This window comes from Nesoenas mayeri, assembly GCF_963082525.1.
Source record: "Nesoenas mayeri genome assembly, chromosome: 3".
NCBI classification, from domain to species: Eukaryota; Metazoa; Chordata; class Aves; order Columbiformes; family Columbidae; genus Nesoenas; species Nesoenas mayeri.
In genome coordinates, this window is record NC_137544.1 from 85641974 (window position 1) to 85714062 (window position 72089).

Here is a 72089-nt window from a genome sequence, read left to right on the forward strand (position 1 = left end):
TGAAATAGGTGAGTATTTAGAAATAGCTTGGGAAAACAGTGATCAAAGAACAAAGTAAATACAGCATTACCTCCTGCAGTTTAATATACTGTATGCATTAGGCATAGTGGAGGCTGTACCTACTAATGAAGATACCAATGCAGAAAGCAAATGTCGATCTGAGGACCCAAACTTGCCCATTGCTGTCTGCCATGCCTCAGGAAAATCAATCGGAGCCAAAGTCAAAGCCACTTCCAGAGAGGAGTCATCACAGAAAATCAACATGGAAAAACAGCATTTGCCAAAACCATTGGAAACTGAACTCCAGAAGATGTACACAGCTCTGCTGAGGACTTAGTTTTTATGGACACCTTCCTTCTGGCCACAGGGTCCCAGTGATCTCAGGTCAAACTTACTGGCAGGCCTGCGGTTCCTGCCCAATGCCCCGCCTGTCTGCTTGGCAGAAAAAGCACTTCCAGCCCCTGCAATGCAGGCTCCAAAGCTCACTGGTTTAAGGTTACATTTTGACTTCTCCTCACTTGGAGCACAACTGAAAATACCATTTGTTTTGGCAAGAAAACTGGAAGAGATTAAGTGTAATACGGGTGAGTGGACCAGCTATTAGCATCTCAGCAGGAGTCATTCAGGGATGCACTTCCATCTCCTCATACTTAATATCCAAGATTGCTTCAATCTTGCCTGAAATTTTTCTCCCCTTCTCACTCCCACAGGAGTTACTTTACTTCTTGATGAATGAATATTGAGTGCAGGAAACCAAAGAAGACCAAACACACCACAGATGGGTATTAAGCAAGCCTCCTTGAGGATTTCTTTGCAAACTGTAATCCTTACTTACAGAAAAGCACCCTCAAAAGACAAACCCCCACCTCCAGACACAGAAGGCTCTCCCTGCCTCATCCCTGCCCTTCAGGCACAGGCTCTGTAGAAGCAGATATGATGTTTTGGGGACACGGATTACAACCATTTCTCCTAGAGACAGGGTTGATAGCTGATTCCTACCAACTCAGTAAACACTTTAGAGTTCACAAGCCCACTGGTCAAGAAGCCATGGAAAGAAAGCTAATATATTTACTTACAGTCTATTTTAACTTTTTCTTTACCACCTGCCTGTCTCGAGTTGAACATGTAAGAGGCTTCCAATAGGAACGGATGGCTCTACATCAAAATGAGCCTGCAGTCTGGAGCAGAGTAAGCACCTAGCATTTCCCCTCCAGCATACAAGGGATCTGGCAATGCTCTGTATTCAACAGACATTTTTCCTGTCTTTCTTCTCAGAGGGAGGCCCAGTTAGGTGCTGAACTGTGGGAATTCCTTTCATCGGGTATTTGTAACTCTGCTTTTACAAGTCAGGGTATAAAATGATGTGCAGGCAGAATCTCTCTCCCTCGCTTTCTTACGTTTTCACTTCACACATTATGGACAGAAATTTCAAAGGGTTCACAAAGTAATTAAGTTTCTCACAGTAACTACAAAATGCAGGAAATCGTATCTATTTTGATTCCTTTGTTGAACTTATGGATACATCTCTCTACACTTTCATATATATATATATATATATACAGAAAAAGAGAGAGAGAAAGAGAGAGAAACTGTGATTCCCATTCAATTTCTGCAAGTGTAATTACAATCTCCCATTGAAAATAAGACACTATCCATAACATTCATACCAGAGTAAATCCAGTGCCACACAGAAATCAGGATGTTGAGATATAAGTGAACCCAGTCAGCCTGTTTGCCTTTACCTCATACCGTTGCAGATATACAAAACATTTGCCTCTGTTCAGCTGCTCAGTTTAATATAAGAAAAGCTCCTTCATTTGACTTCCTTCTCTAGTCTTAATTTAAGGACTAAACCTTTTAACAATTTAAGAAAAACACAACGCCCTTTAGCTTTGATTTAAGGTTGCAAATTGATGATCACAACCCCACACGGTCTTCACAGAGGTCCGTCAATGAAGATTTTAATTAAGTGTTGTAAGCAGTTATGGAGGAAACTAAGTAAAACATTGGCATTTAAAATATACCCCACAAAACAAAGCCACAGAAATGTTTTCACACCAGTGTTCTAGCTTGATTTTAGCACCCATTTGTTTAACAGTAACAAGCTCGTCCCACAAGAAAATGGCAGTTCATAGGTAAGAAGATGGCGGTTCATAGGTAATGCATTTGAAACCTCTTTTCTGTCTTATATTTTTTGCATATGAAGTTAAGTTAGAGGACATGGACAAAAAAATACATTTTTTTTTAAGTAGGAAAGAAGAAAAAGAATATTTTCATTTCCCTGTCACCTACCACATGTACCAGTGCCCCAGAGGAGGCTGTGATGGTGACAAAGGAAGGTTCTAGAGCATCCCCACAGGTCTTGCTGTGGGCAGTCAAAGCCCCGCACAGAGGAGTCTTGTATGTCAGTAGTTACAGGCTCAAGACTTAACATGTCTCCTCATCAGGAGTTACCAAATCCTGTCTGTCTTTGGTTAGCTTCCCTAGGAACACCTTCCAGATTTTCTCTTTTAACTGAATGCTGGTAGGTGCCACAGGCAGACACACATGCTTGTGAAACACCCACCGTTACAGTACCCATCACATGTGACACACAGACTCTCGCGCTCACACAGATGCAGCAGCACGAAGCTGGATACCCCATGGAGCACGTACTCACCCTCCTTCACCTCCAGACCAGCAGCAGCCAGGGGCTCAGCCTGTCTTACAGCAAACTCCTGCAGCAACACAGCGGAGAGTGGAGCATCTCCCTTGTGAGGAAAGGCTGAGGGAGCTGGGGCTCTTTAGCTTGGAGAAGAGGAGACTGAGGGGTGACCTCATTAATGTTTATAAATATATAAAGGGTTAGTGTCATGAGGATGGAGCCAGGCTCTTCTTGGTGACAACCAATGATAGGACAAGGGGAAATGGGTTCAAACTGGAACACAAGAAGTTCCACTTAAATTTGAGAAGAAACTTCTTCTTGGTAAGAGTAACAGAGCACTGGAACAGGCTGCCCAGGGACGTTGTGGAGTCTCCTTCTCTGAAGACATTCAAAACCCGCCTGGACACCTTCCTGTGTAACCTCATCTGGGTGTTCCTGCTCTTGTGGGGAAATTGGACTAGATGATCTTTTGAGGTCCCTTCCAATCCCAAACATTCTGTTATTCTGTGATCCCGAGTGACCAGCACACATCTCCCAAAGGCACCTTTCATGAGCTCTCTGGGAACATTTAGTCCAACTGTGGGCACCAAATTGTGGATTCTCTGCTCAGGGCTCACCTGAACCCCAACTCCAGGCATCCTGGCCCTCTGTCCCTGCTGCTCGCCCAGGTGTGCCGGCCTCTCCCTGCCCAGCTGGCAGCACACAGCTGTGAGTGAGTAGGGCTGCTCCTGCCCCTGCACCGCTCCCTGCCCAGCCACTGCACCTGTGTATCCATCCACGGATCTGCATGGGCTTTCCATGCCTTCCAAACCAGCCTGGAAATGCAGCATAAATGCTTCCCAAGGCTTCGTCTTCTCTGACAGCTCTTCAGGTGCTGACAGAAACAGCAAGAGAAGCCTAGGAAGTGAGGTCTGTTTACCAGGTACTGCTGTGTGTGTCCTCCAACCAGTTAACGCTTGGCTGGACCTTGGCTTGGCTCTACCACTATGGCTCTACCACTATGGTTTCTACCACTGTGGTTTTCTATCACTGAAAATCACAGCACAGCCTTGCCGGCTTGCAAGGCCAGCTTGGTAACGGGGGAGCCGCTGCCAGCTTCAGTGGCAAGTGGGTGGTCTGCTCAAGCACTGCAGTTGTGGAGAGCTGTGTCTCACTGCCCAACATGTTTTTCTTCGAACCAGACGGGTAAAAAAAGCATTATCAGCCCCATTTTTTTCAGATGGGGAAATAAGTCAAGGGGGAGGGAATAACTATTAAAATGTAAAGGCTGGAGAAAAATTCTGTGGTGTGCAATAGGCTAGACTGATCACAAAGCTTCCCACCTAGAGAATAAACCAGTGCCTTTTACAGAAATCATGTCTGGTAGATAACTAATTAAGAGTATTAGTCAAATGACCATACAGGTCCAGTTTGTTGTGTTTGGGTTTGTTTGTTTGTTTTTCTCCCTACACTATTGTTCTGAATTTCCCCCATGACAACTGAAACGACCTGTGACCTGCCTTCTCGTTTCATGAATCAACCTGTTTGTTCATGTAGGAATGGCAGTAAAAGGGGCTGAAAGCAGCCTGCTGGTGGAACATGCCAAACCAAGTCTCAGGATGTGCAGAAACAAATGTCGCACAAGGTCAAGTGGGTACTTTTAAAAATCTCATCCTGGCACAAAGCCTGGGTCTTAGTGATGTCCAGGGGCTGTTTTGCCACGTTCTTGATGGCAGCACAATGTCACAAGTAGATTTTATAAGGACAGATCAAGTGAAACTACTCTTCTGTAACGTAAGAACTTCTAAAACAAAGAAGACAGGAAATGACTATGGGGTCACACAGTTGACTATGGCAGTTTAGGCCTGTGTGCACTGGTAATTCTTGCTCAGGGATTTGTGATGAATGCACCAGGAAGACTGTTTTGCACGAAATTGCCAATACCTGTCCACTGGTGGTATCAAAACCAACACACAGTCTAGCAGTGCTTTTGTATGAACCCCTTGCTGCACTTCAGAAGTGTTGCTGTAGAAACATTCTGCTCTTTTATTTTGAAAACAAACAAACAAACAAACAAACAAAACCCAAACCAACAAACAAAAAAAACCAACTATGACTGCTTTAAGACTTTGTATATGATTTTATAGGGCACTGTATGAGCTGGCCTGGCATTCTGAAAACCAGCAATCATTAACCCAGACCCACAGTCAGAAGCTCTACAGATTACTTCATTTCTTCATAAATTACCCTCTTCCAAGATTAGAAAAACACAGATAAATTGCTGATTCCACTTTGCTGATTTGCCACATTTTTCTGAACAACAAACAAGAACATTTCTCTCACCTGGAGGCTGAAATTTCATCATGTTGATTACCTTTATCCATGAACTAGAAACCTGAAATTAGTTTGGTACATTAAAAAGTACATCCACATTTGTGCCCATATCCTTAAGACCTGTTTTGGTTGCACAGAGCTTAGATTGTTCCTATTCAAGTTCCCACTGCACATTGCTCCCACGGATGCTTCTAGAATGACAGGTTGTTTATTTTAAAGAAATCAGGAAAATATTTCCTCAAAAAAAAATGTAATGTTTCACATTCTTAGTTCTAGTGCTTCATTTACCACCATCATACATATGTGTGTTACACAAACATAGACGGGGCCAGAAAAGCTTACTTGTTTTTGTGTTGTCCAGACAGTTTGATTTGCTTGTTCTCCAAGGAACTGGGAGTCTGTAAGAGGGAAAAGTGCTGAAAAATAAGAATATAACCTTATGTACAGAAAAAAAGAAAAAAAGGAGTATTGGCCCTTCAGTCAGAGTTACTCCTTCTTGAGTTTGCACTGGATGAATGCTGCAATACAATTTTAACCCTCATGTTGCTGCGGGGTTTTCTAGTTTGGAGTAGGTGTAGTGCATCCATCATGACTATTGTACCCACTGAAAGAAAACACCACAGGACTGCCCTCCAGGGTGTCCAAGAAATTGGCAGAAAACCCATAGACCTTGTTGGAATCAACAGTACCTCCCTAGAGTTCTAGGTACTTCAGGCTAAACGTGTTTAGGTGGTGATGGCTGAAGATTAGTAGATCCAGATAAGCTGATTTGTTTGGGTTGAATATGGCTGGATCTCTGGTAGCCGCTTCTTTTTTTGTTTGTTTTGTTGGTTCATTGGTTTTGGTTTTTAGTTCAGGCTTTTACTACTTATACTAAGGGGGTTGCATGCTGCAGGCATAGGTTTAGCTTTTTTCTTTATTTTTCTTTCTTTTTTTTTTTTTTAATTTAACTGGGCACAGGAACTGTCACTTTTTAAATCATCAGCTACTCATCACTGTTGGACAGCTTCCTAATTCATTCCAGAAGTCAGTGTATTGATACTACTACACAAAAATGAGTAAATCACCCTAAGACTCTGCAAAAGGAAAGACGGTAATTTAAACAGAGCAGTATGAGACTGTATCACTGTAACCACTTCCACAGTGTGCCTGTGATCAATTGCTACAAAAACTACGTGACTTAGTTTGTGATGACCTCCTGTTGCAGAGAGACAATCCCAAAGAGACCAGAATCAAATGACAGAGCCCTTAGCTGATTCACCACAAGAAATTAAAAGTATCTCAATTATCCAGGAAGGCAGAACTAGTAATTTTAACTATAATGAAGCACTAGAATCCTAGTATCACACCAAGGCCCCCTGACCTCACCTGTTGCAAACATGTAAAGACATAAACTCCCCCAGAGAATTTCCAGTTATGTACTAGAACAGAGAGCACTCAGGAGATGCCACGGTGGAAGAGAAAGAAGCGGTGGGCAACACGGCCAAGGCACCGTGGCTTGGGGCAGCCTGCAGCCCCATCTGCTCCATGTGGCCTAAAGGCCCCCAGGGTTCAATCTGGTTAACTTCTAGCTCCTCCACTGAGACAACACTACGGAAGCGAATGTCTACTTGTGGATACTTTAAACAAAAAACATATGGCCTCTGGAACTACGTTTGCTGCTTCTCCAGCTGATATGACACAGAGAACAGATAGCCTAGGCCTAGAACTAAATGCTAAAGCTTTATTCCAAGGAGAAATTAGAGAACAATTATGGGAACATGCTTGAATTGTAAAAGTTCTCAGATTAGCAAAGCAGAAACATTAAAAAGTTGAGAATGCTCATGTACACTAACTAGTAAAAAATTTTAAAAGCAGAAAATAGCTGTATAAAACAGCAGTTTCTTATCTGTGTGAGGAATATTTCTGCAAACTATGAAAGACAAGTTAGAAAGATTAATTAATACTAAACTTTTCTCTCCCAGATGTTATTTTGTGATTCTACACACAGACTAGCAATAAGCAAAAAATTAAAACAGAAGAATGGGCTTAATTTAGAAGGCTGAAAAGAAAGACCAGTAATTTCACTGATAAGGTCAGACATTTTATTTAAAAATGAAATCACGTGGATTAAAACTGCAGGTATGATAAAGAAAGTCAAGGGCAGCCATGATACATATCTTTATATTACAGTCTTGAAACACGCTGGTAAACACTTCACAGCACAAATTCATGGGTCAGCCCGGGCACAGATCCAGCGCCAGCGTGTGCAGACACAGTCCCATCGCCCGCAGACACCCGGGAGGAGCCCCCGGGCTCACGGGGGCTGGAGCGTGTGCTCCCCAGGGACAGCAGGGCCAGGAGGGATCATCAGAAGTCATCCTGTCCAACCTCTGCCAGAGGACGAGCTGTGCCTTAAGCATTGCCAATGCTTAAAGTCGTCTTTGTTTAACCTTTGCTTTAAAACTTGTGTAAATGATTTTATAACGTTCTCAGGAAATGTATTGCAGGGCTTTGCGAAGTTACCATCAGGATTATTTTCTCCTAATGCCTCATCTAAAGGTAGGCAATGACTTCTCGTCCTATGAACTGGAGAAGAAGGTTTTGGGGTGTTTTTTTACTGTCTGCTCTGTGGTAGCTTTTTACAAATGTGAATACTCCTTCAGTCATTGCTCCTGCAGACTAAACAAACCAAATTCTTTCAATTTTTACGTACAAAATGATGTTGTCTAGCACTCTCATCTTTCTTGTCTCTCTCCACTGGACTCTTTCCAATTAGCCCCCAGCCTCCTTGAAGTGTGATGTCTGAAACTGGATATAGCGTTCCAGCTCAGATCTCATTAGACCTTATTAGGCCTAATTGGAGTAAAAGGCTATTTCACATGAATTTAATGGGGAATGCTTGTTTATTTGGTCTAGTATGAAACTTGCTTTCTCACAATAACATGACATTATTGACCCATGATTAGCTTGCCACTCACTGGAATACGCATGTTCTTTTCCACAGTATTACCACAACTAGGTGGGTCGCCTCCATCCTCGATCTCTTACTTACTTCCATTCAATATTTTCTATTTGCCCTTCATGAAGCAAATTCTACTTAAGTCACCTAATTTCAGCAATTAAATTACTTCTTGTTCTAATATATTCCTCCAATACTCCTTCAGACTTTATCAGCAATAACTGCTTGTAAATTAAATACCTATTGCATAATCCAATGTATTTTATGAAGTATTTCAACCAGCATAAAATTGATCTAAGTAAAGGCCTCCTTATTACATCCTCCCAGGTCACAATGAGTTGTTAACTACAACCGCCAATACATACCACTTTTGTAGATCCGTTTACATTACACTTCCTGCATTGGCTATGACAATGTGCAAAGCAGTTTTTACCAAAAGCCCCTTCCCAAAATCAGGATATGTCACCTTTGCAGCTTCTCTGTTCACAATTCGATTATTCTGTCACAGAAGGAATTACTTGAGAGGATTTATCTCTCATGGTATTTCCCCTTTTCTCTGAAAATACGTATGAAAAATAGAGAACTCTGGAATTGAAAAAGAGCTGTGGGAACTATTTTCCCACAAACGAACATTAAGAACAACTAAAATGCATATTTCAATTTGTGAAGATCTTCAGGATAATGAAAAACAGGAACATAACAGCGAGAACTCAGAACCAGTTCTGAACTTTCAGATTTTGTTCAGAGATATCTCACAGTAATGCCTGCATGTCTGACAACATGTTCTTAAAGAAAATGTTTTAAAATACGGAGAGCCCTACTTTATGAAAATAAATCTGTACTTTATGCCACGGAGTCAGGCTAAATTCAAATGTAACTCTACACGTGTCTTCTCCAAGTCTACTGGATCTATTGCCTTCTGTTGTTAGTAGTTATAGCTCACTCTTACTATGAGATGCTTCAGTCATATGTATACATATTACTCCACGTGTACCCAATTTTTAGATCTTTGTTGCGGTGACTGTAGTTCCTACTTGCTACTTCCACTGTTCCACATCTGTACAAAATTAAAGTCTCAATATATTGGTGCCATAGGACTCCTCCTTGTTTTACCCATAAACTGCTCCATGTTATCTTACACATCACATAGGTCAAGGGAAAGCATGGTGGTCCTCATCCAACTGCATTTCCTTTAGCAAAAATGCTTAGTTCTTCTAGGTACACTCCGTACATGTAGATTAAGATCCCAAATTAAAAGCCAATGAAAACTGGCCTCTACTTTTCTACAGACTTTGGTGAATTCTGGATTAGTCCAATGGTGAACAGAATTCTTCCCCTACCTGTTACATTTTATTGAAAACATTGCTGTCCTACACATTCACACAGAAGTAGCAGGTCTTTTGTTAGTCTATTTTTATGCACAGGTTATTTTATATAGATGATATAAAAAGTTAGTGATGGTCACACGCTGGACTCGTTTCTCTGAAGATACACTGATGCCACCATGCTCAGCAACTGTTCAGAGACAAAGAGCCAGGATTCACAGACTTGGTGGAGGTCCTGTAACAAATCCATTAAACATCACAGCTGTAATAAATTAATCTAAACACTTCATTTAATTGGTCTGATTTTTAATATTGTATTTGATATTACAAATAAAATATAACTTTAATATTTAATTTATAAAGTTTTCACATTTCTTTGTAAAACCAAGAGTAGGTTTAAAGTAAAAAGAGCTCCATGGAGACAACAGCTTTTTCTTTAACTTCAACAAGATTATATTTTTATAAGAGTACAGAAATGTGTAAACATAAACATTCATGATTTTCTTCTGTATTCATCTGTGTAAATTAGCTGATACAAATATAATTTACTATAGAAACATTTGTTTGTTTGTTTTTGCTACACACAGTTCTATGCTGGCATCACATACTAGTCCATTAATCTTTGACAGAATGAGATTTATGCATTTCGCATTCTAAACCCCTATAGGTCCATTGCCAGCAGTGGACTTTATGTTCAGAGAATTAGACTCACAGTGTCAGCAATCTAAAGTTAAACTTCAGTTCAAGATTATAAATAATCAAAAAAGAACGCATCATTTTCATATCATAATCGCCAGATGCTTAAATGCCATGAACCAAGCCAACTAAAATCAGTGACAGTTTTCCCACTGACATAGCTGGAATTCACCCGCAGTTCCCAGTCACTTCAGATTCTTATTTTAGTTTTGCAATGTTGTCCCAGTGTGAAGAGTTAAAAAGTGCACAGTATCACAGCTTCAGTGTGGGAAGTAGAGCCTCTAAGTCTTTCTGGGCCTCTTTATCCTGAAAGAAACAGACAATCATGCATCAACTTAGATAGGATAAATCCCTTCATTTGCCTAATATGTGCCTGTCCACATTTCTTTACTAACAACAGACATAACACACAACTCCATCAGCCACAGAATATAATGACTGCATCGTAAGTTAATTTATCAGTGAATGCAAAAATGAAGTTTGAAGGGAAAACAAGAGCTAGATGGAAGTCCTCCCTTTACAGCTCTGTTAAAACACTTAAAATGTTAGCCACAAATAGCCTTCTCAGCAGACCAGTGAGCCTTTCAGCTTAGGCCATAACTTTTACTGGTGTACTTTGCATGAAGTACTGCCTTGTCTTATAATTTACATAATCTTGCGACCCAACTGTGTACAGTTCTTCTGAAGATATTTCCGTGATGTCTGCTAATGATTTACTATGCAATTAACAGGAAAACATAGGGAAATGTAATTAATGACACAGGTCAGATCGTGGTTTCAGTGCATACAGCCATACCTACCTGTAGTAACCACCATGAACTGACTACACCCTCGGTATCTTCCATACTGGTGTTGGTGGTCTCTGCCTATGCTGCTGGGCTCACAGCAGAGTGGAGCCAATGGAGGAGCAAGAGGCAAGTGCTGCGCTCAGAGCCAACACCACAGTATATAATACCTCCTATGGCAGAAGGGAAAGGCTCCTTTCAGCTCAGTGTGTATGTGTAGAGTTTGCACAGGGCTTTAAACCGAACCCAGCCCACCAGTGACATGTTTTGGTGACTCCATGTGTAATCTGTTTGGAAAGGGGTAAATGCATACGAACGTGTAACCACAGTACAAAAACTCCATTATTCTACTTATTTTTTAAATGTCTCCTGGATATAATCCACTTGTTTTACTTGCCACTGCAAAACGTCTAGCTTGCAAAATGCACCTTGGTTTTAAAATCACATTTCTGAAACATCAGCACCTCATACCTGCAGGCTGGTAAGCGTCCAAACATCCAATACCTGCACCCCTGTGTCCTCAGCAGTGCAAGTGAAAAGCACTTGCGCATCATAAATTTTGCGCAAGTATTTCTAACGACATAGACCAATATTTCTTTCCCAGATAAGGCCACAGGCAATTCTGAAAGAAAATACTGTGGACAGACAGTGAAGTAATCGCTGAATTTCAGGATCACTTCATTATCCAATCAACCAAAGAGCTGGAACAAAATACAGGACATTTTAAAATACATTTTACGGGTGAAGAAATTCCTGCTTCTCTTTATTTTGGTTAGTTGTCTATAATGTCATGAAGGAACAGAGAAGAATATTGAGATGATAGAAACCATATGCCAGACATGTCAAACTACATTATATTATTGGTCTGGATTAAGGCATTAATACATTAGCTGGACACTTCTCTTGGAGTCACTGCCTTGCTCCCACTGGCAACAATAGGCTAAACTATCTGCCTAATCATTTATCAGAGGCTTTAAAAGGCACACACTGCAAAGCCGGCAAGCTCTGCCAAAATACTCCAATGGAGGAAATGTCCCACTGAATTCAGCACCCCTTCAACTCCATTACACTACAGGCTGCCTGGAGAACCAGCCCATGGCTTTCAATAAAAATTGGAAAATTCAACATTTCTATCAATATATTGATTAATTCAGGGAAAATACACATTTCTGTACTGACTGTGGTCAACTTGTGAAATGGTTCCAACTTCCACTAAACAAAACAGTAAAAAGCCAGATATTGTCTCACACTATCAAGAAAATGAAAAAGGTTTTAATGCATCTGGTCCTACTCTTTTCACACTTTGGTAAGCTCAAAATGATAAAGATGCAGGTTTTCTTATATCTGAACGGTGTTCCGCTTTTCATGGGTTGATGGGATTCTTTACTCACTTTGCAGGATACAGCATTTTAAAAATATATCTCCAAACAACTTCATATAATTGTTTCTCTCCTTAGAAGCAAGGAATTATATTGGGCAATGAGCTTTAAGGAGTTGCAAAGGTCCCAAGAAATATTAAGCAATCTTTCCTGAATCTTCCTCTGGGCTTTGGAAAAAGCATGAAACAATCAGAGGATTGTTCTAAGAACTTGCTGGAGAAGAAACTGCAAACATGCAAACACTCCTACCTCTGGGCTGCCAGTTCTAAACAAGACTACATCAGTAAAAGCAGGAATTATTATTTTTGCAAACTACTTAACAGGCTGCATTCATTGAGCCAGCAGCTTTCAGTCAATAATAAGAACTCAGATGGCAAAATCATAAAAAACAAACAAACAAACAAAAAACCCCACTAGCAACATAACAATATTAAAAACAAAGTTGAGAATGGTCAGTGAACTATTATGTCACCTTTGGATAGAGTTCTTCCAGATCAAGAGGTGTGTCACGCTAAAAGGAGGGAGAAGCCACAACTCCAAGGTACCAATCTCCAGCTTTAAGGATGAAAACTTCATTAATGACGAAAGCTTGACTGCTAATGGGAAGGTAAAGCCATAAATCCTGTATTGGGCCAACTTTCTTCCTCATTGATTTCTGGGTTTGTGGTTTTCTGAAAATGAACAATCAGGTCGGCTTTTTTTTTGTTGTCTGTTTTTTTTTTTTAAGATGGGTAGGCTTTGATCTCCCTTTAGACCATAGCAGGGAGAGGAAGAGGTGCAAGTCATAGGAGGAATGAAGCATAAGTGCGTCAGTCCCACTTGTTCACCCTGAGGCTGAGTTCAGCGCTGACTGAATACACAGCCATTTTCAACCTTGACTTTCTACTGTCAAGGCTAACATTTATTAAACACTTCTCATATCATTTTCAGAGTTGAATATGAGTTCAAAATGTTCTGCAAACTGCCGCACAAAAGGTATTCAAATTACAGGGTCAGTGACTGTGTTTTCCCCTCTTCCTATTTAGCTGCTTTTCTTTTATGTTTCATCATCCACGGGGAATATGCACAGGAAAAAGAGACCCGGGAGGCCAGGGACTGAACAAGAGAAGTGAGGGAGTTGAAAACAAGAGCGAGATGGAAGAGAGAGCTGGTGGGAAAAAGGGAATATTGGCTTAACTGGAGGTAGCCCATATTTTGACAGTTAATTTCTGCTGAAAAATTTTACTGATAAATATATATTCACACAGACATACATATTTAAATGTGCATGCAAAAATTAAATGGCAATTTAAGCACAGACAGAAAGATAATCTACCTTCCATCTCCGCTAATTATTTCCTTATGCGCTAAACACACTCAACCCCGGCACTGCACATGTGTGCACTTGTTGACAAAGTCACGACTGTCAACAGAGAACGATACACCCCCATGACCACAGCCAAAAGGGTTACACCAGCCAACTACAACATAGTTCTGTGCAACCACTGCCAAATCCCAAGCTGACATGCATCCTATAAGGTTTCACTGAAGTCAGCGGGGCTGCATTGGTATATTAAAGGAACTGGGCTGCCAGGGTGGTCCAAAGCTGTACTCTGATACGCACTCACAGCAACGAGGTGCTGAGAGACACCCCTGCTTTTGGGTACAGCTGTATCATTCCTCTGCAGCTCCAGGAGAGATCCTGGACTGGAACAGAAGAGACTCCCAAATATGCACAAAGATCATTAATTAGACAGTGACAGCTCTTGTGGACAATATAAATCATATAAAGCTACATGCTGTCCATTCTTGGTTTCACGATAGACTCTCACAGATGGTGTGACTGTAGTAGGCATTGATTTACATACAATTGCATAATACTGGTTTTCCCCTTAGATATTTCAATAAACCAATGCAATCATTCACTTGCAACCTCCTGTATGACCGTTGTATGTTGCAAGTTTGGGCATTTTATGTTCTTTCATATTTTTAGTATCTCCCTCTGGGGAAGAACCATGACTTTTCAAGGCTTTTAGGATCAAGGCAAGCACAGCTTTAAAATATGTAGCTGACAATAATTCCACGTTTTCTGATTATACTTCAAGTAGAGGGGAAAACACTCATTCACACCCAGGACTGTGAATGAACAGTTCAGCTAGTTTGAGGACTGCTGCTGAAAAATTACAGAATGGCAGAATTCAATCTAGAATAAATGCTCGTGCAAAATTTTTATCCGCTATTTCTTTTCTAACTTAAAAGACTAAGTTTCACCTGTAATCTGTTTTACTATTGTATACAACATGAAGCTTTTGGTGTTCAAGACGTTCCCCTTTTTCTGTCCAGCCGTCGCCCCCACCAGGGCGGGACCTCCAGCCCTTCTTTCTATGCAGTCAGCACTGAAAGGGCTTGAACACGCTGACGTTGAGTAACAGCCCCTTCAGAAAGATGCCTGTTGAGGCTCCCTGTCACCCTCTGTATTGACTCTGAGGTAATATATTTCAAACTCCTGGAAGCTTGACTTCCTCCAGCCACTCGACAAAAACAGGAAATCAATTGCGAACCTCTAATACTTCCCTTCACCACCACCTCCATGAGAGCTTCTCCCATTCTCCCCCTGCACCGTGAGGAGGCCAGCGGAGGAGACGCGCTCCACACCATCCAATGATTAGTCTTGCCGCACTAAGAACTTTGCCAAAACCATGTTAACTTTGACAGGATATGAAAATGAATACATTGAGACAAACTAGTTAGTTTAACCATAAATAGAATAAGCTCAGTATTTATCAGGATAGACTTTATCCTTGTGTATGAAACTACTACACTACAAAAAAGTCTTCATTTTTGGAACTGTTTTTCTGGTTTTGGAGAGGGCAAAAGAATATGCAGACAATGTAAACAAACCTTTTGGCAAGCACTTCAAAAACATGTAGACAGCAAATCAGTCTGATCACTAAGAGAAAAATAGACTGCGTTCTCTGAAGTGCAAAATAATATAAAATAGAGGAGGTCTCAAATTCTTTTTGTAGCTCTTTTACAAATGTCTCATTTTTCCCAGCATTTTACAGTTTGAAATCTGATCTCTTTAAAATAATTTTTTAAGGCCCATTCCCTGAGCTTGAAGAACTTATATTCACTGTAAATAGAATCACTAATTAAGGAATAGCTTTCTAAAGTATATTCAAAAGATACTTTAATTCTGGGTTGGTGGTAGCTGCGGGGAAATTCTTGTTCCACTCCACAAGTGGTATTATTCAAAATGAACGCAAATCTGAACACTTCCGTTAGTTTGTAATTGAAACACCACAGACTTTTGCACGGAATTTGGAGAACAAATGTTAATAAAATCTAAAGGAACAAACATCCTCTGAAAACAATGATATTTTATATTAAGCTGGTTATGTTGAGAAAAGAAAATGTTCTGTTTGATGAGAGAACAAAAACATTTTTATAAGGTTAACCCAAATTATTCACATAGTTTCAATGGGTAGTTTTCTCACAAACAACTCATAATTCATACTCTTCACTTCACAAGAAAAAGTAAATTACTTTTCTCGCCGCAAAATCTTACTTAGAAGGACAGATTACCACAGCAGCTTCAAATGAAATATTTTGGAAATATCACAGCAAAGTCTGCAACATATGATCAATCTATGGTGGTTAGCGGAGACGTTTCTTGGAAAATCTGCTTTGGAAAATTAAAGATACACAAATGGTCTGTTGTAACAGGAATAACGGATGGGTGCTGACGTTTATACTCTGCCCTCTATTCCATCCCTCTGTAACTCCAACTCTTTTCCTAACAGACAATATAAAAAAATGTAAATTAATGACCAGGGCAATCAATTATGGTGATGTGAAAACATGTAAGAAAATCTTATGGGCATGATTTCTGCCCAGCAACTGCATTCTTGTGTAAAGATTCAGCCATTGTTCCTGCCCATTATTACATTTACCTCCTTCTCCTCCTCATGGGCTTTTCTAGAGTTTCAAATGTCACTGAGGCCGAAGGCAGAGTCTTTAACATGTCTCTGCTTCCTGCCATTCTACCCCTGTAAGAACTGAATGCCGTAATAATCAATTTCTATAATCTCTAAATCTCTCTCGCTTGTTCATTTCATCTCTGAATTGCCTTCATTTGTAAGTGCTGGGAAAGAGGGAGTGTTTCTGAAATTACTATATTTTTTTTTAATAACCAATAATTTTGTAACGTATATTCTCAGCTTCAGGGAAGTTTTCATCTGCATTTAAGTAAGATTTTCAGCAGCTCTCAGTGCAAATAGATTTGCTTTGAATTCTTCCTGCTTTGCTGTCTTCAAGTCTTCCAAGACTACATTTTTTTTAAATATAACTGCTACTTTTTAGGTTCATTTTCAAAAAACATCAGAGAGACCAGAGCCTTGAAATTTTAATCTTTTTCTCTGCAAGGCTGTTAATCCCTTTGTGGCGAGTTTACGGCTCTTACAAGCACACAGTTCACTCTCACGTCCATGCTTATCTCCAGATATAAGAAAAAAAAAATTATTCACTATTATACTTCATAATCCTACATTGAGACTTTAATTTTCTACAAGTTTCAGTCTTAAAAATACCTAACAATCTTTGTTATAAATTAGTGTCTTATTCCTTCTATGTGCAAAGTGCTATGTGTTTAATCAAGCACAACCCATCTCGTTTTATCTTTCTATATGCAAGACAAATGCTCATGTTTTCAAATTTAAATGACATTTTTCTCCCCAAATTTAAAAAAACCTTTTTGTTTTCTGTCACAGTAGCCCACTACATTTGTTTTCAACAGCCCTTCATGTAGTCACACTCACCAAGGCTTTGAGCGTACTACAAAGTCATGAGTCTCAGTAAGGGGAATGCAGCATCTACTAGATAAACAGCGCAGCTGTTATGCTCTTTACAATAACTCACAGCAGCCCCGAACATTAGGATCTCTGTTACAGCAGGGGTGAATGTTTCCCAGGACCCTGAGGTTGTCCACCTGGACAGCAACCAGAGAAAAGCAGGACAACTTAATGTCCCGTGCACCTCCAGCAGTGCAGTACCACTCTACAGTATGACAGTATTTATGGACAAGGAAGGACTGTGTGATTCATTGGAGGTTTTTGTTTAGAGTAGAGAGGATAAAGAGAAAGGTCTCTAAAATATTACTGTAACATCAGTTTTGTTTTCCAGATGTAATTTGCACCAAATCTCCTGTATTTCCTTTCAAAATAAATGCATAGACACATTACTTAAAAATGCACCAGACTTTTTAAAAAAACCTGACATTAGGACTCCCATGAGTAATTGACTCAGAAGTTGCCCCTTCTTTGATATTTTCTTTGATATCCTTTTTAGGGTTCACGATAGGGTTGAAATGTGTCATCTGATTTATTTGTTCTTTAACGAGAATGACCTCTGTTTGTAAGCCCCTCTGCCCCTTGAATTAAAAACATATTCTGTAAGTGGTAGAAAGGATGCACAGAAAGGATATTTGGATGCAATACAACATTTAAGACAAAAATCATCTCGCTTAACTTGAAATGTTACATGAAATGAATCCTAGACAAAGTGTCAGAGAAGGGCCCTGACTTAGACCAGCTGAGAATTTGACCTGAGGATTAAAATGAGCTATGGGCTACTTTACTGATGCCAAGCACCTCTGGTTCCCACTGAAGTCACTGGAAACTGTGGATGCTAAGAAGCAATAAAAAGCAAACCACTGACTACTATTATTTTTCATACTTATGCTGCAGAATGATTTGTATCATGAAATACGATACATTTCCTCAACGTGGCATCTTTCCAACAACTTCGTCTCTCAGTCTGCTCCTGATTTTATGCCTTTATACACATACATGTTTCTCAGTAGAAGCCAACATATAAAAACAATAGAGAAATTCCCCTGCCTGAAGAAAGAGAAAACTCGCATGAGAAACTATGATTACACTTGGGAATGGTGAGATTCACATGACTGTGACACTATACCACGCTGCTGACAACACTGGGATCCTGTGCCATGGCAAACTGAAAGAAAACCTTAGATTGCTGCTGACCTGTGTTTTCTATTTCAGACCAAGAACCTCATTTTTTACAGGGCTGCAGTCAATTCAGGCACTTTATCAGCATCTCTTTATTACTGTCTCCCCAAAGTCTCCTTAGTCTTACTATAGTCTCTTCCCTCCCTTAAACTAACCTGGCTAAATGTTATTCCTATGTGGAGCTCCTAGGCCTGAACTACTTCAGTTCCAACATGTTTCTCCTCAAAATCAGTAACAGTCTTTCTGAAACACAATAAGCAAAACAACACGTAATATTCTAATTCACATGGGACTTGAGGTAACAGCATCAGCAGAGTTTGTGTTCCAGACCTCCATTTCAGAGTAATTCCTTTCAGCATGCACTTGGTTTTACTTTGTGCTGATTGTTTTCCTTTTTTTTTAATTTGAATTACATATTATTGCCCCAATGCCATATTTTCATGGACTTTTTTTTCTAAACTTGAAACACATTGACAAAGCACACAAATCTGTGATATCTATAGAATTAGTTAAAACAGAAAAGGACAAATTTTAGCATTCTTTTCAGATAGACAAAAGTTTTTTGGGGTCCATTTGCTGCTCTTTCTTTTGCTCACAAACCCCTATCATTCTCATCACCACCCTGCCTGCCAGAATACAAACACAAATCTCACAGATTGCTCTCAAATCCTTGCTTTCACCTCAGAGTCCCCTGTGGTCTGCCGCTACCTCAGAAATGTGACGGTGCATTCCTTTTACCAGCGACTAAACCCCTCCAGGTGGCCCAGGATGTGCTGAACTCCAGCTCATGTTTAGAGTGATGACACTGGACTTTAGAGGCAGAATTCACCTCCCATCAACTGCAGAGTCTAGGAGTCAGGTGCCTCAGACACGTCTTACACATATCTTCACCTCTAGTCTCTCTCTGCCATCAGGAGACAGAGAGGGGAAGGATGTGGCACCTGGATGCATCCATCTCAAAACCGACTGTAGGAGGAGCCTCAGCAACTACCTTTGGTCACCAAAATTTTGTCCAGCTATTGTTATCAAAGATGAATCCGAATCTATGCTGTCTCTGCACTTTTTCAAGGAGTCTTTATGAATTTGTTGTATGACTTCCAGTTTACTAAACACAGACAGTCTTCTGCCCACCAGAATTCTCTGTGATATATGTTTGCTTGCAATTTTATCAGAGAGCTTCAGAGTTGACTGCAAGATTACCTGGCCTGTAGTAAATTGAATACAGGGAGAATAAAAAAATTCACCAGCACAGTCAGTGCAGACATATACAATACAGGATGAATTCAAACAATTTCAGTTGTATGCCTTCTCCCTTACACCATTGGTTCTACTTGTTATGCAAAGATATAAGGTACCAAATAACGGAAATTTTATAGCAGTCTTTCACATGTTCTGTCATAGGCAAGTTGAAGGTACATTTCAACAGTAAGTAAAGAATAAAGCAAAGTTAAAAGACTATTAATGTCATACCTGTATCAATACAAATTTAAAGGAACACTGAACTTAAGCAATGATTGCTTAATTTATGATTGGTACATACTATAACTTGGGCCAAAAGTAAAGGCCACCCAGAAGCAGCTGCTGGTGAGGCATGCAATGGTCTTTCTTCCCAGCAGGAACACTTGACATAAACGTGTTAGCGCTCCACACACAACATTTATTGTCAATCAAGTTACAGAGCTATTTAATAGTCTTTTTCCTTAACTTCAAAGAATTAAATGGGATAGGGCCAATTCGTCTCTGGAATCACCTCTCTCTCTCCCTACCACATCTGCTGTGCTCAAAGGCAGTCCCTTAGGCTGACAAAGCTCAGGTTGGAACTTGTCACGCTCTAGGATGGTAAGACGTTTCCAGTCATAGGTCGGTAATTATGGAACTTGCTTCTACACGAGATCAGACAGAGTGAACCTTCTTGCCCTGACTTGGTTTATATTTGAGAAATTAAAATAACTTAAAATCTCTCAAATATCTGTAGAAATTTTGTGTTCACATAGTAAAAATACTCTAAAGGGCTTACAAAGCAATCTAACAATCTTTTAGAATAAGAACTGGGAGAACTGTGCCTCCTTAACTGCACTGTGGTTGAAAACGAAGGCAAACCTGAATAACTCCTCTACCTCTGCTACAGATGACGTGCTGCCCTGGAGGCCTTGACAAGACTTACAAACAAGAGGCTTCAGGAGCAGGAACAGAGACTATGGGACCAAAATCCAGAATGCTTTCAACTGAGAAAAAGTAGGTCCGGGGCCAAATTTCAGCACAGCTAGAGTGACATACTCAGATACTTATGCCTAAGAGAATCTTATGAAATGGGTTGACTTACAAAGAGTGCAATTCAATCCCTGACACAAACAAGTCCCTGACAGTCCTCTAAACAAAGATTTTTTTTTCAAAGCTGTTAATAGACAACTGTAATGAGTCAACCTAGAGTGGAGGAAAAAGGAAGGTTCTGTGTTCAGAGAAAAAGTGAAACATCATGTTATTACAGACAGTGCAATAATGGGTGCCAAAGAGAAGACAGTGGTCACAAGAGAACAAGTTATAAGTCTCAATACCCACCTCATTAGTAACTGAGAGAATTGACAGTGCAGAATCACAGTACTTCAGTGCATTGTTTTTCTGGCCAAGATCTTTATAGCACTGAGAAGAAAAAATATTTTGTTTCCAATCAGGCCACTGTAAGAATACCAGAGTCTACAAATCATTATTTTTAAAAGAACTTAGTTACCTTTGCCAAATACACATAATTGTATTTGGAATATCCTGGATGCATTTCTTCTGCCTAAATAATAAAAAACAGGAAAGAAAACAGACATAAAACTTGTGTGATGAGATTTATGTGGTCTGCATAACATTTTTGGTAACGCACTAAGCTTCCTCCAACATCAGACTGAATCATCCCTACTGTGTGCACCACAATCTGTTTAGCACTTCAAAAAAAATCTCCAGAAAACAAGAAAACCCAAACTCAAACCCTAAACCAGGTACATGAGGTGCTGATATAGAACACATAAAAATGTTCTGTACTGCTTGCTCTCCTCTCTCTCTAAGGGCTTTGTAAATGCATAGGACCATTCTATAGAATATTTATTGGATTCATTCACTTACACAGTGGGTTGGAAGACACTGCTCTCTCTAGTTTATTAATATTTATTTCCTCATCAGAGAAATAAACAAGCAACCAATCATTCACACTTTGCGTAACAGGTAATGAACGGTATTCATCAACTTCATAAGTATTTTTCTTTCACAGACCCATATCTTCTAGCTCTGGGTTTGCCTTTCTTTTCACATTACCTTCGTCTGAAAAGTTCTGGTTGTTACAAAAATTTAAGATTGCCTTCCTTTTAACACACCTTAAGGATGTAGAAGCTTGAAAGATGAATAAAAATCGTACCAACTCTCTACTAATCAAGAAACAACTTTAATGAACAAACAGCATTTGGGAGAGAAAAACTGCAGTAGTGAAATTCGTAATAGCTGTAATCCTTGGACCAAAACAATGCTGCTTTCAACACAACTGTATATTACCAAACAATTGAAAAAGAAACCCAAACAGTTGTCTTTTAGACAGTAATTTAATTTTTGTTGCAGAAGATGACTTAAGACCACAGTTAACTCCGCAGCTCACCACAAAATGACCTGAAGCTAAAGTGAACATTTCAAATTATTTCTACCACCTCTGGAGTTTGACCTTAAGGATAAAATTTCTTACACTGGGAAGACAATAATGTATTGTATTGTCCAAAATTCAGAAGATCATTCCATCTTTAAATTTACTAAAAACAGAGAAAACAAGCGCTTTTGGTAGTGAAGAAAATATGCTTGTCCAATTCCTTCAAGAAACTGTCTGAAAGTAATTGTAATGATGGGAGTTTATGCTTTGAATTTAGTCAAGTGAAAAACATGTATTTCAGCTCCAGAAGCAGAAATGATTAACACGAAAGACATTGCAAGACACATTTATTTTACTCATATGGTGTTCTCTCATAACTGTGCATTCAAGTAGCATTCCCAGGACCTGTATGACAGAGCTTTCTTTTCTACTTCACTATAAAGGTAATTTCATCTCCACAAACAAGAAAGGCTTCTGCTGAAATTCAATGAAAAGACCTTCAGATCAGAAAAAGAGAAGTGTCACGATGTCAAAGTTTTCCTTGTCCATGTTAAGGCTCTTGCAGAAACAGGCAAATCTTTGGTTATCACTATGGTTAACTCGTTTCAATGGCACATATAACTAATCTATATCCATCTCACATTTAATCCAATAACTACTAACATGGCCAGTCATTGAAGAATTCCCTAAAACTAAAAAAAGAGAAGAAAGGTGCTAGTCACTCATCTCCAAATTAATTGAAAAACAGAGGAGAAAAAAAACATTTTAGCAGAGATCACTGTGCTAATTGGGAGAGCCCTGGATTTACAGCCACTAAACATCATCTCTAATGCAGACATCTCGACAACAGTGACCTACAGGAGCTGGTAAGCAGTCGCACAGTCCCTTGGCTAGGACTTACCTTAAGGAAATGCTGCAACGCTTCTTCTACTGTTGAAGTTGGTGGAGTCCCAAAGAGAGCAGCAGCTACTTTCTTTTCAATCCAAGATAACTGAGCTACCTATTAAAAAAAAAAAAAAAAATCAAAAGCCTTTAGGTTTGCTTCTCAGTTTCATAGTAAATACTGTCCTGTGCCATTGTACTTCTTACACAACCTGCTTTGCAAGAGAACCTGTAAAGGAATGTTTTATGCTGTTGATTCGCCAGCTCAAAGCAGTCTCTTGGATTTTAGATTCTGTTAACAAGAAAGTGTACACATTAAGAAATACATGATGAAACATCAACATCATTGATGTTAGTCTGATGTACAGTTTAGGTTTCATAAGACCTTGTCATTTTTTAAAACCTAACATAAAGAATAATGCTTTAAAGCTCTTAAGGTTTTCATGTGACAGTTTAGCATGATCGTCCATGTACTTGACCACTTTTCAACATTACAAAAAGCAGTTGCTACAGTCAGAGTGAGAGTGCTTTTGTGCTTGTGAAACAAGTTCATTTATTACACAGAAGCTGGTGACAACCACTGTTAAGAAATAAGCTTCACTTTTTCCTCTTCAAAATAACACTGACAAATAACACTTACCAAAGACCTCATCTCATTTCAGGAAGATGAGTTGCTATAAAAAGACTTTGGGGAACTGTCTTATTGCCATACAACGTACATGACTTCCTTGCTTACATTTACCAACACCTGACAGAAACTGCTCTAGTTACTGGCATAAGGTATTTGGCTCCATTACCCAACCTGGTAAAACACGTCTCACATCTATAACAAAGGATGGAGCTGCTCAGAAATGCAATGTGAGACTGGAGCCTGTTTAAATGGAGAAGTGAAGCCACCCTCCTCTGGACATTTCTACTTCATCTGTGAGGAAAAGTCAGGACTTTATTCCTTCACAGCAGCATTTGAACCACAACACTGATGGCTCCTGTTACAGAGTACAGCTGAGTTTAAAAATGGTAAAGAAAAAAACCAAAGGTTCTGTGTCTTCCTCACAATTTCTGGCTTGATCTATGCAGAGGTAACACGGGATACACTGAGGTAAAGAAAGAGAGCTTCTGATAAGAGACCTGGAGATGAAATATGAGTCACATAGGGACATTTCTTTTTCAAATGGAGCTGCAATCCAAATAACAGAGTTGAGCCTTGAACTCAAGTTTGTCCTACCGCTGTAAAAATTAAAATAGTTTTGGATAGGTTTAGATAATTCCTGCCTCACTCCCTGGCTTCCCAGTCTCTTCAGGGTTGTTACTGCTCCTTCTGCCTTCTCCAGCTAAATCCAGCAATTATTCAGTAGATGTCAGTTAATGATGGTAAAATGTAAGAATCCATTCACACATAGCTATCCACAGCCATCAACAAGAATACTTCTCTTCTGGACTGACATCAAGCCCTATGTATTTCTAGTCTCCTAAAAATACCATTGCAAAGAGCACAAATACAGGCCAGCATGCAACAGAACAATGCACAGGACCATGTTTTCTCAGCTGGCCTCAACAATGACTCCAGCTACATCATAGCAACATTGCTTAAGACAGAAGGCATCCTGGTCAAGTCTTGCTGGTTGTTTGGCAGGTTCCAATGCCTTATTTATTAAACGCTGTCAGTAAATCTTTCACACAAACCCACTAAAAATTACATTCCAGAGAGAAACAATATTAAGAAAATAAAGCTTCTTGTTTGTTTGTTTTAGTTTAGTTTTGTTTTTTTTTCATTCTGTCTCACATATCCCACTCTTGAAGCCTCTTCCTGGGGAATAAACTGTTTTTTCACAAAAGCTCTCCAGCAATCCCAGAGTTCTTATTCACTGAAGAAACAAGATGCTTCCCCTCTCTGCACTGCAGTCCATTCACACAGTGTTACAAATTGCAGCACACTGGTTAAAATTTGAAATTGTAGGTACATATGTCATTCCTTCATATACTTCATTTCCCTAGCTGCTCTATGGCTTCTGAGACATATTCGGCAAAAGATTGAAAAGATTTTTGCAAAAGTATTGTTTTCTTCGCACCAATCTACTGCTGCAGTGTTCACTCTTCTTTTAGAAAAGGAAGGAGTTTTTAATATTTCAGGGTCCGTCACATCAAGATGGAGGCAGCTTACAGAGGGAGGAAGAGAAGGAAAAAAGTAAAGGGAATGTATATTCTTACAGTGTTCTCTGCAAGACCACACAGCACCCTGGAGATACACATACACTGCACAGATACAATTACCACACACGTGTCTGCTGTTATGCAACAATGAGGAAACAAAATTGCAGTTTTTCCATGTGGAGTTATAATTACCTATTGAAAACACAAGTTCTTCCTGGCAGTTGCTTTATTTTCTTGCAAGATTTAATCGGAACTGACTTACTGAGGTTTTAGTCCTTATTTTGTCTGCCGTGGGTGCTGCTTTGCACTATTCAAACTTTAAAAAGCCCAAACATATATGCACTTGGCCATTTTTGTATTACAAATCCTGCCAACCTGAAACAATGCTTAAAAGTGAAATGCATGCATGCACAATAGTGTGGTTTCTTTAATGCAAACTGGCTTCAACATCATAATTTGTGACTATTACAAAGATAGCCAGAGTGTTCTGTAATGTTCTGAGCAGTTAGACTTCTATACCACTGGCTGGATGAATTCATTGCAGCTAATTCAAAGCACCCATAAATGAAGTGCTGAGTTGTTCAGGTTCCTTGCATGATCGATACAGAGAGAGGCATTTCCATCAGGCAATTCCTCTTTGCCTACACTAGCCTGAGATGAACACTCCTCTCCTTCTCTTCATTCTTTCCTTCAACTGTTATACAAAAGGAGCACAAACCAATTATACCTTGGGGATAGCTAAGGGCAGGTGAGGTAAATCCCATCACAACAGCTTAATCTTGTCCACCTGTGTCAGTCTTCACCCCCCTATGAATGAGGTTGGACAAATGGAAAAGACCTATTTCATACAAGACACAAAACTGTGTCCTGGAGCAATAATGATGAACAGGAAATTACACCCTTCCAATAAACACACACAAGAACAGTCTTTAATTTGAAATAACTTTGTTAGAGTAAATCATATGCCATGTTTAGTTAAATGGAAACATCATTCCTACTGAACTAACTAACTTTATTCAGCATTCTCTGTGTGAGAAAGCAAAGGCAACAGAAGCTCTGGTGCAGCGTGCTCTAGTGTAGCGCAAATTTGACTTCTCCAGTCAAAGTTAGTCCAAATACTGCAAAGCACACCTGAAGGTCTGTACAAAATCAAGTGCACAGAGACTGTAACTGTCATCAGCTTCACTGGAACCATGATTTCACTTAATGCATGTTCCAAGAATGGTATAGGACAGCAGAAAGTAGTAAGAAAAACAGCTACTGCAGCAACTAATAGTTATAACAACAACGAAAAGAAAGAATAAAGATTGCCATTGCCCTACATATGATTTACAAACATTGAGTTTTGGATGGTTTTTTAAAGTCTCCAAGCTTTGATGTCAGTCCCCCCAGCAACCTGAAAACTCACAAGAGCACTGCAAGGAACACTGTGTTTCCACAGAAAATCAGGTTTTAATTTATCGTGTTACTTGAGGAACATAACTCCTCAGCTGCCATACATGAGGAGCGCTAGTCCCACTCACTCAAGAGCGAAAATCAAGGGCCTGAGGGACCATCAGCCAACTCCTGAACTTCCTTCCCTAGGCCTAGAGTGGACTGCCTGGCCTCTGCCAAGGAGAGAAGACCACTCTTCAGTATCTCAGAGCTAACAGAGATGGTTCACATATGAACTAAAACACTGGCTGGAGTTTGGTTTTTTTTTGTTTTTGATGAGATGCAAACCCTGCCCACTGACAGCTCTTTTCAAATTGCAGGATGTTGGCACCAAGGAAACTAACCTGCTTGATCGAAAATTCAGCCAGGACTGACTTGCAGCCCTAAAGGAGGATCTCCTCCATCGATGTTTCCTTGCTAATAGCTCACTGAAGACAGATCACACAATTGTTTTCCATAAAGGAAAATCATCCCATTGATCCAACTTCAGTAAAATATTAGTGGCACCTACTTAAATATCTCCAGTTAGTTTCCTTTTTTTTTTTTTTTATTTAATTACAATATGTTTTAGTGGCACCTATTTAAATATCTCCAGTTAGTTTCCTTTCTTTTTTTTTTTTTCTTTTTTTTTTTTTTTGTAATTACAATATATTAATGTAAAATTGTATTAAATAATTTTGCAATGTTTTGACTTCTGGAAGAGATTAAGTAACTGGACAGCAATTTTAAGATACTGGCTTCCAACAAAAATATTCTCTTCCTTGCCAGCTGAGGAACCAGGACAGTCTGCGCAGGCATTTAGGTATTTATCCAACTTGAATCCCCTGGGCTTTTCACTTTCCAGTAAGGGGAGCAGACTTAGAGAGCACACAGATGAAGGAACTGGGTCCATTTGTTCCGTGATGTAACCCAAAGAGACACTGGGATATACCAGAAATGAATACAACACATGGCATATAACTTCCAAAAAGAAAATCCCAAAGGATCTAATTTTTAATACCCCACTCGCATTTACCAGAGGCTCTGATCCAGTTTCACAATTATACACTAACTGTTCTGTGCCCGTCCCATAATGGCAAGTAGCCGTTAAGTCTTAACTACACATGTACTCTGTTTTAAAAGCTATTCTAAACATTAAAAAACCTTACAAACATAAAATAATAAGGGATTATCAGATCTGTGCCCAAAACTCTAAGGAAAGATAACTAATTCCTATACACCATGCATCACAGATCAGTTCACTTCCAGTAAATACTTCTGTCTGATCTAATGAACAAAGTAGTTTTCAGTTTTCCCTTAATAAAAACAAAGTTGAAACTTGAAAGGGTCTGAACACTGTAGTTATTTTAGATTATAAGAACCAAGACAAGCATATATTTAAGACATTAAACCTTCCCTAAAAGATACGTACTTAATAAAGCCTGCTTTTGGCACAGAAGGCTGAGAAGAAAATGTTTTGTCCACTAAAGACAATTTAAATTAAAATTATTTTACTGCAGTTGTTTCCTTCGGAATAGTAACATCTCTTTTACAAAATAAACACCAGTTTACTTTGATTACTAGATATTTTAAAGAATCTTAATTACAATTATATGTTAATAATCTTTTCCTAACACTACCACTAAAGCTATCCTGGAAAAAATTACTACTACACAGAAGTTAATCCCATCTCTGGAAAAAAGGAGTACTAAAATAACATTTGCTAGAGCTCTGCAGTTATCTGCTACTGGCAGTATTCAATTACATTTGCTCAATGCATAAATAAACAGGGTTGTGGGTTTTTTCCCCGTTGCTACCTCTGCAAAACAAAACAAGAAACGTTAAAGCTATACATGGTTTCTTGTATATAAAGCAGACCTCACAGGCAAAAATTTTGCCCATCATGACATCTATGAAAGGACTGGGGAAAACCTTGTCTACTTGATTGTGACACCAGAATTAATTTTCTAACAAAGCTGAGATGATGCACACATCAGAACAGAATCTCTCTCTTTTGTATAGCTCTACTGGCTTTATAATAGTAAGAGAAATAATAAAGAGCAAAAATTTATCTTTAGACGAGGTGGCACAAAACTGTCACTGGTTTTGCATCATAGACAAACCCCCACTGCTGCAAGGCAGTGAAAATTCAGCTCATCCCTCCTGCTGGAAGGTTCTGTGAGCTTCGGATCTGGCCCAGCAAGAATACCTGCTGAATAAGAACCCTGGCACTGCTATACCACTGCTCTTTGCAAATGACTGTTAACACTGAGGAAGGTGAGACACGGAAGTCAGACCCAAAATCTGGCAAAACGCTACAAATCAAATAGCTTTATGAGCACACTATGCAGTCTATGGATATAGATTTCAGACTTCAATAAATCTTTTCCGTTTGCCTCCACTATACTTTTTACACAGAAGTCTTCAACTGATTTTCACTTGGGAAGATGAACTGGAGACCAGATTTACAATGCTTGAAGCATCCCCTTTTGCAGTCTCTTATGCTATACCTGTTTTTTTCAGTGTGTTAGCCCAACAAACAGTACTAGAAGATAGTAATAAGATCCCCTAACATCAAATGGAACATGAATGGGAAGCATTTGGCTATACTAGGAAGACTTAAGTACATCTTGTTTCTAGAAAGTATCGAACACTAGTTACCTTTTTTAAATTACACTGCTTCTGTAGAATATGCAACCAAAACCAGACGATAATGCCCCTGGAAGTGACACTTGTGAAAGAACAAATATTGCAGCCAGTTCTAACTGGGCCCCCAAGTCAGCTAGGCTAAATATAAAAAACTCACCTGCTTTCCTCAGTCATCCCTTTTTCTTTTTGAATTTCCTCACCTTGGACAACACAGCCTTCCCAATCTCAACCCCAGCTACACTAAACAGACAAACAGACAAAGGTCTAAGAGGAGCATTATCACTCCATCTACAGGTATCAGTATAGAGAAGAAGTGATACATGTATTTTTCAAGCACCCTGTCATAATCCCTGCTCTGAAGACGTATTTGGAACAAACACCAAAGCCAACAGTCTACTTTTGGGGTAATTACCAGAGCATAAAACACCACAGTCTGCAAAACAGGACCAAGAATTTCCACATCTTCCACAAGCTTCTAAGACTATCTACATCACATGCATGGCCCAAACCTGTATTAGTGTATCAGCAGAGAAACCTACTCATCCAGTGTGCTAAAACTAATGAAGATATCACCAACTCTACTGGGCTAGGATTAAGACCTAATTTCCATAGAAGACACTCAAAACTAGCATTTCCAAATGATGGCCTCATCCTGCTACTGAAAGTGTGCAACTGACTGAAAGTTTTTAAGAGCTAACAGCCCCAGAAGTCAAAGCAAAATGTTATTGCATTGATTTGTGCTATGAAAATCTGTTCTGAGCATTTCAGGTTACTATTTTGTCATGGCTATCAAGAAAGTAACAGAAGTCAGGACTTTAAAAAGAAAAAATATATCAATCCTTAAGTATTTCAGTGGCTACGTGTCCTTAGGTAGATTGTTTCACTTAATAAAATGCAGGTCAAGTCATACCCTAAAGCAAATGCTAATCTGTGGCTTTAATGTTCAGTAAGGAAGCCCTGCATAAATGCTGCAAGTGTGGAACATGAGTTTGTAATGATAAAGCACAACAAACCACATGTATTAATATTAGTCAGGAAGTGGGGATTGTCACTAAAACGGAATAAGTAAAAAACCAGTGCAATAAGAACAAAGTGAGGTATACTGAGATTACATGTAAAGTTTTCAAAGCCAATAGCTCAAGTGAGAAATAAGCCACGAAAAACATCTGAGAGTGTTTGACATAAATGGAAGCTGCAGTCAGCTGTTGGACACAGCACAGTATAGAAGTCTTATGGAATCACTGGTGAGAGAGATGCTCTTCAGAGTCAGGACAGCAAGGACATTGCAGGACAATCTTCAGTGACTCACTTTTGCCTAGCTAATGCTGATAATCAAGAATACAGGGTGATGAAAACCAAAATGAAAAGCTCTTTGAAAAAGCTGGAGTAATTCCTTATTCAAATCAACTGAGGAAAAAATGTAGTTGCTGAAAGCTCCTTGGAAGTTAAATATATGATCTGAAAAAAATGCTGAAACATTACTTTACTTTAAGTTTTGTTGCAGACAAAGGCTGCAATGTATCACAGCAGCTCCTTCCCCAGTTCGCAGGAACTTCGTAATGACTAGTGTTGGAAGGAGCTGGAGGAAAAAGGCAGGGCTGGCATTCACTGCACATTAGCAGTTGTTATTCTGAGAAGCCTCCCAGTAACCATGTGCAGCGTAGACTACATGAGAACATTTTATTCTGATGAAAGATTCCTCACAGCACTAAAGGTGAAGCAATAAGGAGAGCCATCTGGGCCATCAAAAATGTGGGCTTAAGAATAAGACAACTCTCATTACAAACACAAGCACCATTTTTCTATAAAAAATAAAATTAGTCAACACCTAAGCTTGTAAAACAATTATTTTAATTTTTCATATAAGAATACTTATCACTATGTCATTAATCCAATATTTAAAAGCACCTGTTGTGTTGGCATAACACTAATTGTATCACTTGCAAAACATTTTGGTGAATTATAGAGTTTTATGACTGCATCTTTGTTGCGACATTCTCCTGGAATTTAGCGAGCTGGTATGGCAGCCTTGCTTCCACAGCCATAATTCCACAGCATGTAAGTGCCTTTAACTTCCGTTTCGGATGGGGAATAAAGTTACCAATGGGCCATGTTACAAGCCCAAGGTCACCTAGCAAGTTTGTGGCAGAATAAAGAACTGAAATCAAGGCTTACAATACCAGAGATCATCCTTCCTCTCTGCCAAATATCAGTTACTTTTCATTCATATAAGAAACCTGAACACAACCATGAAGGACATACAAGCACAGCTTACTTAATGCACATGACAGGAATGGTCAGCAGTTCACACAAACATATTGAAGTTAATTCAGGAAACATAAATGCAATGCTTCATTTGGCACAAAATGTCAATAAACACATACTTTGTCTTAAGTCCCACTATTTCATTTCAAATGCATTATCATTTTTCAGTATACTCTATTCATATGTTAGGTAAAAAACCAACTTACTGAATAGCACCATCTTCCATTTAGGTAATATAAAAAAGGATCTTGAGGCTTAAGTTCAATTGCTTTGTCTAGGTGCTCCTATTAGAAAGAAAATCAGTGTCACTTTAGACGTTTGTTTGGCAAATGTGTTTACATTCTATGAAGTTTCCTGCACATTATAAACAAATTCAGAAATTTTCTTCTGCTTTAATTCTTTTCTGACAGCCTAAAATATCTTAACAAGCAAACCCCTTCCTCATGGAGGGAAACCATAAACAAAATTATATAGCAACTTGGCGCACAACGCAAGATGGCATGCTGGATTTAGGACATGACTAAGCAGCTCTAATGCTTAATAAAAAAACTCCAGAACTTAAAAAGGCAATAACTTCAATTAAATTCATTTTATTTATAGTTAGTATTAGGAAACCATCTCACACCAAATCAGTGAGAAAGTAATCACTCTCTTTGATGGATCTTAGATGCCAGCACCCATCACTGAAGCAGAGACTCTTCCACTTTGGAATGTGACTGCCCCAATGGAACGGTACATGACACAAAAATCGTTACTACAGAGTGTGAAATTCAGAAAATAAAATCATTCTGTTTATACCGAAACCATAAAACATATAAAGTATCTAATGAGGTGCTTCTTCCAAAACCATTTTCATTACAGGTCATTAGTATTTTTATTTCTCTCTTTAATTTACTAAAGTAAGCTCTTATTGTTCAATCTGAGTTTGAAGGAAAAAAAAAATAAATCTGTTATTTGACTCCTAACTACCATTTGCCTCTCAAAAGGTACTAATAAGGTTTCTTCTCCTCCCTCCCCATCTCTTTTTCTAATTAACCTTGTCACTAAAATATCTGAGTTATACATATCTAAGAGCCTATCGTTTCATCATTTTGTCCACGAACTATTGAGACAGTAGCTCTGTTTTCATGCCACTATTTTCCTGAATTCGTAACATTTCAAAATGATTCACACAGATTTCAGCAATTACTTGTGAAGAGGAAAACCTCCCTGAAAAGCCTACTGCAAACACTACGGGCTCTTCTAAACTCCGTCCTTAAACAACTGCGGCACTTGTGTTGTTAACCATTTTCCCCTCATTCTTCACTTGTTCCCGTGCTTGGGGCTCAGCTCAGATGTAACAAATGCTCTCTCATAGGAAAGCTCTGCAACATTCCCAGCCCTGACACAGACATGATGTGACAGGGACCCATCTCAGGCATTCCCCAGGACTTGAACATGTCTGCTGCCTCTCACTGACACCCAGAAAGGGGGGATGCCGGCCAGGAGGGCAAGGGATGGAAAGCGCCTAAGTAATGCCGAACACAAGGAGAGTAGCACATGTAACACAAACTGCTAACTCTAAAAAACACAACTAGCTTTGAAAGGACAGTGTTAAAACAAATATTACTTCTTAACAATGGCTTGAAGGATGATTGCATAACTGTGTTAGTTCATCACTTAGTATTTCCTATGTTTTTATTTTCTAAATGGAATTGTTACTCCCTTCACCCCCTACCTCGACTACAAAATAAAGCAGAAATCTTAAAGCTGTTCCCAGAATCCTACCTCAATTCTTCTATTTTGTAAGTATCTGATCTATTTGCATACATAAAAATAACTTTTTCACTTTAACATTGGCACCAAATAGACCTGTGAGGCTGAATCGCTGTGTTGGAAAAAATCTGTCTTTGACACTATATAAGGAAATAATTTAAAGGAATAGCTTAAAAAACCCCAAACCCTACCAAAACATACCTTGAAGAGATAACCATTCCTGATTTTGTTTTGTACACTTTCAAACTGAGACATATAGCCACACATAATTGCAAACCTGAGAGGGGAAAAGAAAAACACAGACACATACTTTTCATGATTGAAATAAACCTTTGAATCAAATTACAAAATATTTCAATACCTATTTCACAGTTTACCAACTGGTTTTGTTTCATCTTGATGGCTGGATAGAAGTTTGGCATGATCTGTACATACTCAGGACTAGACAAAAAATAACAAAATAAAACAATAATGGAAACAAGAATTTTAAATGACACTGTTTGGGCTGTCAGTGAAGTGAAAAAACTCTTCCAAAATTTCTACCAGTTAGACCAGAGTGCGACACTTCCAGACTGGTTCCAGCTTTGACAGCAGTTGAACTGGACACATTGTGCTCTGCATTGCTCAAAAATTCTTCACAGTTATCTGCTCCCCTTCTCAAGCATCTTAGTGCATTCTGGCACTTCTAGCATTCCTTTAATGTCTTTAAAATTATTTAAAAACATACACACGCACTCTGCTCTAAAAGGATCACTACTGTTATTACTCACTGCCTGTTGTTACGATTTTCATTATTACTAGTACTATTATTATAAATTTGGGACTGATAAAAGAATGTGAAATAATTTCTATTAAAAAATTGTATTGTTAAGCAGGTATAACTGATAATGTTTTCAGAGGTCTCTACCTATGAAGATTCAGATTTCCTAAGCAACATTATTGTCTTATTGACACTCCACCTAAACTTCCATTGCTCTTTTCTTATTACTTCAACAGCTATAGAACCTACTATTCTTAAGGAATCTCTGGTACAGACTTCAGTTGTAATTACTCAGACCTATTTTCATTGGCATTAAGATAACTTCGCATTTCTGTATAAAACTAGCAGAACCACCCTATATATATTTAAGTGGCACTAACTAATATATATTAGTTTTCTAAATTTTTCGTAATTTTGTTTTTGTATTAAAAACTTTACAATGCAATATCAAATTAAACCAAAAATTAATCCTAAAAGAGGGAAATCAAGTTGAAGTCCAGAGCAAAACATGAGAGTTATGCAAGAAACTTACCGAGTTAATTATGGTAACAAACCCACAATCTGTATGCCACACACAGTTTTTAAGCATTACTTAACCTCAGCTTTCTTGAATTTCTTTATATAATGTAATTATTTGAGCTCCAGTGAATCCTCATTAAAATGTCAGTGCTAACATAACTAAAGAAATTACTGCTTACAGTTATACCTAATGGTTTAAAGTTAGAAACACTCGTGCTGGAGTTTGTTGTGTCTGTGGTCAGTTAGTGTTCCCAGGTAGGGCATGCGAGTCGGCAGAACAACAGTAGTTGGACTGGTAAGGGCTCCAGACAGACTGTCAAACACTGTTGAGCCGGATGGATGTTGTGACCAAGGTGCACGAAACAAAATCCGGCTAATGGCACCACCACTTCTGACAGTTAAAGCTGCCGGGGGAGCGCATTTCATAGGTGAATGAGCTGCAATTGAGGGAAAAAGCCAGGGGTGAGGGTCAGGAAAGTTCAGGTATTTAGAAAGAGGGGGAAGGTACTGAAAACTTTATTAGGCTTAAGTAACTCAGGCAACATTTCCCCTACTCCCTTCACTCATTAAGTGCTAATCAGATAAACTCAGCATACCATAGCTAAACGGATTGCTGCTACAAAAGAAAACAATGAAAAGCGAACAAGCTAATCCAGCATCTTGCAGTATTTCCCTGTCTGTGCGTGACAAGAAAGAGGGCCTCAGTTTAAACCAGTTCAAAGAAAAACTTCTACTTACAGCTCAAATCTCTGGGGAGGGGAAATCCCAGTAAAATTTGCAACAAATGAAAAATAAGCCAACCTACTAACTTTTTTTTTTTTTTCCCCAAGAACAAAAATACTAATGTCTTTCATGTTTTAGTGCTTTTTTTCCCTTTTCTATTTATACTTTTGAATTGGGATAGGGAGGCAATCGGCATAAATCAACTATTTAATTTTTTTAGTTGTATGGCATTCCAGATATTCATTTCATTTCTAAGGAAAAAAAAAAAAGGATTCTTCCCTTGCCCCCCTCAACCCCCGAAAATAATTCGTATGCATTTTAAAACATTTTCAAATAGTTTAAAAAACAAAGCAAAGTTTATTTTCCCTGATACAAAGGGTAACATTAAGAAAATGATTGGAGGAAACGAGGAAAGAACTAACTGGAAATGCTTCCGTCTGGTTCTGGTCACTCAGTCCCGCAGCCACCTTTCCAGGTGGCGGCCTCAGGTCCCGGCACGGGCGGGCTGGGCCGGGCCGGGCGCTCCGCGGAGCCTCGGCCGCTCCCTCTCCGTTGTCACCCGCCCCACCTGGTGGTGACACCCGGACACAGCAGGCAGCCGCGGAGCCTGCGCTTGCAACTGGGTTTTTGTTACGTGCATCGTCACCTTGTGCACTATTATAAAAATTAGGAAGCGGGAAATAAATTTTAAAAATATTGTCACACAGTAATGCGCAAATATCCTACGAAATGGGTAAAACGTACATATCTTTTGTCAGAGCGATACTGTTTTTCCTCACAACCACTGCCTGACTTACGCCTTTTGAACATAAAGATTAAAATATCCCCTGACAGTACCTTCACAGAGAAAAATAAAGAGAAAATTGTACCAAGTGCTGCAAGGAAGTGACCTAACTGCTGAGCTAATGCTACTCCTGGATGATGTAAAAAAACAGCCACAGACATGTTCATCTAAATAAAGATCATAACCTCATTGAGACAGAAACAGTGCTTCTGTTAAAACCAAAAAAAAAAGTTATTTCCAGGTGGAAGAAAAGTTACTGAGAAGAGTGTAGAAGCATACACGTTAGTCACTCATAATTAACACTCCTTTCCTAAGCACAAACACAAGCAAACTAACTCACTGCAAACAATGCCATTGAAACTCAGACTCACAAGAAACAGCCGTTGTCAGAGATGAAGGCCAAGTGCCTATGTGGTTCTCACACAGAGGTGTCTAGGTCAAAGTGGATTAATGTTTTTCCTTCTGGTGCTCCAAAATTCCTATATGTACTCTGACAAGATAAAACTGTAAGGTGTATACCTCACCTGCTGCAAAAGGAAGAACAGCAAGTCGATACAGCAAGTTTTATCAAGCATGTTTGCAAGCAACTTGAATTTTCATACAAAAAATGCAGAGAGATGCTACCAATACTTAGACTCTGGCACCCACAGCTCTTCCAATACGAGACGGATTTACAGAAAAGACTTAAAGTCTTAAATCAAGATTATGCCACATTAGAACACAAATTACAGCAAGTTTTACCTTCTCCCTGGTAAATTTCACAGGGCCAAAATTAGAAATAACACTCATCTTCCCAGGCTTGTGCCTTGTTCTTCTATATTGCCTCCAATGTATCCCAACTCAAAAAAAAATTCCTTTTATTTCATGTAGACTTTGGAAATGCATGGGTACAGGGCTTGCACTTAGCAGCCTAGATCTCCCTTTTAGCTGTCTAGTGTCAAAAGGAAAGTTTTTCTTAACTGTATTTGGTATGACTTTGTGAATGGGAGGAAAGTTTGTCATATTTACTAATACTGAAGAACTTACTATAATTCATTTGTGTCATATCTATTTTTCACTCCCTATTCTTCACCTGAGACACATTTGACATGTAAGGTAGTGTGAGTACAGGCTAATGCGTTGCTAACATTGAGAGGCCCAGTGAAAAGAAAGTTCATTTCCATTCCAGTTCTAAAAGCGTTCCTGTGTCTCCTCATCTCTGTACAGGCTCAGAGCCCTGTGCATCCCATCTTCCTTCTTTGCCATCGACTCTCTCGCTCACCAGTTTCATGCACTTGCATATTCTGACAGTCTCTGCAATGCAGCCAGACCCTTGGGCTTCCTCTTTAATATGACTCCATGAGATATCAATTCCTATGTAGCCAGATTTTGCAACTTATATAACTATGAATGACTCCAGTTGCATTACACAGAATCACAGAATCGACTGGGCTGGAAAAGACCTCAGAGATCATCGAGTCCAACCCTTGGTCCAACTCTGGTCTGTTTACTAGATCATGGCACTAAGTGCCATGTCCAATCTCAGTTTAAAAACCTCCAGGGACGGCGAGTCCACCACCTCCTTGGGCAGGCCGTTCCAATGCCTGACCACTCTCTCTGTAAAGAATTTCTTTCTAATATCCAGCCTAAATTTCCCCTGGCAGAGTTTAAGCCCATGCCCCCTTGTCCTATTGCTGACTGCCTGGGAGAAGAGACCAATCCCCACCTGGCTAGAACTTCCCTTCAGATAGTTATAGAGAGTGATGAGGTCACCTCTAAGCCTCCTCTTCTCTAGACTAAACAATCCCAGCTCTCTCAGCCTCTCCCCATAGGTCCTTTGTTCAAGTCCCTTCACCAGTCGTGTTGCTCTTCTCTGGACCTGCTCCAGCACTTCAATGTCTTTCCTGAACTGAGGGGCCCAGAACTGAACACAATACTTCAGGTGTGGCCTCACCAATGCAGAGTACAGGGGAAGGATCACTTCCCTTGTCCTGCTGACTACGCTATTTTTGATACTCTTCCAGAGATCACAGTTTTCCAAACTTAAAATTGTATCACTTTCCTACCATAATATATCATCTATAAAAATGCATCTGATATTAAGCCTCCATGGAAAATTAAAGTAACAGTTTGATATCACCTTCCTCGTGGTAGTGCAGGCATGGAAGCAGTGGCTAAGAATGTGAAAGACTGTCAATATACAAAGTAAAATGCATCAAAGTGCAAAATGATGGTTTTGTTTGTTTGTTTCCTTCTTCTTCTTGGAATACAACTTAATCTACATTGTAGAACTTGGCAGAAATGTTGTTTTTATATTAAAAAATCACCAGAGCACTGAAGCTGAGCTCCAGGGAAACATCAGATGTAGCACGCACTTGCATAGGTGACACTTGCAAAAACATGGAAAACAAACCCATATTTTGGCAAAAAAAAAAAAGCACAAAAGGACATTTTGAAATTCTGGCTTTGTAAATTACTGCAATACATACCAATATACAAAACCAAAGAAAAATGCTGATGTTAATGCAGGTTCACAGAAATTCACCAGTAGGACATGTGGATGCCACGTTCTGTATTTCTGAGGCTGTGGAACCCGGAACTGTGTTAGATTTCTGTGTTCCAGAAATTTACCTTTTATTTTTATTACAGACTTTTTTAGTCATTATAGCTGCAAACACAATCTTGAATAAATTAGCAGGATATAGTCTTCACAAATGTAGAAACAGAGTGAAACAACAGCTTTCAGAGACAATAACGCAACCACTCTCCTTGACAGAAATGTAACAGAGATTACTAGATTACCAGTATTATTTCCTCTGCGACCATTCTGACCAAAAAAAAAAAAGCAGTAAATAGTTCTTTTCACATTTCAAATGTACCTCCTTCGCACCTGCATGAGGATGCTGCAGTGTTTCACCAATGCACCGCTATTTCAAGAAGCTTTTCCAGGGGATGCATCATACTCTTCCTCAGTCTGGACTGCAAACCTGAGCTCAGTCCCTTGTGAAGGGCTACTGCCATCTGCCACTTCCCTTCACCGAGGAGGGGAATGCGCCCCAAGAAGAAAGATCAACAGGCAGAGAACTTGGAGAAGGGACCGCAAATGCCCTGAGGCATTGCAGCATGTCTGAACTGAAATATTTCATCAACCTGTCAATTCCCCACTATATTGTGATTTTTTTCCCCACACAAAGTGACTTTTATCAGATCTAATCGCTAACTCCAGCAAACACACAGTCCTAATACACGTGACTTTCCACCATTCTGTCATTTAAATGCTCTGACCAGAAATACACAAGAACCTATGTATCCCTCTGATCCACATAATACAGAACATGTTGTAGCTTTTCAGAAATGGCTTCTGAATTCGCCTTTCTCTATTTGAAATTTTAAATTATTTTTACCAAAATAATAAGTAATTTAGACATCATTGGCATAGATTAAGCACAATTAACAACAAAGATTGCTGTAAAAGTGTTTTGGTCTTCCCATGAATCAAATACAGGGCAAACAACTACTAACCTGAGACCTTGTTATACCAAGTTTTGACTGAAAGTATTTCTGCACAAGGTATCCTTAAAAATAAGACTGTATGATAGAAACAGATGGTTGTAGCTTCTAAGTTATCTGTCTCTTCTAAGTTCAAATAAGGGATAATTAAGGGCAGAATGTTGTAAGTATTTATTTAGAAACATGGTATGGATTCAATTTTAAAGTTATCAGTAGTATGATAATATCCCACAAAATACTCTATAGTTTTAAAGAACTTTGTTTTACTAGATAATCATTTTATACCATTGCACCCCACACATCTGACAAATTGTCTGTTATCATTCTGTTACTGAAAGTACATGACATTCACTTTTTTGCGGGAAGTTCATGCAAAGTCTCCTTGCACGTATACGCCACCTAATATAGCAGCTCTTCTTCCATTAAAATGCTTTTTCTACTTCTGCACAGCTCCCCACATTTCTGCAAAAATAACCAAGTCACACAGTTTTAAGAACTTGACTGTATCATGCTGGGTAGCAATATCTCTTAATCTTAAAAGTTAATCTATTGATTGAATTCCAGGAGAAACTTTATCCTGGCTGGGTCAAAATAGTAGTAGACTTTCTTCGGAACCACCTTTTCCTTCTTTATCCTATTATAAGTGAGTTTACCATCTTTTGTTCACAAGTCACGCAAGTTAAAAGTTTGTACATTTCTTAATACTTTCTTTGTGCAGAAACACAACTTTCTACATCTCTGAATACTTTGTACCTCTCAAATAATACAAAACACCTTCTAGCTAGATACTCCACTGTTACATACAAGCTTCTCAGTATCTTTGCAATCTCTGGACTTCCTCAATGAAATATTTTCTACCCGGGACTATCAATTCTTTTGAGGTTTTTTTGTGTATCAAGTACAGAAAGTCTACTCAGACATATAAATCAATAGCAAATCAAAGATTGCCTAAGCATCAGTTCTAGCCCAGACAAAAGCTTAGCACCAAATTATTTGTGAACATAAGGGTCAACATTTTTAATTAGTCCTGGAAGTGAATAACAGATCTTTACAACTAACAAAAGCTAATACAATTTCTGTGATTATATCCTTTTCCATTTTTTGGCTTACAGGCCAGTCAAAACACCCAAGTGGTAATTATTTACGTCCCAGATGAAGTCAATCCATTCTCTTCCATTGTGTTCCCTCTCAGTGAAAGATCATCAGCTCTGGAACCCGCTGCCAGGGACAACCCTGGACTTGTGAAACTTATTTCTGCACTTCCGAGTAACTCATATACGCACAACAGAGAAAAATCTATAGGGTAGCAGAGGTTCAGCAGGAGTCTTCACTTGAAATTACTAGGGTTTTACTTCATAACTTCATTCCAGCCTCAATAAGACATGCTATATGACTCCCATCAGCAGGTAAGTCCTATAGAGTAACCGCAATTTAATGGCATCGCTAAGCTTGTTTGTGACAAACAAATCAAATTTCAATGCAAAGCATGATCTTTCTAAGTAAATGTTATGAACACTGGCTGCATCTGGTAACATTTCTACACTTTGCAAAGCCTGTAAGAAGTCCTCCTCAGCAAAGAAAGAGGTGTCGGGTTCTGAGCAAGAGCAGAGAAGCCTTCTGGACATCTTCCAAACTCCTAAAGAAAAAACAGCAACAAAACCCTCACAAACATAAAATCTCACTGGTTTTGCAAAAGAACTTAAAACTGATTGTTTAGTTTCAAGTAAAAGCACTACTAATATGCCTCTACTTTTTGTGGTTTTTGTAATTATAAAGTTGTCATCTGAAGCATATAAAGCTGCCATATGTAGCAGCTATAGCACTGAATTGTTTGCATAGCACTTCAAATTAAAGCTGGATAATAAAGACGCTCCATGGTCCAGTAGGAACTGTGTGGATTCATAGCTATAATTTGGGAAACACTGACCCACAAAAAGATTTTGCCTGAAGCCTGTGGAAAACAAGATGACCCGCAACTGGCTGATGCCAAATTTTGCATGCAAGTTCCTTCACAACTTGAGTAATTTGACACCAGTTGAACAAAGCAATAAGTCACTTAGAATATTTACTCTGCCTCTCTTTAGGGTGGCCATACAAATAATAAAAGGTTACAGCTATGTTTTTCCTTTCCAGTGTTTCCACTCATTTCAGTTTTTCAGAGGTCACCATTCAAATACATCTGAAGGTTTTTTGATCTCATTGGAACCTACAATATTAAGAATGATCACACGTTTTCAAAAATCTGGATTCTGGTATGAAAATTATTCGCAGCTGCAAAAGTTCATTACCAAAACTGTCTGACTACTTCAAGATATTTTGCTCTGTTCTTTCTGCATGGAGAAATTTATTTGGAGGATGAATATTGGTTACTTGTCAGTATTCTGATCAGTAAATTGGCCAGTTTTATTGCTGATGTATTTTATGATACAGTTTTATTTAAAAATATGGCTGATCTAGTAAGAAGATATATGGCATTTTTTTTGTTCTTAACTGAAGTAGATATGAAAAGAGACAGCTGAACATTAGCGAGAGTTTGCTCATGAGACCATTCCACTTAATTCTCTTAATGGAGACAAAAGATACATTCTATTTCCCAGACAGCTTATAGCAGTTCTACGAAACAGGAAAACTCCTGCTCTGAAAAAGGGTTGCTTTTGCCAGTATAATTCTGTCTACACTAGGGCTTTACTCGAACAGTTATGTCAGCCAGAGTGTGACAAAAATGTATTTAAGCAGTAAACAGAGCTTTCAAGCAGCATGGATAAGCTTCCAAAAGAAACTTTCAAAGAGGCACAGTGTACATTTCTAATGAAGAAAACAAAACCATTTAAAATTGCCACGTTATAAAAAGTTCTAGAGAAGAATTATGGAGAGACAAAATTCACAAGCACAGGAGCAAATTAACCTTCTTGATGCAGAGAAGACAGGAAACAGTTTTAAAGGCTATTTCAGCTCCAGTGAGGTGTTCTCTATTGACTTAAAAATCCAGAAGTAACTGACCCTAAAAGTGAAAATAAGAGCACACAGCCAAGCTACAGATATTGGATGGGTAGTAAATATATATATATATTTATATAAAAGAACTGGATCACATATTTGAAGATACATACATCAGAAATGCTAAATACAAACTGAATTGCAACTCGCAAGAGACATATGAGGCGATAAGAAGAGGTTCTACAAATACAGCAAAAGGAAAAGAAACATAAATGAAAGTACAGAACAATTAGCAATGAGCAAAAAAGACAAAAGATGAAAGCAAGAAGGCTGAATTAAATTTCTTCTTTGCTTACATTCTTCCTAGCCCCCAAGGGTCAATTGTAAGTAGAGAGCAAGGAACAGGACCAGGAAAAGAATAGGACTGTAATTTAATCCTCACTCATTTAGTAAGTCATAATATATTAATATATATAGTCATAATATATTAAACAGTTCAAGAGAACATTAGAAATAATGCATGAGTTGACAATACACCAAACGTGAGTTAAAACCTCAGTTGTGCTGACAGGAAATATCAAAACCCCCCAGAAATAAGAAAGTACAGATTAGTAAGAAATCAACCAAACTTTCCTTAGGCAAGGTCAGAAAACCTGCATCCTCATCAGTAGTTAATACAGAATGAAATAACCTTACATGAAAAATGAGAAAACTGTCCAACAAACAGATGGGCTTCTCTGACACAGGCTAGGATTATTTACATTGTACAACTTCAGAAAACTTTACATTGGTGGTAAGATGAAAAGGATTTTGTTCTGAGCCAGCACTGCTTCCACACTGAGCTTGTGTTCATGCTGAGTTTCTCATCTGTGTATCTCATCTCCTATTACAGTCAATGGAGACCCTGATCCATTCACAGCATCCCGGCTTGGACGCAGGTGCTGACTGCCATCTGAGGTGTCCCAGGGTTTCCTATTACTTCTAGCTGCTGGCTTGGAAGCGTACAGACCCCCAAAGGTCTGGTGGGATATCTGCCATGCCATGCAAACATCCTGGCTCGTCAAATGGCACATGTTACCTATCAAATGTTAACTCTCCATCCCCTCGAAGTGGAGGACAAGGCTCTCACTCACATGTAAACATATATATAACGGATACAGTACATTTAGGTGTCAATCTGGAGTTGGGTACTGCCCTTCACTTCTCAACTTAGGTATAACTGGTACACCATTAGTCTTTAAGTGGTCACTTACTGGTGATCCTAGTATTTTTGTACAAATATTTATTCTATTTTTTCTTTTAAGTTTTGTTTTTTCTCTTATTATCCTTTAAACTATGGTTTTCATATTACTTTCACATAACATTTCTTCATGCCTTAATTGTATTGCACTGTTTTCTGTCCACATACAGTGTTGCCTATTTATGATTTTAGGCAAACTTCTGCTTGTGTACAACTTTGAGCACACAGTTTCTACAGGGAAGATTCCCTGAAGTCTTATTTCCTGTTCATGGGTATTAATATGTAAAATAATGTTTAGATAAACTGGATAAATTAGCATGAGTTAGACTCAAACAATCCAGATATGACATATAGCTGACTACCAAAGTCTTCTTGGTAATGTAGAAAGTCCCAGCATAAAGGAAAAAGGCAAATATAGTTGCTATTTACAGAAAGAGGAAAGGAAAAAAGGAGTTTGGACAAACCAACCTAACCTGAAAACGTTCCAGAATAAATTATTCTGTAAGTGCAGAAGCATACAAAACACTTAACACAAGTTTGTCGTGAACAAACGGTATCAAACAAAAATATTTTTCATGTTTGACAACATAAACAAGTCTAGAATATTAGAGGAATGCAACAAACAGGATACGGCTTGAACTTTATGTGGCCTTTGACTTCTTCCTACCAGATGTTCACCAAAATCTAATCATGGAAATATAATTTAGATGGTTGCAGAATCAGGTTCAAATGAACCTGAGCAGCATTACAGGTGTTCCACAAACATTTGTGCCAGGTCCATTATCTCCCAGTAATTTCATAAAGTCAAATATTTTAAAAAACAAAACACTTCAAAAGTAAAATGGTCATCTGGGAGGGGATGTAAGTACTTACAAACCTAAATGGCCTCAATAAACCTGAGATATGGTCTGAAATAAACATTAAATCAATGAAATGTGTACAAAGTACTCTACCAAGGAGGAGAAAAAGAAATGCGCAGTTATGAAACAAGTCCATCTGGTGAAGCAGCAGCACAGTAGAAAAGGATCTGCTGGAACCACAGACTGAACAACAGTTGGCAGGCTACACAAAAACATACAAATGTGTGTCTGGAGCACAGAAGTCCATTCTGCCCAGAATTCAGAGCCTCGGACTGGCATAATCAGTATGGGGCATAACACTTCAAAAATGATGCATCAAGTCAGAAAGAGTTCAGAAAACAAAGACAAGTAGATAAAATCTTCAGAAAAAAATATTATACTGAACTTTTCAAATCTGTGGTGTACATCTACATAACTAAAATTCCATCAGTTCAACAGTAAGTGATAAAACCTTCACATTCATTTGCAACCCAGGTACAAAAAGGATGAAAACTGTAAACAATACAGAAATCCATTGTCTGTTACAACAAGCAGTAACTTACAAAACATAAGATTTTCCTCTTAAACCTCTCAAATAGGCTTTTTGAGCTAACCTGTGGAACATGTCTCCTTACACTCATAATTTCTCCCTTGCTAGATGTGCCTGCCAGTATAGGATCTCACATCTTAAGTCCAGCAGACCACCTACATCTCCCTGAACAGCATGTAAGCTTTTATCAGCATAGATTCTGCCAGTAAAGTTGTATTCACACTAAGAGATTTTGTCAGTCTGGTGGATGGGGGAGGAAGAGAGGGAGGGGCAGGACTTTTGCTTCGCTTGTGATTTTGTGGTTGTTTATATACATAGCTCTAGCTGAGAGGGGTACAGCAGCATTACCCCAAAGAACTGACCACGGCTGTGGTCAGGCAAACAGCAGAAATGGCTGCAAATTGCTTTCAGCAGGTATTCAATCTATATGGGCTTCAAATCACCTTGTACTGAGGAGCGATGCTCAGAGGATCCTTTTCTGTTACTTTCACTGTCACAGGGGCAACCTCCAGCTGATAGGAATTAACCAGCAGGCAGGTTAAGGCCAAAAACAAAGGCTCCTGTCTTCAACTATCACATTATGGCCACCTGCGGCCTAGGCTTCGCCTTCAGGCAGGCATCACCATTGCTTCCAAGACATAAGAGCGAGCAAATGCAAATCCATCTGCGACAGTGAATTTTAGTCAAAATTCCTACAGCACACCACTTCTAGCACCTTGTTGTTACAGAGCAGGCGTATGGATCACTAGTTATTATAAATAGAAGGAAAAAAGGAATCACAGAAACATGGTAATGCTCACAGGAACACAGGGTGGAGCAATAACATAGCCATCTTTGAAGTTCAGGAGGGAGAGGCCAAGCCAGAGTGTCACCTAATTAAATGGAAACATCTGTGCCTAACCAAGCATCTAAACCTGAACTAGCTGACATGTGCTCTCTTTATTGGCCAGGGAAATGCTGTCAAATGAACCTCAGAAGAAATTCATCTCACTCTAATGCAGATGGGCAAAATGGACTCAGATGAACTGCACTCCAGAAGTGGCTACTTCTTTTTAGTTTGTGAAGGGAGAATCATATAATAAGATTTGGTTTAGACATGTAAAAGTTAAGTGAAATCCCACCCTACATGTGTAATGACAAAATTAATGAAGAATATAGAAACAAAAATGGAAAGGAAAAGCTACTAATATTAGAAAAGGAATCAGGAGCTCAGTAAAATTGATAAATAAAATAGTAAGCTGAGGAACTGTAAGCTAGAATTCAGCAGAATTATCTTTTACCTGGCAACACTGATTTGATAAAAAATATTAACATTTGCAAAGTGTTTGTTAGCACTGGCAAGGTCTACAAAATTAATTCAAGTGCCAAGCTTTGAGGAAAATGATACAATAAAACAAAACCTGAGAAGTTAATTGAAACTTCCGTAGTCCTCTCCTTGTGTATTTTTAATTACTAGAATTTAGATTATTACAAGTAGAAGAAAGGACAAAATACGAGGTCAAATGACATTATTTCGCAAAGTGTTGAAAGAGAAGGTAAATGGAAAGCTATGACTTCTCTGAGCAATAATATACTGCGTTACACAAATACTCCCTTCTACATTTCACGGTATGTACTGAAGTTTGTTATTGAGTTGTTTCACATGCTATAGTAAACGCTTCACAGAATATTTCAATGTAGTTTTTAGCTGCAACTGATGATAATTGAGTTCCATAAAGTTATGAAAATATTTACGAAATTGATGTGAAACTGCAGCATGATGTTACTTGTTCTGGGCACTACTCAAAGCCAAAGACAGCTGGGTTTTTTTTGTTGGATTTAATAAATACTATAACAATCCAAAAATGCACACTTTCTCAAACTTACCACTGGTGACTCTCGGCACTCCTGGCATCCAGCTGAACAGCCTTTTCAGCTTTAATCTTCCCTGTAAATGGAATACAATATATCAAAGGATTTATTGTACTCTTCCACATTTTCGGCAACTCCCAAGGATAAAGCAATCTGATATCCTCTAGCTGCAAAGAAGAAATTGCTTCTTTCTCTTGTAAACATTTAGATGGGCAATATAGCATCCTGGCTTTATATCATTTACATACCCAAATATACATATATAAATATATGCATAAGTATATATGGGTGCAATTTTAGTATTTTCTCTTAAAATCAAATTCAGATGCAGCTAAAGGACTGGACTGAACTGCCAACGGAGACCATGTTGTCTGCAAGACGCGTTGGAGAAGCACCTGCCAGAAGAACCAGCAAAGCTGTTTCCTGCTTTGGGTAGAGGAAAGAACTAGTTGATGTTCCTTTCCAGCACAAAGACTTCCATTAAGTTCCACTTCTAACTGAATAAAGATGACAGTAGGTGATTTGATCAAACCCATGCTCCCAGTAAGAAGTTCAGATGAGATGCTTGCTGTTTGCAAAGCCTCAGCTGCAACCAATTAAGCCACACTGACATTTCTGTACTGCAAGCTAACTTCATAAAAACAAAGAACAGCACATACAGTCCCCTAACCTAGTGGAATGAAAAAAGCCCATGAAACTGCTGCCAGCTCCCCCGCAGTCTCAACCCCTCTGCATGACTTATAAAAGCTGAGATGAAAAAGGCTGCTGCTGCCACCCACCACTTCATGAGAATGTGCCAAACTGGGCTGGTTACTCAACACCTAAACCCAATTTCATTCTATCATTCTTCATCTCTCCCTGTCTTTCGCTATGCCATTGTCTTTTACCAGTTGAGGCTACATGTAGTCACTGGCAAAGGATCCAACAACAGTTTACTATTGCCATTTAGCTTCTGGCATAATCCTCACTGCTCTGGGTGACTTCCATACAAAGACGTCAAGGTCTACTAAAGCAAAGACTGTATCAATTAAGTAGTTAAGACATACTTCATTAGTATTTAGATGACAAACAAAGAGGGACAAGGATCTTGGACAAGCTGAGGTTGGCTATGGAATATGTAATGACAGAATAAAGGCACAACGCTGCCTTTAAGGGCAGTCAAAACTGCCTAAAGGGCAGTCAAAACTGCTTTGTCAGTGATGCTGTCACTGCTGACAGAACAAAAAGTAGAGAATGGGAAAAGAGTCACAAAAGACAAAATAACCTGAACTTGGAATACACTTATAAAACCTGAATTTGGTGAAAAAGGAGAGGCAATGGAGAAACAAAGGAAAGAGAGATAATCCCAGCTACAGGCAAAAAGCATTATTATAAGAACAGTATGTTGACTGAAGGAGAGTGACACCGGTAGAAAAGATTAAGGTTTTATTGAAATAAAGAGAAGAAGTCCCCAAAACACATAGGGGAATGTAAACTGTCCTGCTAGCCAATATGCATCCAGATAGTGAAAGAAAAGGCAATGTTTTTAAAAGCAACAAAGTGCTGTGAAGAAGACAGTCAGAACCATGTTGAGGTTAATCTGTCAGACAGGACACATGGGGAGAGATTCCTGGAAGCAAGATCAATTGCCACACATTACTTCTGTTTCTGGTCAACAGTTTCTTCCAGATTCACAGAGTTTCATTCCCACCATCATCACAACAGTGGCTACTGATATGCAGGAGCCCTCCTTTCCCACAGGAAAGCAGAAAAACAAACCCTGACTTTGCCTTGGTATTTATTTATTCCTCTCGCTCTCTCAAAGAGAGAATCTGTGTTTTTTTCACATTCTGGATCTATCTGATGGTCAATAAAATACCGTATTTTAAGGCACCATCCAGCGTCAATAGCCTTCAACTGTGACCCACAATACTACGTCTTTGCCAATTTTGGATCTCTCCAGTGAGGAAAGAATGAACTGAAGTTGTATGCTGTGGCAGTTTAATGCAGAAAACATTATTATTAAAGTACAAATGCTCCCACTCATTGTATTGGAAATTCCTTGGATTGGAAAACTTAAACAAATTTCAAAGCATGTCTCACTACATTCAGATGGCATTCTATGTAAACATTTTTTCCTCTGCTTACCATCAGAAACATACTTCCTCTTCTCCTCAGCATCAGTAGTCATCTCAAAGAGATCTCCATAAGCGCGTGCAAGTCTCCAAAGGAAGTCTGCACAGTTTTCATACTGAAATTAGAGGACAGCTGGGTAATTAAACTGATCAGAATGTGATTTAAACAGTTTCCTTTCATAATGCTTAAAGGAGGTTATCAGAACATGCCATAAGTCTTTGGTTATTTTGCATCCTTCCATACTGCTTTTAGTTTATGTGAGAACCAGATGACCAAGTTTACATGACCAAAAGAGAAGACAGCTTTTGGAAACACCCTGGGCTGTCTAAAGAGATTTTATTTCATAATTCAATTTTTAAATTCTTTCATTACAAAAAATAAAAAGGTAATCCAGTAAAGCAAAACAGATCCGTGAATGATGTGATTTATACTTTCTTTAGGTATGCCATAAGCACCACATTCACTCAGTATCTCATCTACCTTCCTGGGTATTTCAATATGTGAATGAAATTACAATCAGAAGTATTGTTTACCAAATCAGAAGAAACTGATACACTGAATTAAGCACTGCACATCAAATCACTTGGAAATTTTATCTGGAGTTACATAAATGCATAGTAAAGCCAAAGGAAAAATTCACATTAAGTATACCAGAAAGGTATAAGCAGACCACAGGCTCACAGTTTGATTTCTTGAAGACACTTGTTCTGGTTACTATAATACTTAATTCCACAGGACTTTCTCACACAGACCATTCTAAAACCAGCAAAAGTATCATTTACATAGAAAAAAGCCCATGATCTTTCTTTGTCTCATGCAAAAATACATACTCTGTTTCCCACAACAATAAGACAGGGTCTTAAATTAATTTTTGCTGCAAAAGATGCATATATTTTTACATGCATAGCTCTCTGGTCACTATTTAAATTGACTTTTTGTTATGAACTGTAACTAGGGCTTATTTTTGGAGTAGGGCTTATATTTTGAACATCCTCAAAAATCCTGAAAAAATCATACTAGGGCTTATTTTTGAGATAGGCCTTATTTTCAGGGAAACAGGATACATCAAACAAAGTCTCAAAGTTACTGAGCCTGGATGGGACAGAAAATAATAAAACTTCTATGCATACCCAACACAAATATTAGCACTACCTTGAAATATTTATTTTTCACTGTATTTTAAAACTATGCAGGAAATTTCACCTTCCATTCCTGTCTGCATTTTAATGCTTGGATTAAGGAAGTTCTCAAAAGCAACACAAATCATAAATTAATAGGAATCTAATATTAAGTTTACCCATTAATACCTTTTCATCGTTCTCAAGTAGAAGTCTGAAGCCCTCCTTTTTATCATCCTCTGAACCCTTGTGCAAATTGTCTGCCTGCTGTAAAAGATTAAATAACTCTTGTTCTTCTTCCGTTTTCACAATGGCATCGGGTGATTTCATACATCCCTTTTCTTCCTCGGAGTCTCCTTCAGAATCAGTATGAGCTGTAAGATAACTAAAATCACAGAAAATAATAACTATTCTAAAAATAGTAGTAAAGCATTGTTGAATTTAAACACAAAAAAGTCTGGAGCACGATTTCCTCCAGTTGTCCAACATTAAAGGAGTTTTTATTCATGGTATCAAGATGATGATTATTATTACAAAACCTTCATCTTCAAAGGGACAGCACAGTCGTATTCCAAACATAATAGGCAAGTAATTACACTGTCCTGCTGCCTAATACTGCATTTAAAAAAATGCAGATACATATTAGAAACACATGTATCCTTGTGTTTCAAATGTATAACACCTTAAATCATTAATGTGCATTAAGACATGCTCTGTAAACCCAAATAGGCCTCTTCAACTCTTTACATCAGTTTCCCTAATTTTTGAAATAGGAATGAGCTTGCTAACCAAAACCTATAGTACTATAAGAATCACTTACACATGCTTTGTTAAACACTTTTAAGATCTAGGTATAAACAACACCACCACTGTTATCAAGTCCTTTACTTATTTCTTTTGAACACTCTGAAGGTCAGAATATCTGAAACCAGGAAAAAACTTACACTAATTTATTATGCTTAGTGCACAAGTACTCAGCACAAGGCAATCAAGGGCAAAGAAATATCTACAAAAGCTATAAATACCATGCAGAGATAAGCAGGTGGCCTCACTGTCCAAAGTGCTGAGCATACATTAGGGTCCCCCAGTTTCATAGAGGAGCAGCCAAATGGCACTAGTTTTAAAAAGCAGCTTTTTGCTTATGTACTCAAAATTGAAAGAAAAGCCTATTCTTCTGCATTTCCACTTCTGAAAATATTGTTCTGATGAGAAATAATAATGTAGAAGTATTAGCTGTCAGGTTCAGAGATTTTTTAAATGGTAACTGTGCAGAGAAATTATGAAATGTACTATATACATTAAGCAACTGAATAATCAAAGTATGCCACGACAGTCAAAATATATACATTTTTTTCCAGAAATGTAACCAGTATAGAATGTTAGCAATATAAATGGAAGTTAATAATAATGGCTTTTAAATATTCTATTTTCAATAGTTTGCTTTCAGAAGTGACCAGAACTAAAACATGAGCAGATACACTTACAGCCTGTAAATGAACAACTGCTTATCAAGCTACAGAAGTGCTAGATGTGGTATGACAGTTTCACTGCAAAATTAACCCGGTAATATGGGAAAGAGGAGTCAAAAATGTTTGGGTAAAACAATATATAAATAAACCATGTGTGCATGTTAAAACTGAAAAACAACATAGAGCAGAGATGGGAAACCTCACAGATTCCTAGAGATCTCTCTTACATAATCTTGATGATGCTGAAGTTGATGACACATCCTATGTTCTATCCTGCAGAATCTTTTTCTGTAAGTCACCACACATTTATTTTGGTTTTCTGAAGCATCTTTAGAAACAGACCATCTTGTTCTTCCATAGTTATTTTGAAGTGGGTGCAGAGTTACGTCATACACAGGCTGCATTTGTGAGAGCGCTAACTTGACCAAAAGTGAAAGGGATTTGGTGGGGAGAGGGATGGTCTTTTAGCTCCAATATGAAATCCTATGATGTGAAGTATGTTTGGAAAGTACCGTTCCTCACACCCAGTTAAAAGACATGCACTGAAGGTTTGTGTAATTACCAACCTAAATAAGGTAATGCCAGTAATTCCTAGGCACTGTAACAAACCACACAGCCCTGCACCTGCTGACATAGATGAGAAGACAATGAGCTACACTAAGGTGCAGGAGTTTCTACACAACAAACAGAGAAGAATGCTATTCTCAGACAAAAGAAACAAAATGTTTAAAATCTTCTCCAATTTTCATTTGAAGTGAATAGTGCTTTTCATTGGAAGGTGAGAAATTAAATGTCCTGATACCAAAATGTCCAAGAGAGTATCAACAATTGTTAGTGCTTAAGAACGGGCATGCTAGTTACCCTGACATGCATCAGCATTCTTCTAAACTTTTCCTTGCTTTCCTCAGAAAAGTAATGTCTTGGTGCCTTCAGAGGGTGCTCTCTTCCTTGTATCTTCTTTTTTGGCTCCAGAACTGACATTGCTGCTTCCCAGCATTTTCCACAGTAAAAGCAACAAGGTGACAGCCAAAGGCTTCAAGAGTTATTGGTGATGAGCTCCCACTTCACTAGTCATGCACCCCAGGCAAGCTCCTACACTGCTCACGTCATGGGGTAAAATGACAGCAAGGTATTTTAATCAAGTATAAAACACTAAGTATCACTTCAAACATTGTGGCAAGCTAAGCATAAATAGTGTTTTTCTGTTTTGTTTCTTAGGACACTCATTTTCTTACTAGCTCTCTGTTATATTCTTATCATAGCTGCAATGTTTTAAGCATGAAACATAACATGTTAAGAAGGCAATATAGACTGTTAAAAACTAAACAGCTAGGATTTTTCTTAACAACACAGGTAAGCTGTACTTTAATACTTTGAACTGAAAAAAGTTTTATTACAAGATAGGAAGTCCTATTATCTACTTAAGTACAAAATATGCGTGTAACAATATTATTGATATCAAACTGCTAGAAGAGCTTGATAACTGACTTCAACAAAGCAGCTAGCAGGCTTACTCATCTACTAAAAAAGCATGTTATGAAGAGCAATATTACAAAAAACCCACAACAGACAAACACAAAACAAAAAACTAAACCAAACAAAACCAAACAAATAAAACATCAAAACACAAACACAGTACTAACACAAACAGAATGGAGATTCTTTTTAATGCAGTTTAAAAACTCTAAGAGTCTAAGGACCGATGATGCTAACCCAATAGGAAAATTAATGAAAAACAAGGAAGAGTTATTATGGTTTGTTTTACAAATATTTCCTATAACAATACTGACATCTGTGATTTTATCTGGTACTTCTGTGCATGAGGTTTTATCAGATGATAAATAGAAAAGTGAGTACTTACACTTGACAAGCACATTGACCAATATTTGATAAAATGGAAGAACTTAAAAAATGTCTACAGTCAGTGCCAATTTGTTTTCATGCTTATTACCAAGGGAATTTATTTAAAAGAGAAACACAGTTGGTAAGAATGTGAGGAGCAACAATCAATCAACAGGACTGAGCGGGATCACAAAGGACTGTTCAAAGTTCAAAGAACAAATGGGAACTGTGCTGGACACACACCCCACTGTGGTTGAGCTGTTCAGTAAGTCCAGGTACCTAGTACTGCATTAAGAAAAAACTGAGCTACAAGGTATAAAACACCACTGTTGTATAAAAGTGTTTTGCTGCTATCATCTATTCACAACACTTCAGCTTTTACTCAGATCAAATATCACTTCTTGTCTCCCTGCCAACTTAAAAAAATCACAAGCTGACACAAACACAGCCTCATCTGCTCCAGCTAATTCAGTAGAAAGGTAATTTTATGTCACAAATTGGTCTGGATCAAATTTGCACTGTATGACCCAGCAGAGTGCATATCCATCAGTAATGACAAGCGGCCTTCGAGGAAAAGTTTGGCAAACCAGATTCTTAGGTCAACTGATGGTTGCATTGGAAAGAAATGGGCAGCAAAAATAAATGAAGAAATGGTAAGTGAAGTCATATTCAGAAGCAGGCAAGAGAAATGTTTCCTCCTGCTGAATATTTAAATTATTTCAAGGAAAAATTATAAATAAAACATCTGTAAGAAACGTATTTACTGTAGTAAATCTTTCTGGTGACTGATGCTAAATGTAATTTGCTAAGTTTGGATGCCAGGCCAGCTGAAGACTGGTGCCAAACATGACACCAATGTAAACGGTTCATCACTGCTGTATCAGGGAGGAAACAGCTGACACTCGCCATCCCAGGTGATCATCTAGACACAATTTATTGTATTTGTAAATGAATGAGTGCTTGTTACACATTCTGAATGTTAAAGATTGCGGTTTTCACTAGTAAATGAGGGAAACTGAAACAAACTATTAAGAACAGAATACAGAAAAGCACAGACTAGAAACCGTAGGCTCTTTAGCATTCAATGTCTGATCCATTCAATGTGCCTTCCATTCAGGCTGTTATAATGAAAAAACACAACTCATTTATTAAAAAGCATGTGATATTTTTCCACTTACAGACATACATAATTTTTGAAAGGCAAAACAGAAAGGTTCTCTTCCCAAGGCTGAATACCGACAGTGACATTGAGAATATGACCAGAGTAGATCAAAGCAGTGAGGAACATATCAGAGAATTTCAGCTTCAAATATTTTATGGAAAAAGACAGGGAGTATTAAATGTTTTTCTGAAAGAAGTTTACAAATCTGAAACCAACGTAGTCATCCAGCACAAGTCCATAAAACTTTTAAGATTACTTCATCTGTCAATTTGGCATCTAGCCATTTGTCAGTTAAAACCAGAAGTGCTTAACACAAGCAAAATCCTATATTCTAGATAACGAAAATACTCCAGGCTGAACAAACCAAGTGACTTTAGCCACTCCTCATATGGCTTCCTCTCCAAACCATTTGCCAACTTCGTAGCCCTCTTCTAGACACTTTCTAGTAGCTTAATATCTTTTTCATCCTGTGGTGCCCAGCACTGCACACAGTGCTCCAGGTGAGGCTGCACCAGTGCAGAGCAGAGCAGGACAGTCACCTCCCTCACCTGGCTGGCAATGCTGTCCTGGATGCACCCAGGACACAGTTGCCCTCTTGGCTGCCAGGGCACAACTGTTGGCTCATGTCCAACTCGCCATCGACTAGAACCCCAGATCCTTCTCCACGGAGCTGCTCTCTAGCCTCTCACCCCCCAGTCTGTATGTACAGCCAGGGTTGCCGCGTCCCAGGTGCAAAATTCAGCACTTGCTTCATGCAGTTGGTGATTGCCCAGTTCTCCAATTTGTCCAGATCTCTCTGCAGGGCCTCTCTGCCCTCGAGAGTGTCGACAGCTCCCCCCAATTTTGTGCCATTGGCAACCTTACTAAGCAAGCCCTGAAGTCCTGAGTCTAAGTCATTTATAAAGACATTGAAGAGCACTGGCCCTAAGATGGATCCCTATGGAACCCCACTAGTGACTGGTTGACATCCCAGCATAACCCCATTTACTAGAACCCTTTAAGCCCAAACCATCAGCCAAATGCTCACCCACTGCACTGTGTGTTTACTCAGCTGTATGCTGGAAATCTTGTCCAGGAGGATACTGTGAGAGACAGTATCAAATGCTTTACTGAAATCCAAAAAGATCACATTGACAGGCTTCCCTTGGTCAACTAGGTGGGTAACCTTGTTGTAGAAAGAAATTACATTAGTTAGGCAAGACTTTCCCCTCATGAACCTGTGCTGGCTGGGACCAATGACTGTGTTGTCATTCAGATGTTTTTCAATAACTCCCAGAACAATCTTCTCCACGATTTTGCCAGGAACAGGAGCAATGTAAACAATGCACATGGTGTTACACCTACAGCACATGAAGTAGTGAGGCACATTAACTGGAAAAAATACCTGTGTTGTTATTGCGTCTAATGGCAAACTCTAATAGAACAAGCACCACTGTCATAAAATTATGTAAGACCTCAGAAAAAGCTATATACATTGTAACTGTACACACATGAGGATTAACAACCTATTTCCACATGCAAGAGGAAGAAAAATAATACAAAAAGAAAATTACTTAAATGAAACAAAATTGTATTAAATTTAGATAAGATATCCAAAAGAGGCACAAGTACAAGGAAAAAAACCACCTCTTTTCAAAGAGGATTAAAAACAGCATGGGAGAAACACACATCCAAATAACTAACACTGTCTGTAACCTTGAATTATCTTCCTTCCTTCTGACTGCATACAAGTACTTGTTAGAGAAGACCTCTCTTAAGGACACAATCAAATCTCTTGCACTCTATAATCACTTGTATTGGATCATCTTATCATATTCTTCGTCACACAGAGGAACCTGAACAGACAAGTTTCCTTGGCTAGTTCCCAAACAGTAATGCATCTCTCCTGACCAGAAAATGCAATCTTCTCAAATGCTAGGTGTGGAATAGCCCCTATATAATCTGTGAACCTGATTATTCATAAACTGGTCCTTTAGCCTTATCTACATCTCCAATGTTTCATGCATAAATGCCTCTGCAAATCAACTAATGATTAAAACAATCTGAGAAACTAATAGAACTGAAATGTTTCTACATGATATGAACAGGGAACATCATTGAATATCTCTGCCAATATTGAATAGTTAAAATAAATAACTGGTTCATAATAGAACTGTCAGGTCTCAAAACACGGTATCAAAATGTAAGACTTGTGAAGCATGTGAGCTGGGAAATTCTGCCCCATTAACTGAAAATAAATTTAGAGGAACTCTTAAAAAAACAGAATTCTATTACTTATTATATGAAGCATGTTGCTGTCTTCAGAATATTACAGAAATATTAAAGAAAAAAAAATTACTTAAGATAGGCAATTTACAGACATAAGGCTGCCTACATGGATGTGTGTAACACACTGAGGAGATGGTTCAAAAAACTCAGTGCTACAAACATACCCTTATTAAATTGCATGTAAGTATCTAAATCTGATTATATCAAACCAAAGTGGAAATTATAGGAGAGCAATGTCATTGCCATTTTTACATTACTAATGGAAGGTAAATTAGGTAACATATAAAGAGATAAAACTATAGTCCCTATCCTGGACTCCAGGTACATCTGATCCTTCAGCTCGTTCTTCAAGTCACACATATAAAAGATCCCATTAACCAGAATGGGACTACAAGATGTGCTCAAAACTAGGAACTTTCTCTGCCACTGAGTCAGCACCCTAAATTCCTCACAATTACTTTTTAAGCCACCAGAAAGTGTCTACAACAGCAAATACACATAAACATACCGCCATTCATACACGTGTTGCATTTGGACATAGCTTTCATAGCACGTAACACCTTTATGCAGAACACTGTAATTACTCATCTTTAAGGCCCACAGAAGACAAATATCACAAAAAGCCAAAGAGCATTCATACAGTTTGGACAAACTTTGTTAGAGACACAGGAGTACTTTCTTACTAAAAGCACTTTTAAAATCACACCATTATTGTGAACTTTGCCTCTCTTTGCACAGCTATGTAGCAATACTGTATCAGATTGTTACCAAACGCACCCTTAAAAATCTCTGTTACACTTGGTGTTGACCCAAGTTCAGCTGTACTGCAAATTCAGAGATAGTAACCCAGAGTTTTCTCTGGTATAAAAATTACTAATCTGAATCTTATTTTTTCCCCTCTGAATAGAGAGAGACATAAAATATACATAAAGCTTTAAAAGGGCTCCTGTTTACAATACAAAGTTTCACATAGGTAGTGATGCAACTTGCATTGTATGTGTACTGTAGTATATACAAACTATCGACTCACCCTCCTTCACTTTCGGCCTCCTCCGAGCTGGTAGTTTCTGTTGCACCAGAAGCTGTCTCAGGTTTTCTCCGCTTTGTTGCTCTGTGTGACGGGCTAACTCTCTGAACATCTCCCTTCCCTTGAAGCTCATTTCGAACAAGCTCTTCAAGCTTTGGAATTGCTTCTTTCAGAAATTTCACCTCTCTCTTCAGTTCGTCCACACTTACTAGCAAGCCATTCAGTTTTTCTAGTATCTGCAGTTGCCTTCCATGTAAAACCATTACTACTCCTTGCTCATTAGGAACTTCATTTTGCAAGCCCACAGAATTAAGCCTGTTACCTACATCTAGGAACGCAGGTATATGCATAGCTGCACTGGCTTTTTGGCTCTTACGGTACCAAATCAGCATCAGGCTTATTCCAGCAGTCCCTGCCATTATGCCCAGTATCAGTCCTTTATTTTCGAAGGGAGACATTTCTGCACTCTCCTAAAATTGTGAGAAAACAATAACAGTCAGAGATGTTTTTCCTATTCTACCCAAATTACCTCGCTTTTAAGTCACAGAAGTGTAAGGCTGGAATAACTAGCGCGTGCTGCAGACTGAAAGTTACAACTCTGGCAAATTCTGCAATAAAAGGCTACGTGCTATGACAGCAAAAACAAGTCGGTTGTGGGTTTGGGGGGGCTGGGGGCATGAGGGGCACACACTTCTGCATCGGCACGTGCGCAGCCTTCACTTTTAAACTTCTCCACATTTGGGGGTTTTTTATTTTGATTTTACCGCGAGAAACTCCTAAAATCGGGTTTTCCGCAACTGTGGAGCGGCGGAAACCCAGCTGTCAGGCCTCGGCGCAGCCCGTGCCGCTCAGAGGGGTGTCCCGCCGCCCCCCAGCCCCACGGCGCTAAGGGCTGCCGGAGCCCCACGGTCACCTCCCCGCGGGGGACCGCCCGACCCGCAGCCCGCCCCAGCCCCGGCCGCCCCGGCACGAGGGCGCCGCCGGTGGCAGCGCCAGCCCCGGGCCCAGCGCCGCCCCCGTTACGTACCGGCGGGCCGGTCCGGGAGCGAGTCTAGCCCAGGCGCAGCACTGCGCGGCCCCGCAGCTCTCCCGCCGCGGCACAGGGGGCGGGGGCGGCGGCGGGGCCGCCCCAGGGCGGCGATACCCGGATCGAGGGGGACGGGCCTCCGCCGCAGACGCCGGCCCGGTGAAGGGCAGCTGCCCTGTGCCGGGAGGGCGTTGGGCAGGGCAGGGCAGGGCAGGGCAGGGCAGGGCAGGCCGGCCGTGCCGTGCCGTGCCGTGCCGTGCCGTGCCGTGCCGTGCCGTGCCGTGCCGTGCCGTGCCCTGCCCTGCCCTGCCCTGCCCTGCCCTGCCCTGCCCAGCCAGCCACCCAGCCAGGCAGCCAGGCAGCCCCAGAGCGGCCGGACCCGCGGTGTCCGGCTGTGAGCCCTGGTGGGCCGCAGCTCTGGGAATCCCACCAGACGGTGCTGCTGGGGGGCGCCTCTAGCACTTGCTGCAGACTTTTCTCCAATATGCTGGTCAAGTGCAAATCTACCCGTTTATGTGTGTCTCTTTAGTCTGTTGGCTACTTGTTTTCTCTAACTTAACCTTTGCTGCTTCTAGGCCCTAGAGAAACAGTATTTCCACTGTCTTAGTGGACACTTGAAGCTGCAAAATCATGGAGAACTGCTGCCCAGTTCCCAGGAGGAGAAGCAGTGCTGGCACAAGAGCTTCATTGCCATTTTAGCCATCTAAGGGCCCAAAGCTGGTTTGACCCAAGGCCATTCTATAGTGCCTGAAGTCATGGAGCAACTTGAGGTTGACAGGGTGCAGGAGGTATTGCACGTGTCCCACCTGAGACATCACTTTTAACGGTGATACTCACAAGACTCTTCTTTCTCCTCATGACTATTTATTTCTGCATCTGCCTCCCATGCCTCTTATTTCTGGCCTTGAATGGAAGAAGGATCATCACAGACAACCTGCTGTGCCCACTTGTCCTCCTAAAGGCTCCTGGAGGGTGCCCATGCACGACATCCTGCCAGAATTTAAAAGCATAAAACCTGTGGTCTTCTATGTGAGGGTTCAAGGAAACCATTAAGGAAACCACTATATCTGTGGAAAGAAAGAAACTGCTTTTCAACCATCGGAATTTTCCATATCACTCAGAAACAAAGGAACACAACGTCATTCTTAAAAAAATCCTACTTACCTTTAAAAAGTGAACAAAATGCTGTTAAAAAAAAAAAAAGGTACTTGAAACAGGTACCAAGAACTCAAGAATTTTCTGTTTTACTGTAAATTAGTAATGTAAATCAGCCTGATGTCTATTTATCTTCAAAGACTTCCTTTAAAATAACTACGGCTGCTAACTAGTTCTCTACTAAGAATCTGAGGATGAAACTAGCCTTACCTGAGACCAAACTACAACCTGAAGGAAAGGCAGAAATTTAAGATGGAAAAACAAATACAGTTTCAGTATTCTGTAGTTTCTCTAGTTACAAAAAAAAGTATAATCTGTTCATATGTTTTCAGTTTGAGGTTTTTAAACTGAGGATGGTAATATGTTCAATTTTATGGAAACTTTAATAAAATATTATTATTTTAAAGAACAAATTTCACTATAAGCAATTGTTGTGAGTTATGTAATCCATCGGTGTTTTAAAATGGAACAGGACTACATGAATCTCCATGCTGATGGTATTTCACATGTTCAGGAACAGCAATAAAAATTTATTGGAAAACCTTTATTTTTACTTTCTCTTCTCAATACTATCTGACAAAACTCTGTCTATAAGCCAACTAAAACAGGAAAGGATTTTTAAAAGAGAATGAATCAGAGGGCAAGCACAGCACAAAGCTCAAACAAATGATTATGGATGCAAAAACCAAAGAGAGTTTTCCAAAGTGGCTGTCTCAGGCTGCAGGCCTCAGACAAGTGGCCAGTTTTTAGAAATAATGGCCCAGGAGAACTGCTGCCTACAGCTGCCTGGACATGTAGCAACAGTGAAAATCAGGTCACTGTCTGGTCCCAAACTCCTTATTTTTTTTTCAGCTATGGCCATTTTACCCAGGCAGACCAATGCAGAAGTATACAATTATTGCATGCATGTAGAAACCCACCAGAACACAGGAGCTTTTTTCCAAGCTATGGAAGTAAATACAAATTTACCTAGATTTGGCACAATTAAATTTGCCTAAATCTGACATATGTTCTAAAAATCTGAAACTGTTTTAAGAAAAGTGCTGTTCTTCTGCATGTGGATTTTTTTTGCTAGTTCAAAAGAAACTTTGTACCTGAAGTCTAAAACACATGCAAGTCCAGAGCACCATTTGTTATAAAATTGTTAGCCTCGTGTATTTTTAGTATTTTTGGTGTATTTTAATCCTTACTTCCTAAGAAGACAAAGCTTATGTCTCCAGGTTGTCTGTGTGCTGTCTTTCTGTCAGGCTATGCCATGACACTTTCTCCACTGAATAATAGCTCCTGAACTTGTAGCTTAATTTTAGCCAATTTTGACAGATGAAAGATGTCAAGATACTGAAGGCCCAACAAATTTCGTGCAAGTCAGCAGCTCTGGGGTGGTAAGACCTTGTGAATCACCATCTCTGGAGGTGTTCAAAAGATACATAGATGAGGTTCCTAGGGACATGGTTTAGTGCCAGTCTTAGGTTAATGGCTGGACTCGAAATTGGTTGGGTCTCTTCCAACTGAAATGATTCTATGAACATCCTGCCTCCCTCCACCCCTGGCCCCAGGCAGATGTTCAGGGATGAGCTCAGCACACAAGAGCTGCAAGGCTGACACACCTGCACAAGGCACCAGCCTCCTTACAGCACTATTTGGGTAAAAACAGGCCATGTAGTTTAACTGATCTTTTGGGAAATTTTGAACTTGGACAGTATTTTTGTCTCATATTAGAAAAGTTAGCTTATTATTGAGCAATTGTGTTCAACGGGTGAGAGAATCATTACAATGTGATGGATGTATGCTATTTCCAGCCAAGTTGTAGCTTAATTTACTGGTGTTTTCATTTCTGTATGGAAGACTTTGGTGTTTTACAATTGACATAAAATTCTTTAGCTGTAATTCTTCTGTAAATTTTCTCTTGTGGTGTGCTGTTCTTTCTGAAATGCCCCCCCAACTAGAGATTAATCTACTGCTTGTAACAAATACAGAAACTTTTATTGTGTTAGTTACCTTTCATACTTATTACTTCAGCAGTTGTCTAGTAAGCGTATAATCAAACATTGTTAATAAATCACCAAATATTGTGAAAGCTTAAATACCTTTGACCAGACTTGCAACCAGCACGTCAGAAATCCTACTGTTCTGTCAAGTTGTATTGAACTCTCCTGGATCTTTTGCTATAAAAATAAACAAAATTGTATCTTACCTCATAGGGAGGAGAAGCATTCACTGTCAGACTTGTCAACATTTTCTGCTGCTCTTGCCCTGAACAATTCTCTGGTGTCCTTAATGAAAAATTAATAAATTGGACTTAATGTGAGATGGGTAATAGCACAGTGATCTCTTCTGTTTTCTTCAAATACAGATATACTGCTTGGCATAGTTCCCAGAGGAGAACAGTTATTGTAGCTGCACTGTTTTCATGTCTCTATGTGTGCAAGTGTAAGTATACCTCTGCATCCTCTCCAGTATTTCTGAATCTTTGGCCAATCTCAGTCAAACTCAACAGAGGAATTAACTTCTGACAAGTTTATTTGAATCAGTTGATCTTTTAAAAGAGAAAGACCTTAATTAGTGCCCCCACTATGGGAAAGGTTGCTCACCCCTTGTTACACGACTGAGAATCCACACAAGAGAAAAATAATTTGCAAGTACGGGAAAAGTTAAAGCAGAACTTACATTTTATTAGATGTGAGGGAAATAACTATAAGATATAACCTGATAAGAAACCTGGCTTCATTAGTTCAGCAGCACACAACCATCTGTTTATTTATTTAGTGTGTTGATAGGATGCAGTGCTGCAACGTCAGCTAAGTACAAATAGTCACTGATGTTATAGCATTTAAAAAAAAAAAAAAAAGTACATGCTGTTCCTACTTCTTTGCCTTTGTCTTCATCTCACCAGGAAGCTCAAGGACATTATCAAATATATTTATACAAGCTATGTTAACTTTTTAAGATACATTAATTTTTGAGGCCAAGGTACGTGATTCAGTCTTCTTGATGTAAGAGGAGAGAGTTGGCAGGACAGAAGACTTTGTGTATGTTGTGTTGACAACAATAAGAATAAATATCCAAGGCTACATTAGACGTAATTCCACAGCGCTGCCTGATTCCTTCAAAAAGAGAAATGACCCTGGGAGTGCCTGGGTATACTCCAAAGAGGAAAAATATACTAATAGTCATAAAAAAACCAGAAGATTATATGTGTATAAATGTGTGGTTTATGTATATTGTATCTACTCCTTGAGAGTCAAAACCCAAAGATTTAAACTCTTTGTAAACATATATATATGTGTGTGTATGTACACATGCATTCCCCATCACCCAACGTATTTTGTATTTTCTTCTATTTAAAGAGCAGTGGGGTTTTTTTTCAGCTTACCTATTCATATGCAATTTTAGAGCATATTAAAGTATTTTAAAGAGCTTTACTGTTTCCGGCTGCAAATGGCAAAGTGCCCTTTCTTAAACTCCACAGACTGGCCACTCCAGGAAATATTGCCTAATACATGGTTCTGGGATGTCTGCAATTTCACATTTTAAAAAACCCTTCATCTGGGTGACATGGTGTGTTCTTCCATCATTTCTGCCCCTGTTCTGTGCTAGCGTATGTGAGCTTATCAAAAATTTCCCTTTGATTTTAACTTCCCATCTAGGCTGCTCCAGTTATGTGTACACTAGCAAGCAGCAGGGACTGACAGGCATGTGCCTGTAGGCAAAAGAGCTGGTGCTGAGGACACGACACTCACGCCATGCCCCAGGTTAACTTTTGACTGGCTCCAGTCTGACGGCAGGGGCTGCATGCTCATGGGCGGCTGCAGCACCTTGGCTGGGCTTCTGCAATGGATCTTCCCAAAGTGCAACTTGTGTGCCCCAAGGCTGCTCTGTGGGGTGAAGAAAAGCTTGCTGAGCTGGGACGATTGGGAGATCTGCCTCAGAAGTGCACATCTAACCCAACCCAAATCATTACCCTGTACATAATATATGTACTAGGATGTGGGTTACATGATTATTCGGGTAGGACAGAATGAATGTAGGACAGGAGGTCACCTCCCCCTGGCAGTTACTATGTGCTGGCAAAGGGGTTCCTCCTTTATTGTAGGATTATTTTTGGACAATGACAATCGATAAATGCAGCAAAAAGCATGAAGAAAAGTGGTGAAACCAGGAGAGTTAAGGGGAAGCAGAAAGAAACTCCTAATCGTTCACAAGATTTTTGCTATATACAATAACAAGACAGGATTTCTACTGTATTCAGTGCACACACACATATTCACTCAAATATACTTGTATACGCAGCATTTTAGTTTTGCTGACTGTTTCAAGTCTCCTGATGTGCTTTTTCAGTAGGAGACAGGTCTGTTAAAGTAAAATGTAAATGTACATGTTATTATTTTAATTGCTGTTTGCACCCACTCCTGGTGTTTAAGAAGCTTTTTCTCTCATTCTGAGCTGCAGACTCCTAAAGACTAAAAGGCAAATAAACCGGGCAGCCTTTCTGAATGTTGATGAGATGAGCTCACAAGCCTCTTGCTCATTCATAGTTCTAGTGCTGCAGCCTTGTGGAGAAAAAAAAGGCTGCAGCAGCGTCAACACTGAATTAGCCCTCTTGTAAGAATGCTAATGATGGCCTTTCAAGTGTTTGCATGTTTCTGCTGCTATAATTTTTTTCTTACTTAGAAATATTTCACCCAGCCTGTGTTAGTGTGATTAAAATAGCAGGTTATAAGATGAATCATTACTCAGTGTGGTCCAGATTGAGATTTGGGCTCTTTGCCTGGAATATTGTACTGTATTTTAGCAGAAGTAACAACATCCCGCCTAGTACATTCTGGAATATAAACAGTACTGCTGTGTGTGAAAGCAGTGAAAATGTCTATTCTATTGCCACTTCTTATAGATGCTATTTAAAGCTACTGCACAGTTACTCAATACGTAGTTTCAAAATTCCATACCTAACAAACAGCCAGAAAAGCATTTCAGGCAACATTATGCTGTTCTTCTTGAACAGGCAGATTTTTGGTCAGAGTAGTTGTTTTAGAAGCATTTTCATTCGTGTGCTTTTATATTCAGACTGAAATATCAGTTAGTTCTGAGAACAACAGAGTAATACTCCAGCCTTAAAAATAAATGGTACCGACAACTGAAGCATGTTTTTCTGTTTTCTTATTTTCTTTTCCAATTTTCAAGTGCACATGCAAATACAGCTTTGTATGTCAACGGGCACATAAAATACTTTATACGCTTCTATTGCATGCTGATACAATCCACTTTAGCAAGTTGCTAAGCAGGTTTTCAAGATCATCCATGTTCGTAAAGGAGATACTTTGTGTTTTACTCAATAGCCTTGGATTAGGAAAGCAGGACTTAAGCAAGAAAAACACCTAGAAAAGTCAAAGGCACAAATGGAAGAGCTTGCCCCAGAGCCAGCAAAATTAAAAATAATGTCAAAGAAATTTGATTAACTTGCTTTCATTTCAATAAGATTGTGTTTGTCACCTTTTAAATAGAATTGGAGTATAAAGATTGGTTTGGTTTTACAGTTGTTTCAAAGGCAAGAAAACAATTTCCAGAAGTATTACAATGGCAAAACATGGTACACCTTTGAGATGCAAACCAATCCTTTTTGATTTTTTTTTTTTTTTTTTTAAATTTTAAAATGCTTTTAAAGCTTTAAAGGAGTCTATAGGTTGAAGGATAAAATCCAGCGCTACACTGAACAAGTCTGATACATATCGAGAGTTACTCTGAAGAGCCAACAGTGTGTGAGGCAGTAAATGATGTAGATAAGTTATAGATGTCGCTATTTTACATCAGATCCTGGTTCAAAAATTCAGAAAGAATGCTAAAAAAATGTGCTTATTTTTTAACTTACTGCAGTGATTTCCTCAATGAGGGTGAAAATGGGATATGTAAATATGAAGAATAGGAAATCTGCTTGATGTCATGGTACTCTCTATTCATTTGTGTTAGGCTGCAAACTAATGTTGGGCGATAACATTTAAATCTTCCTTGATATTTTTATCAAAAACAGCATCATGGCAGTATTAAGTGTCATGATTCAATTATGCCTTTGGCCCACGATGTTTGGAACTGCTGGTGAGGGCTTCCAAGTGGGAGTTTGGAGGGCGAAGTGAGGCTGCACAGCAATGAGCAGGCACCAGGCTGGGAAGGTCGGGGCACAAGTCAGGTACTGGTTGGTTCCAAGGCAATGTGTGAATGAAATGCCTCCCCATAACCAGCCTTGGATCCCTGCATCCCTGACAGAGAACCTTTTGCAGGGGTAGTATAAGGCACAGGTGGCCCACATGATTTTCGCAAGGCACCATCCTGGGTACGATACCTGTCTCACAACCACACCGCATCCTGTCATTTGCTATTGTCTCTTTGCCCAGAACAGTACCACCACAAAAAAAACCACGCTACCCACATGCCGGGGGGAGGAGGCAGCGAGAAGGGGCGCCAGTGCTAGAGCAGACACTAAGCACAAAGGCAAATTGGTGTGTGCGGGCCATGGGCAGACACGGCCTGCAGACAACTAGCAGAGGAGCTGTGTTACAAAGCAGCCTTGTGACGGAGTGCGAAATGCAGCAACACCACCTGGTTTTCAGAGGGGTATGACCCATTTGAGAGCAGAGGCATGTAACATATCCCCGTGAGGAAGCTGGGGACAGGAGCGCATGGGCCCTCCAGGCCCTTTCTAATTCCACACGACACATTGTGCCAAACTCACCCTCTGCGCACCCCGGGCACGAGGAGCACGGAGCCCTCCATGGTTCCCCAGGTGCCAGAGTTTCCCCTCACAAACAGGCTCTCGGAAACGCCCTAGGTCCGAGCAGGGACTCGCCCTCCTGGCACAGACAGGGCCGCAAGGCCACCGGGAAGCGACACGATTTATTGTCACCTGAGAGACTCCCGCTCCCGCCGCCCCGCGGGGCCTGAGGACGTGCCCGCGCGCAACGGCCCCACTGGGTGGCGCGCGAGCGCCGCCGTGCGACGGAAGGGGGAGGGACGGTGACGTCAGGGCTGCCGCTCCCGCTCCCTCCGGCCCCGGGTCGTGTCCCGCGGGTTCGGGGCAGCCCCGCGGCCTGGGCGCTGTCCCGGAGGTTTCCCGCGGCTCCCGCCGAAGCCGGCCCGAGCAGACCCGCTGCGCGGCGCCGTCTTAATAAAACTGCCGGGGGGGCGCCGCAGGGGGGTGGGCTCCGTTCTTCTGAGGCCGAGAAAGGCCCGTGGTGAACCCGGGAACGAGCCCGTTTATACTAGAGGACATAATAAATACCTAGAATATGTCAAATTAAAAAAATATAGTTACAAAAGCCTCAATGGAATTCTCTTTCTGATCTAACTACAGACAGATTCTTCACACACAAAAGATGTCTCCCAAATCAGCTGCAGCTCCCTTCCCGCTCACTGGGCTTGGTCAAAAAGTGTTATCACATATCCTTTGGAATACCGTTAAGACAAGATAATATAGAGCACAAGAAACCTACTCCTAATTTTGTTTTTCATACTGCCAAGGGTGTAGGAAGCGACCACTGGTGGGGAACTCATAGCAGTGCACAGTGACAGAGTCACAGCACTGGAGTAACACGGACAGGGATACCAGGGGAAAACAAAGCACAGAAAGGGAAGAGGGAGAGAGAACCCATAAAAGCTGGGAAAGGAAAAGATGAGCAAGAAAGTGCACACGCTCCCCTTGCCCGCTGTCCCTTACTTGCACAGTTCTTCGCCATGCATTTCGGGAGCAGGGGGGAGGTGGCGGCAGAGGGCCCGGCATTCCTGCTGCCCCAGCCATGAACATGAAGCCTCACGGCAGTCGTGACATCCCTGGTCAGTCCCGGCAGAACTGGCCAGAGATACTCATCTGTGGTGTTTCATGGCCAGCTGCAGGTTTGGCTGGAGCACAAGTCTGATGAGGAGCAGCTGAGGGAACTGGGGCTGTTTAGCCTGGAGAAAAGGAGGCTGAGGGGAGACCTGATCACTGTTTGCAACTACCTGAAAGGAGGTTGTAGCATGGAGGGTGTTGGTCTCTTCTCCCAAGTAGCAAGTGAATAGAATGAGGAAATGGCCTCAAGATGAACCAGGAGAGGTTTAGATTGGATATTAAGAAAAAATTCTTCATGGAAAGGGTTGTCAGGCATTGGAACAGGCTGCCCAGAGAAGTGGTGGAGTCACCATCCCTGGAGGTGTTTAAAAGCTGTTTAGATGAGGTTCTTAGGGACATGGTTTAGTGCTAGAGTTAGGTTGTGGCTGGTCCTAATGGTTTCTTCCAACCGAAAGGGTTCTGTGATTCTATGATTCCTTTCTGCAAGCGCCCCTTGGGCAGTGGCAGCAGCTGTGGTGCCCAGCAGCAGGGAGGGCTAGGGGGCAGGGAGTGGCTGCTGGTCACTTTGGAGGTACCTTGGATTAATCTAGGAGCCTGGCTTTTAAAATGTTGACCTCAGGAGGCTGATATACGAGCAAACTGCCATGTTAGGCTTCGATTTTCACTAGTTTTATCTAAGAAGAGGTGAGGAAAGAGAGATCGGAAGTCAGGAAAAAGGAAAACAGAATGAGGGAGGAAAGAATGGTCAGTGGAAAACAAAGCTTCTTGGACAACAGCATGCTGCCACCCAAAGCAGGTATCCTCTTTTTCCCTGTGCTTTTACTCTTGCACTGAATCCAGTGTTCACTAGGTTGTTCAGCTCACTGACTTGGCTGGAAACCACTTTTTTTTTCATTTTCTGATAGATTGGTGGGTTGAAACAGCTCGGGGCAGAGCTCAGTGTGAGAAAAAAGGCAGGAGCACATGGCCAAGAGCTGGAGGAAAAAGGTGACTGAAGTGACTCATCTCCTGGAAACCACCTTGAGACTGCACCACTAATTGGGACTGTTGCATTAGAAAGGGTATAAGACACAAATGGACAAAGGAAAGACAACACTTAGCCGCTTGTATCCTGTACCTGTACCAGGGCGAGAGCAACAGATATCTCAGGACCAATTAAGAAAGTAGCAGAGATCTATGTGGTGGTTATTCTTGTTTCTAGTGTAGAGCTGAATGAGAGTTATTCTCACGGTGTGTCTCTGTGTAAGTTGACGCGTAGTGAGAAAGAATCAGCTCAGAGCATTGTGTCCTTTGAGTCTTAGAAAAAAAATACCAAAGAGAAACTGAAGCAGCAGAACAGATGCACAGGAGAAAAGTGGAATAATCACAAAATGGGAGGTAAAAGCAAATAAGCAAGAAATAAATGGAGATGGAGAAAGTCTGTAAAATTTCACATGCCAGAAGAGCTTGTCTCTGCAAAAAGTGACCATGACATGGATTCCTTCCTTCTGACTATAAGTATGTAACCAGCATACATACAAATAGGTTTCCCATAACTTCTGTGGAGAGAAAGGCCCCTTCAGAGGGGAACAGATCTTCAGGATGGTTATCTGCAGTTGTCCATCTGCTGTAGGCTGCTGAATCTTGCTCTCACATGCCTAGGGTACACCGACCTCTGCCTATTTCAAGACATCCTTGTCATGGAAGTTATTGGAGACAGATACTTAGATAGTGTTATATGGGAGGCCAGCCCGTGTTATCATCATTGTCTCTTTGGCCTTAAAAAGGCTGACTTCAGTTTCAGCCTTTGGCAAGATGTCCTGCAATCTATTTTGAACTGAAACAGGAGGATGAGCAGAAAATCACGAAGCTGTGATAGCTTCCCTGTTTATCTTGGCTGCCTCCTCCCAAAGAGTTGTACTGAACAGCAGTCTGGTGCAGCAAAGAAGCTTGACCAGTGTTTCTAAACAAACATGGGTTTCTCAGTACATTTTTTCTTATCTGCATTTTTTTTTAATACTTTAATCTCTTTGAGACAATAGCATTCTTTATCTGTGATGGTTCTGACCATAATCAGTGTTTCACCATGAAGCATAATAAGAATTAGCTCAAGCTGAGTTGGAAAACAGCATCTTATAGGCACTTTAGTGTAACAAGTCAAGTTACTGCTTATAGTTCATTGTCTTCATAGTATCTACATCTAAATATCATGAGAAGGCAACAAACTGGCACTGAGCACAAGTTTCTTATTTTCATCATGATTCACCTTCTAATATATGGAAAAGAGTAGTACATGGAGACCTGCAATGTAAAGAAATAACATAATTGATCTACTGCTTAAACTGAGCCGGTGAAGTCACAGTAACAGCTTAACAATATTACTTATCAGGAGCAATGTCCCGATTCATTTTAAGAGCCTGGCTTCAGTAGTAGTAGTTTTGGACCCAGTAGTTTTGGTAGTTCTATGTACTTTAGATAGACACCATTGTCCAGCTTAGTTATAGATGCATTTCAGTCAGTTAAGGTAACAAGTGCAAGTTATCTCCTGCTCCAGTGGGGGGATTGGACTAGATGATCTTTCGAGGTCCCTTCCAATCCCTAACATTCTGTGATTCTGTGAAGTTATGGGTGTTTAATAAAAAAAGCATGCATTTCTTTGTGGATAAAAGCAGCAGGAGAATTCCCTTTGCTCTTAAATTCAGAGAATTTTGATCAGGACTAGAACTCTAAAAAGAAGCAGAACTTTTTAATCAGAGGACTACAGTGTTGCATAAACCCCTTTATTTAAAGTCTCTGGCAAGGCACGTGCATTGTTTTGGCAGTCATACTAGAGTGAATACACATACTTCATTCTAGAGGGAATATCTGACATTTCGGAAGTGTATTTGTGGTTGGGCTGTGGCAGCCAGGACTGCAGACCTGCCATAATGCCAGGTCTCCCTGGGCCCTGCACCTTCCCTGTGTGAAGCCCTTTAGGTCTTTTTGCTTTTCTCATTTGGAGCAGTGGTAGCAACACAGAGCAGATCTGGCTGGAAATTTCTGACAGAAAGTTTTGCTGTTGGGAAAAATAACACAAAACACCAACTAATTGACAGATTTCTGGGCAGCACATTGGCCCTGACAGCAGCCAGGCAGGAGCCCAAGCTGCCTGCTTCCCCTGCAGGCTTACTTGGCTCTCTCTCAGCAGTTTGCATGCTTTCTGGGCTTCTTGACAGCTCGGTAGGGAAGCTACCATGGGTCATGGAGCCTGTGAACTTGAGAGGTGGGGCCAGGATCAAGCCCACCTTTCCATTGTAATCTCAGTTTAGAATGATAGTCTTTTCCAGAAATGTGGGAGAGAAATCCTGGCTCTCCAGGGGTCTAATGAAGGAAAGAGCAGTTGTTCTCCTATTCCAGAGCGCCTCAAGCAATGCCAACAGCAGAAAGAGCATCCATGCTTCTCCAGCCCAGAGGCAGCAGCAGGGATAAGGTGCTCAAAGGAAGAAAAGGCATCCTCTCTTCCCTTTTTGAGATGCAGCAGCAGAAGGGACCTATCAAATTTTAATTGCTCCATCAGTTACATGGGACTATCGCTGCTTTTCCATTCCTGGCACGTAATGCTGTCCATGGGGATACAGTTAACAGACGTTTAACCTCGACCAGTGAGTGCGGTGACAAAACACAGAGAGCGATTCATAGTTCTCAATTGCTGAGAAAGGCACTAGTGCATCCTGGCTGCTACCTCAGCCATGCCTAGGTCCTATTTGAAAAGCTCCTTTTTAATTGCTAGACATCTACTGTTTTTAAGCAAGCGGTGAAATGCTCAACAGCTGTTTGACATGAATATTTTCAGGTTCTCTACCTGTTAGTAACCATTCTTCAATATAGCACGAGCATGTGTATTTTCTTTACCGTAAATGCCAGATGCCACACAAGGTTTCTGCTTCTCTTCAGCATAGGTTAGAAAGTGTTCTACAGTGAATTTAACCTGAGCTCAGAACACCTCTGTTACGTAGACTTCAGAACAGCTCACATCCTGAAGTCTTTATTCAGGTCCTGATTAAATGAACTGCACAAACATAAATCTAACTAACATAATGGCGTGCTGAATTTAAGTTCCAAGTCTGGCTCAGGCAAATTATTCAGGGAAGTTAAAACTGGGCTGCAGCTTTGAATCTGTTGTTTCAAGTCAGAATCCTTACACCTGTGCATAAAGCCCATTATCACTTTCTCTTTTCATGCCTTCAGTTTTTCACAGTCATCTGTAATTTATTTTTCCAGGTAGAGGTATTTGTAGAAGAAAACAGAATAGGACAGCCTTTTAAGACAGCTGGTCAAAAGGCAGAATTAAATTTATCACAGCTAAGTGATTGGCCATAAAATAGTGAAAAACATTAATCTTTCACTGGTTCCATTTTAGATTGTGAGAAGAGAGGTGACTTTTTTTAAAAAAATATGTCTTTTGTACACAATACCAGAAGGTTAAACACGTATTTTCTTCTTTGTAAGCAAGTCCAAGCTTCTGGCTACAGTCCAGCAGACGTTTTTCTTTGTCCATTAAGGCAATCTCCTACACAGTTTAACAGGGGAGGATGAAATTCCTCAAGCTGTGTTATAA

At 39.8% G+C, this 72089-nt stretch overlaps 1 protein-coding gene across 1 annotated transcript; it reads right to left on the minus strand.

The window, feature by feature from the left end:
• Positions 1-10171: 10171 nt before the first annotated feature.
• On the minus strand, positions 10172-57973 carry RMDN2 (regulator of microtubule dynamics 2; the record flags this gene model as incomplete). Its single annotated transcript, XM_080342313.1, has 11 exons — positions 10172-10225; positions 11292-11339; positions 20651-20731; positions 20820-20873; positions 22609-22707; positions 31274-31351; positions 33024-33099; positions 46530-46590; positions 48642-48744; positions 49937-50132; positions 57519-57973. 11 exons carry the CDS (start codon positions 57971-57973, stop codon positions 10172-10174), a joined length of 1305 nt encoding a protein of 434 aa, XP_080198439.1.
• Positions 57974-72089: the final 14116 nt, after the last annotated feature.